Source organism: Nicotiana sylvestris, chromosome 3 (assembly GCF_000393655.2).
Source record: "Nicotiana sylvestris chromosome 3, ASM39365v2, whole genome shotgun sequence".
NCBI classification, from domain to species: Eukaryota; Viridiplantae; Streptophyta; class Magnoliopsida; order Solanales; family Solanaceae; genus Nicotiana; species Nicotiana sylvestris.
In genome coordinates this window covers 171418351-171490439 of record NC_091059.1, presented here as the reverse complement: position 1 = coordinate 171490439, position 72089 = coordinate 171418351, and the positions used below count along the sequence as shown (strand labels likewise).

General features: G+C 39.5%; 1 protein-coding gene, 3 non-coding genes and 1 pseudogene across 4 annotated transcripts; all 5 read right to left on the bottom strand.

Annotated features, from left to right (window-relative positions):
* Positions 1 to 4729: 4729 nt before the first annotated feature.
* LOC104211640 (receptor-like protein Cf-9 homolog) lies at positions 4730 to 8913 on the bottom strand (annotated as a pseudogene).
* Positions 8914 to 26859: 17946 nt separating this feature from the next.
* On the bottom strand, positions 26860 to 30705 carry LOC104240138 (receptor-like protein Cf-9). Its single transcript, XM_070171184.1, has 3 exons — positions 30117 to 30705; positions 29724 to 29882; positions 26860 to 27121 (listed from the first exon to the last, which is right to left on the bottom strand). The coding sequence occupies exons 1-3, from the start codon at positions 30574 to 30576 to the stop codon at positions 27084 to 27086; spliced, it is 657 nt and encodes a 218-aa protein (XP_070027285.1). The 5' UTR covers positions 30577 to 30705; the 3' UTR covers positions 26860 to 27083.
* A 7092-nt stretch (positions 30706 to 37797) lies between these two features.
* On the bottom strand, positions 37798 to 37958 carry LOC138888868 (U1 spliceosomal RNA). The gene has a single exon (XR_011406439.1). It is a non-coding gene; the product is annotated as a U1 spliceosomal RNA (small nuclear RNA).
* Positions 37959 to 39061: 1103 nt separating this feature from the next.
* Positions 39062 to 39222, bottom strand: LOC138888846 (U1 spliceosomal RNA). The gene has a single exon (XR_011406425.1). It is a non-coding gene; the product is annotated as a U1 spliceosomal RNA (small nuclear RNA).
* A 1749-nt stretch (positions 39223 to 40971) lies between these two features.
* LOC138888878 (U5 spliceosomal RNA) lies at positions 40972 to 41088 on the bottom strand. The gene has a single exon (XR_011406447.1). It is a non-coding gene; the product is annotated as a U5 spliceosomal RNA (small nuclear RNA).
* Positions 41089 to 72089: the final 31001 nt, after the last annotated feature.

The following is a 72089-nucleotide window of genomic DNA, read 5'->3' as shown; positions in this document are numbered from 1 at the left end:
CGGTGAGTATGGGGAGTTTGGCATATATTCCAGTAGGGGAGAAACCTCTTGCAGTTGATGTTTAGGCCTTGGCCAATCGGTTCGTGAGGTTAGACATTTCAGAGCCCAGTCGGGTATTGGCTTGTGTCATTTTTCGGTCTTCCTTATATGATCGCATCAGAGAGCGCTAGTATGATGATCCGCATTTTCTTGTCCTAAAGGACAAAGTTCAGCACGATGATGCCAGAAATATGACTATTGGTGCTGATGGAGTGTTGAGGATGCAGGGCTGGATATGTGTGCCCAATATGGGCGGGCTTCGAGAGTTGATTCTGGAGGAGTCCCATAGTTCGCGGTATTTCATTCATCCGGGTGCCGCGAAGATGTATCAAGATTTGAGACATCTTTATTGGTGGAGGAGAATCAATAAAGACATTGTGGGATTTGTAGCTCGGTGTCTCACTTGTCAGCAGGTGAAATATGAGCATCAGAGACCAGGTGGTTTGCTTTAGCAGATAAATATTCCAGAGTAGAAGTGGGAGAGGATCACTATGGATTTTGTAGTTAGACTTCCACGGACTTCGAAGAAATTCGATGCTATTTGGGTGATTGTGGATCGGCTGACCAAGTCCGCGCACTTTATTCCTGTGTGTACTACCTATTCTTCAGAGCGGTTGGCAGGGATCTATATCTGAGAGATTGTTTGTTTGCATGGTGTTCCGGTTTCCATCATTTCATATAGAGGTACTCAGTTTACTTCTTAGTTTTGGAGAGCCGTGCAGAGAGAGTTGGGTACTCAGGTTGAGTTGAGCACAGCTTTTCACCCTCAGACGGACGGACAGCACGAGCGCACTATTCAGATATTGGAGGACATGTAGAGTGCTTATGTCATTGATTTCGGAGGGTCATGGGATCAGTTTCTACCGCTTGCAGAGTTTGCTTATAACAACAGCTACTAGTCGAGTATTCAGATGGCTCCATATGAGGCTTTGTATGGGAGGCGGTATAGATCTCCAGTTGGTTGGTTCGAGTCGGGTGAGGCTAGGCTATTGGGGATAGACTTAGTGCAGGATGCTTTAGAAAAGGTGAAGGTAATTCAGGAGAGGATTCGTACAGCGTAGTCGAGGCAAAAAAGTTATACTGACAGGAAGGTTCAAAATGTATCCTACATGGTTGGTGAGAAGGTTCTGTTGAAGATTTCACCCATGAAGGGTGTTATGATATTTAGGAAGAAGGGTAAATTGAGTCCTTGGTTCATTAGGCCTTTTGAGATGCTTCAGAGGATTGGGGAGGTGGCTTATGAGCTTGCTTTGGCACCCAGATTGTTGAGTGTACATCCGGTATTTCATGTTTCTATACTCTGAAAGTATGTTGAGGATCCGTCTCATGTTCTGGATTTCAGCACGGTTTAGTTAGATGATGATATGACTTATGATGTGGAGCCAGCAGCTATTTTGGAGGGTCAGGTTCGAAAGTTGAGATTAAAGGATATAGCTTCAGTGAAAGTGCAGTGGAGAGGTTGGGCCGTGAAGGAGGCTACCTAGGAGACCAAGCAGGAGATGCGAAGCAGATATCCTCACCTATTTGAGGCTTCAGGTATGTTTCTTGACTCGTTCGAGGACAAACGTTTGTTTAAGAGGGGGGATGTGACGACCCGGCCAGTTGTCTCATGTGTTACCACTCTGTTTTCCCTATTTCTGCTTCTTATTACTTAGTTTATCAGTTTTATATGTGATCGGGTTGGTTGGCTTAGGTTTGGAAAGGATTTGGTAAGGTTTGAGATACTTAGTCTCTTTTGAGGAAGCTTAAGTTGGAAAAGTTAATCGGATGTTGACTTATGTGTTAGAGGGCTCGAATGTGAGTTCTGATGGTTCGGATAGCTTCGGGAGGTGATTTTGGATTTAGGAGCGTGATCAGAATGAGTTTTGGAGGTCCGGTGTAGATTTAGGCTTGAATTAGCGAAATTGAATTTTTGGCATTTTCCGGTTGGTAGGTAAGATTTTTATATAGCGGTCATAATGGAATTCCAAGAGTTGCAGTAGTTATATTGTATCATTTGGGATATGTGTACAAAATTTCAAGTCATTCGGACGTGGTTTGGTTGGGTTTTTATCAAAAGCGTAATTTAGAAGATTTTGGAATTCTTAGGCTTGAATCCGATGCGAATTTGGTGTTTTGATGTTGTTTTGAGCATTCCGAAGGTTGGAACAAGTTTGAATGAAGTTATGGGATAAATTGGCATGTTTGGTTGAGGTCCCGGGGGCCTCAGGTGAGTTTCGGGTGGTAAATCGAACCATTTCTTGTTGTTGAGAATTGCAGAAAAACTGTTGAAGTGTTGCAGAGAATTAGACCTTTGCGTTCGCGAGTAGGTCCTCGCCCTCGTGACGGGTTGGCTGGTGAAGGCTGAGATTTTAGCCTTCACGTTCACGAGGAAGACACCGCATTCGTGAAGGGCTGGGTGATTAGGCATCGCGTTCGCGAGAAGGGGAGCGCGTCCGCGTAGAGGAAGTTGGGCAGCTGAGTTACAGGGTGTTTGTTCATCGCGTTCGTGAGAGAAGGAGCGCGATCGCGAAGGGTCAAGCTGAAGAGTCATCGTGTTCACGAGCGGCTGGTCGCGATCACGAAGAGGAATTTTTTGTCAAAGTTGGTTTGTGCTTCGCGAACGCGAGGCGTTGACTGCGTTCGCGAAGAAGGAATTGAGGACTGTGCAGAATATTTAAATAGTCGTCTTGTCCACGATTTTGGGGTTTATTTCCACCATTTGTTTTAGAATATTTGGAGCTTTTTGAAGGAGATTGAAGAGTTATATAAGGGAAATCACTTGGAGGTAAGATTCATGGACTTAAAACTCAATTGTAATGTGAATTCCACCTAATTTAATCATGGAAATTAAGCCAAAAATTGAAGAACTAGAGCTTGGAAACGTAGGCCTTTGATTGAGGATTTGAAGGACCATTTGAGGTCGGATTTCAGAACTGTTAATATGTATGAACTTGTGGGGAGATAAGGAATCTACTGATATAAAAATTATCAAATTTCGAGATGTGGGCCCGGGGTCGAATTTTGGTTGTTTTCGGGATTTATGTTGAAATTTGATTATTTTTGCATGTGCTTCGTTCCTTTAGCATATTTTGACATCGTGATTCTGATTTTGGATAGACTCGATGCAAGTAGAGGCCGATTCGAAGGGCAAAGGCATCGCGGGCTATAGTTTGTACCGGATTGAGGTGACTAATGATTGTAAATGAAGTTCTGAGGGTATGAAACCCCGGATTACACATCGTTGTGCTATATTAAAGTGACGCACACACTAGATGACGAGCGTGGGGTCGTGCACTGTTGGAGATTGTGACTTAATCCATCCCGAATGATTGTTTTACCGCGTATTTGACTGGAAACTATTTGCTTTCATCATGTTTTGGGTTGAATGCAATATTTGGGCCTCGAGCCAACTATTTGAACCCTTAGGGGATTTTTATTGATATTTTCTGAATGTTTTTACTTTATACTTGAACTCAGTCATGCTATATTTTACTGTTTTTCATAACTTAGCCATGTTTACTTTGCTTTAACACTTAAATGATATTTTGGGCTGAGCACAAAGTTTTACTGTTGCCGGAGTGGCTTTAAGATTCTCACTGAGTAAGGCTGAGGGCCTATGTTGTAAGAAAACACTGATTATGATTATGAGGCCGAGAGCCTGAGATTTGTATGCCATGAGATGGCTTGTTGATATGAGGTTGAGGGCCTAGTGATTACGCCACGAGATGGCTTGATATTGCGCTTGGGCCGTAAGGGGCCCCTCCAGGAGTCTGCACACCCCCAGTGAGCGCGGGTACCCATTGTGATGTGAGATATATCCCGAGGGACTGGTATTGTTTCTAAGAAATTACCCGAGGGCCGGATTTGTTGATACTGTGCCCGAGGGGCGATCCTTTATGTGTTTATTTTTCCTAATTGCCTGTCATTTACTTGCTTAATTGTTAAAAAGGCATTTTATGAAATTTAAACTGAACTAAGGTGACTTGCATATTTTCACTGTTTCAATACTTTTACTGGCTTTTACTACTTCCTTATAGCCTGTTATGTGCCTTATGTGATTTTGTACTTCTCAGTCTTTATTTATGATTGTTACTCAGTGAGTTGGAGTACTCACTTTACTCCTTGCACCCCGTGTGCAGATTCAGGTGCATCTGGTCCCGCTACCGAGTGTTGATCTTTCCAGTTCAAGCGGATTTGAAGATTCTCTAGGTAGCTGTCGGCGTTAGCAGCCTAGAGCTTCTTCCCTAATATTACTTTTCTCTATTTTAGATCTGTATTAGACTATGTAGACTTTCTTGTCTTATTCCGGATTGTAAATTGCTCATGACTAGTGACACCCCGGTATCGGGCTGTGTTGGTTTTACTTCCGTATTGTTCTGTTCACTACTTACTTTGGGATTATTTATTACGTTTTAGACTTAATTCTTATTGTTTAATTGCTTAAAATTGAAATAGGAAAGTGCCGGCTGGCCTTGTCGTCATGAGAGGTGCCATCACGACTGGGTCCGGGTTTAGGGTCGTGACAAAGGGCCTGACCACAAGGGTCTATTGTACGCAACCTTATTGTGCATTTCTGTAAGAGGTTGTATCCAAGATTCAAACCCGTGACCTCCTGAAATACCAGTTAATATAAACTAAGATAAAAATCAGAGATAGAGCTTGATATGAATAAATACCTGAAATTACATATTGGACGAATGGAACTTGTCTAGACACCATTGTTTCTTCTTCTGTGACGCCTTTGGCCTCGCTGCTTCTTTCGCCTTCTTATGGTAATTTTGTGTTTTATTTCTTCAACAATCCAAGAAAGCCAATTGGGATTTCGAGCTGAAAGCATGATATATGCAATGGATAATCAGATAATTAACCCACTTTCATATCCCATAAGAGCAGCTTTCAAAAATCATTAATAAATTGAGAAGTGCTTTCTTTATCCAAAACGCGTGTTGTGTTGTTTGTCTCTGGAATCCTGCTACTTCCACAACCTTCCGAAACTGGGAAACCATGCAATCCATCATTACCTTCATATGAGTTATTCTCAAAGGTATGAAATTGAGGTCCTTGAAGAATGCGTCCTTGAAGATGATTGTGGGCGAGATTTAAGACTGCAAGAGATGTAAGAGAAGCAAGTTGTTTTGGTATCTTTCCTGAAAGCTGGTTATATTTAAGGTCCAATGTTTTCACTAGAGATAACTTTCCGAGTGATGATGGTATATCAGCTTGCAATCTATTATGAGACAAATTAAATACACGCAGTGCAATGAGATCTCCCAGAATACTAGGAATATGTCCTTCAAATTTGTTACTTGAAAGATCGATAGTGGTGTACAAAGACAAGATTCTCACAACTTCACGCTCCAGTCCCTTTGTCACAATAACTACTCAGTCTTCATAATATCCAAATCTTGGTACCTTCTTTGTTTGATTAGTTCTCATCATGGCTTTGAAGTGATGAAAAAGACTTGTTGGCAACTCTGCTGTAAATGCATTGCAAGAGAGATCTAATATCTGAAGATAAGGAAACAAGTTTTTAGTCCTTGAAGCTCTGATGGATCCATGCAATTGATTGGATCTCAAGCTTAAAACTTGTAGCTTTGGAAGAGTCCCCAACCACATAGGGAATGTGTCATTTAGGTGATTGTTTCCTAAATCAAGAACTTCCAACTCTTTGCAATTGGCTAAAGATTTTGGGATTTTTTCCTCTAGCTTATTGTCATGCAAGTTGAAGCTTGTCAGTCTACTTCCAACTCTAAAAGTTGTTTGGAGATTCCCAGAAAGAAAATTGTATTGCATATCTAAAACCTCAAGTCTGTAACTCATGTTACCCAAACAATGTGGAATTTCTCCCTTTAGATTGTTTCTTGCCAAATCAAGAAATATTAATGTTGTCAGATCGCAAACAGAAGAAGGAATCTTCCCACTGAGACTATTTTATTATATGAAAAAATAACTTAGAGAGTACGGTAGAATGGGTAGTGATCCTTGAAGAAAATTGGATCGCAAATCGAGAGTATGTAGTTGAATAAATGATGGAAAATGATCAATACTTGTCAATATGTTGTGGGATAAATTAAGATAATTCGGTGAGTGCATCCAATTAGACCATGCCCAGTCAGGGATTGTTCCTTCAATATTGTTATTTGAAAGATCGAAGGAACCAAGATTCTTTACCGATCTCAAAAAATCCAGTTCTTTTACTTCACAACCAGACAAGTATACGTCTGTAAGAGATTCGGGTAAGGTAGACTTGACGTTGTTGACATTGGTCAGTAAAATACTATTATATGAAAGATCCAGACGGGTAAGGTGTTTGAGGTTTGAAAAGAAGCTGACATCCACATTGCCACTAAAATTGTTATGCGAAAGATGAAGTTGTGTTAGATTCACAAGGTTTTGAATTGACTTGGGAAGATGGCCTTGCAACCGATTCCCTCCTAATGAAATCCATTGTAGTGAATTGGACTTGAAATCCTTAAGTTGACCGGAGAAGTAGTTATCCCCCAATTCTAGTATAGTTAGCGATGGAAGCGTGTATATCCAGGATGGTATTTCTCTATTCAGGTTGTTATTTGATAGCCACAGGAACTTCAGATACTGCAGTCCACTTATAAAAAGAGGAATTGTCCTCCAAGATCATTATATTGAAGGTCCATATACTCTATACGAGTGAGATTCCAAAGAGATTCCGGAATCGGCCCCGAAAGATTGCAAAAATTAAGATCCAGTCTTTGCAGTGAAGTTAGGTAGCCAAAAGATACTGTCACACCTCCTTTTTGCGCGCCCGGCCCCGAAGGGTTAAAATGCGCGGGTGGAGTTTTTCCAATTTAAGTGACAATATTCGAAATGGGATTATTTATTTAATTCAGAGTCGCCACTTGGGAAAGGTTTGGCTTTTGGTGTCCCAAGTCACCGGTTTATCTTGAATCCCAAATCGAGGAAATTTTTCGACTTTTCCAAATGAAGTCTGCGAACCAGAAATTCTAAGTAAGGAATTCTGTTGACCCGAGGGAAGGTGTTAGGCACCCTCGAATCCCGTGGTTCTAGCACGGTCGCTTAAATTGTTATAATGGCTAAATATCCGATTTAAATACATGTTGTGACCTATGTGCTTTTATTAAGTTTTAATCGCCTTTATTATTGTCATTTATTTTACAGAATTGCAACGTCGTGAAAATGCGTCTCGAACCACGTCACAATCAATGCACCCGTGATTGTCGACACATTTGGACTTCATTGAGATTTGGATTTGGGTCACATCAATGTGCACCCGAACTTAAGAATGTGATTTAATTAAACCGCGCCAACAGAGTCTAACGCGTTATTATCTTTGTAGAGGGCCATGAAATTTATTAAATGACCCATCCTGAATTCTAGATAATTATCAAGGTTATTTATTGAGGGCCCCGCAATTTTGCACCTTTATTTGGCGAGGCTTGTCTCTATTTTAGAAAAGGATATCCTAAAGTGGCTACATTTTAATATATTTGTCCCTAAAAAACTAAAAGAGAAGAAAAATGCTAAATTAACTATATGCTTTTGTCTAATCCGGATTCTTATCAATTTCTGATTGATTATTTACAAAGCGGAGGGATGCCATAACTTATGAAACATACTTTAATTGGACAAAGAAATTACATTCGAGATTGACCCAATATTATACTTGTGTCCAAACGTTTCTTGAATTGAATTTTACTAGACTTATTGGGGCTGAAATGAAGGAATTAACTACTGGGCGTTGTTACTAATGGGATTTGAACATGATATTATGTACTGCCTAACGAGACCCAGCAAAGACTAAAATAAAACAAGTCAACATAGTGTAAGTTTGGAGTATCCATACCTTGTATTAACAAATAGCTACAAACTAGAACATGAAGGACCAAGCTCAGAAGTGTATTAGTTAACAATACATTTTCGTACTATTGAACTGGGAACTAACAACTACACAGGCCCCTTAATATGCCATGAATATTACAACAAATGATTTTGAACTTCTTCAACCTTTTTCATTTCATGCTTTCAAGCTGTTTCAATTACATCAATATGGGCCTGAAATGTGTACCTGGAAATGCTGAATGTGCACAGGAGAAAAAGAAGAAGATGTTGAGATCAGCAGCAAAATAAACAGGACTAGCAATAGCAGCAGGACAGAGCAGCAGCAGAACAAAACGAACAGCAGAAAAGGGCTCAAGTGCAGAAATGCAGCTATGGCCAATAGAAAGAAATAGCCAAACGAGAGCACAACCCAGTGGAGTAGAATCAAGAACTCCAAGCAGACCAAACCAATAGTGAACCAATGGAAAACACTTGACTAAATAGACACAGCTGGAACTTCAAACAATCAGAATGGATTTCAGCGAGTTAAACAACTGAAAATCCAAATAACAAATAGGAAGAAACAATTTCTGATTGTAGATTGTATAATTTCTGTATCTCTTTGTATGTCTTTCAAGCTTTCTCTTTCAACACTCCTCACAGTGTGTGTATTTTCTTTCTTCGTTCTGATTCTCTCTATCTCTTTTCTTTTTTATGCTCTCTCTGCGTATCTCCTATTATCAGATGGTCCTCCTCCCTCCCTATCTCTATCTCCCTTTATAAGCCTCAAACTCCAACCTTTATCAGTCTGTTGGATTAATCAAATAACCCCTCCCATGTGCTCCCTTTTTCAGTTCCACTTAGCTATTTAAGTATTAATCCCATGACATTCCCTTGGCAGGCTTTAACTTTTCATTTTATTATCTAAAGGCAAGTATGGGCATTAAAATATATCTGACAGCATATACTGTCAGATTGTTTAAACTTAAAAGCTTCTTAATGCAGAAAAACAGGCTGTGCACAAGGCACATGAGGTGCACCAATGCACATGTTGTGCCAAGTGCACATGCCCTCCATTTCAGGACTTTAAACAAAACAATCCTTCTTACATTACTGATCAATTCAAACAAGCTATAAGTAAGCAAAAACTGGTTCTTGATTGGCTCAAAGCAAATGTTCATCAGAAGCAAATTGGTTTACTTTGTTCAAGACAGTTGAAACTAATTGACGACACATGTCGACTCGACTATATTAGCATTAACATACACAATTGAAACCAAAAATCAGACATTTAAAGTATGGGACACATGGTTTGAATCATACTGACTAAACAGAAATACCCTCGAGGAGTCAAACAATCAGTGCACATTTGGAATACAACCCAATACATATGTCTTATCAGAATATGAGGGGTTCAAACAAACATAGTGGTTCAAACAAGGTGGACAAACGGAAGTTGGTAAAAAATTCAAAAAAAAAGAACACAAATTGACACAAAACATGAACAGACATCTAATCCCTCACATGGACCAAACAAATAAGGGAAGAAGGCAGACTCACCTCAAATCTTGAAAAATCGGAAACCTTGAACCGGACTTGGACAGACTTTCTTAAGGCTGAACGGACTTTAATCGAAGTGTTTCTCAGATGAGAAACACTTCGATTAAGGTCCCTTGGACCTTAATTTCTTTGGCTCGAACGGGTATGAACTAGTGACGAGGAACTACAAAGTTCCAAAACTCAGATCCGGGATTCATGTTTCCCTGGTTAGATTCGGACCAAACCAAGTATGGTTTGGTCACGAGGGGGGTCTGGGGAGTGTCTGGTGTGAAGCTGGGGTTGGTTGGTGTAAGCCGAGTTTTAACTCGAATCTTCAAATGAAGATTCGAGGACCTAGGGGATGATTCGAACTACATGGTTAGCAGATCCATGTTCAGGATGGCAAGGGGGTTCTAGGGTGTTAAGGGGAAGGTCACCGGCGTTCAGGCCGCCGGGTTTCTGGTGAAAGTGTGCAGGGGCGGCTAGGGTTTGAAGGGGATGGGTTTGGGTGAAGACGACGAGGCCGGGGTATTGGATAGGGGGGGTAGGGTAAGGATTTGGGCTTATATAGTTAGTGGGTGGGTCGATCTCAACCGTTAGATCAATCTAGATCTACGGTTTGGATCTGATGGTCTTAAGTGAAACGGTGTCGTTTCAAATGTTGAGGGTTTGGGTTTGGTCCGGGTGTAAACGGGTCGGGTTTGTTGATGGGTTATGGGGATTGATCTTGGCCGTCGATCACTCTGAGATCAACGGCCCAGATCAGGCACGACTCAAACGACGTCGTTTGGACGTCCTGGGCATCAGGTGACCTGGGCTGGGCAGGCCTGGGTCTTGGGCTGTTTGTTTGGGCCAATTTTGTTAAAATTGGCCCAAGTCCGGAAGGGGTCTTTTCTTTATTTTTTTTTTATTTTTTTTTTTTCTTCTTTTCTTATTTATTTTAAAACAAAGCTAAGCCAAAAAATCAAATTAAAATTAAATACACACTCAAATACAATTATTTGCACACATACTAAAATATTTCAAAACCGGTAAAGTCAAACCAAATAAAATCACGGACGAAAATGCCTATTCACGATTTTCTATTTAACGACCGAATTACGGTTTGAATTACGCAGGACACATATATATTTTTTGAATTTTATTTTAATAAAGTAAACAAATAAGAATGGGCCAAAATCACAAATAAATCCACAAGGTGCCGCACAGAAATCCGAAATTGTACAGCGGGGCCAATTATGTATTTTTTTATTTCTTTTTGGAGCGATTGTCGTGTGAAGCAAAAATCACGTGCTCACAGCTGCCCCTCTTTGTTCGGAAAACACGAAGGGTTTTCGTGCAAAGATCAAGTGAGCGTGTATGAGCGATTTTTGCCTATAGACCACTCCGTATGAAGCATTTTTTGAAAGATCTGACCGAATCTTGCTTCAAAGATTTCCTACATATCCTGGGCTAAACAGGAATCAGGTCAATGTAGTTCGAGAAGTTTTGGTAGCTGGGGCTACCATGGGACTGCAATGCTTGCCGCTACTGCTGCTGCTGTTGTCACTGCTACGTCACTGACCGCCTTATTACAACCAAGCGAAAATTGGAAACTGAACTAACTACTTTTATGCATGTCAACTGCTAGTTACAAGATTCCTATCTATGATTCTTTTACGACTTGATCTTGGGTCTTAGCTGATTCTGCTTGTAGACTCTGATCTGAATCTTGATGCTTGCGAGTTGCGGCGACTTGTTTTTTAATCTCCGGGATACCGAATAAAATGTGACCGGCAGAGGTCAGGACCTTAGTCAAATGTTGGAGTCGATTTGCTTTCCCTTTACTCTGATATCTCGGGATATCTCTTTTTTGTCTTTTTCTTCTTTGATTCCGAACTGGGATTCATCTCGTGGGTCATTTCGATTCATGTGGCTCGAGGTCAAGACCTGCGGGAGAAAAGAGACAAACAAACGAAATTTTCTGCCCCAGTTTCACTAGGAAAATTTCGTTACTTATTCACCAGGAAGTTCATAAAATGGATGAAAGAGGATATGCGTGCTCAGTTCAGGGTTGGAGCCCTAATATCGACTAGCTGGGGAAAGGTTCAGTGTAGGGTTTAAAACCCTTACGCCAAACAAAGGAAGGATTCAGTTTAGGGTTTAAAACCCTAATGCTGCCTAAAAGGAAAAAAGTTCAGTTTAGGGTTTAAAACCCTAATGCTGACTAAAAAGGAAAATTCAGTTTTAGGGTTTAAAACCCTAATGCTGATTGGCTGGAAAAGCTCAGTTTAGAGTTTAGAACTCTAATGCTGGCTGAAAGGAAAAAGTTCAGTTTAGGGTTTAAAACCCTAATGCTGACTGAAAGGAAAAAGTTCAGTTTAGGGTTTAAAACCCTAATGCTGACTAAAGGAAAAACTCAGTTTAGAGTTTAGAACTCTAATGCTGGCTGAAAGGAAAAAGTTCAGTTTAGGGTTTAAAACCCTAATGCTGACTGAAAGGAAAAAGTTCAGTTTAGGGTTTAAAACCCTAATGCTGACTAAAGGAAAAACTCAGTTTAGAGTTTAGAACTCTAATGCTGGCTGAAAGGAAAAAGTTCAGTTTAGGGTTTAAAACCCTAATGCTGACTGAAAGGAAAAAGTTCAGTTTAGGGTTTAAAACCCTAATGCTGACTAAAGGAAAATTCAGTTTAGGGTTTAAAACCCTAATGCTGATTGCATGGAAAAGCTCAGTTTAGAGTTTAAAACTCTAATGCTGGCTAAAAGGAAAAAGTTCAGTTTAGGGTTTAAAACCCTAATGCTGACTGAAAGGAAAAAGTTCAGTTTAGGGTTTAAAACCCTAATGCTGACTAAAGGAAAATTCAGTTTAGGGTTTAAAACCCTAATGCTGATTGCATGGAAAAGCTCAGTTTAGAGTTTAAAACTCTAATGCTGGCTAAAAGGAAAAAGTTCAGTTTAGGGTTTAAAACCCTAATGCTGACTAAAGGAAAATTCAGTTTAGGGTTTAAAACCCTAATGCTAATTGCATGGAAAAGCTCAGTTTAGAGTTTAAAACTCTAATGCTGGCTAAAAGGAAAAAGTTCAGTTTAGGGTTTAAAACCCTAATGCTGACTAAAGGAAAATTCAGTTTAGGGTTTAAAACCCTAATGCTAATTGCATGGAAAAGCTCAGTTTAGAGTTTAAAACTCTAATGCTGGCTAAAAGGAAAAAGTTCAGTTTAGGGTTTAAAACCCTAATGCTGACTAAAGGAAAATTCAGTTTAGGGTTTAAAACCCTAATGCTGATTGCATGGAAAAGCTCAGTTTAGAGTTTAAAACTCTAATGCTGGCTAAAAGGAAAAGGTTCAGTTTAGGGTTTAAAACCCTAATGCTGACTAAAGGAAAATTCAGTTTAGGGTTTAAAACCCTAATGCTGACTAAAGGAAAATTCAGTTTAGGGTTTAAAACCCTAATGCTGATTGGCTAGGGGCAAAGTTCGAGAATACTAAACGACCTCTCTTTTTTTTTTTTGACCTTTTGAATTTTCTTGTTTTAGTAGAAGATACAAGGGAGTTTCGTGGAAACTTACCTTTCGAGTGAATTCCTTATTGCCAAAATATTTCTTGTACCCATGTACCTTCTTCTTTGGGCGACACCTGCTCCTTGCACGGTTGTCTTGGATCATACCTGTTTCAACTTTTCAGCAAAGGACAATTGTTAGTTCGGAAATGACGGTCGGTTTGGTGACCTCGATCGTTCCCGGTTGCTTTGTTGCGTCTTCATTTCTGTTGTGAAGTCCCGCCATTGATTTGATTCATATGCCGAAACCCTTTAGACCGCTCAGGCTTGTATTTCCAGATTCTGTGATGATTTGCCTCGTAAGGCTCTCTTTTTTGTGTCCCGTTTTGCTTGGAGGTTCTCAACGGGGATTTTATTGGAGGTATTTTGTGGGGATTTGTACAAAAGGGAAGCTTTGTGGGGAATATTTACAAAGTGGATTCTTTGTGGGGAATTTTGTACAATGGGCATGCTGGGGATTTATTTCAAAGTGGGATTTCTAGGATTTGTTGGGGTAAGCTTGTTGGGGATGTCTACAAAAGGACTCGCTGGGATGTGCTGGGGAGATTCCATTTTTTTCTCTTCTTCTTCTTTTTTTTTTTTTTTTTTTTTTATAATTTGGGGAGATTCTGTGGGAGATTGTACAAGACTCTGTTGGGATTCGTACAGGGGGAGACTCTGTGGGGATTTGTCCGAAGGTGGACTTGCTGGGGAAGATTTCAAGATTTCTCTCTTTTCCTTTACTCCGGAACACCATCAAACGTCATGATTCATCATGCTTGGGTAATCATATCAACGAGATGAGGTGCTTTCCTTCATGAGATGGGATTCCGTGCAAACAAACCATGCCACCTGCCCTTTCCGGTGCGTCCTGAACTCCGGGTTAAAATGCAAAAAGGGATTCGAAAAGAAACAAAGCAGGGGAAAACAAATCAGAAAAGGAATACCCTTTTCGGGACGAGAAAGACTTATCTGAGGAAGATAACGCTGGCTTTAAATGACATGACATGCCTTTTGGACTGGACGTCTGACCTTCTAAGAGCTTGCGTTTTCCTGAACCAGAACGGACCTGTGATTCCAAACTGGTGGCGCTCTGCCGAGACTTTCTTGGGGTGGCGTCACTCTTTTCGGCCAACAGCGCCCTTTGCGGGTTTTCGCTGGCTGACCTCTCTCATTTCTCTTCCTGTCGTCGCTTGATAGCACTCTTTGCGAGTTTTTACTAAACAAGCTCTCTCATTTTGGTTTCTCTTCTCCCGTCGCCTCGTGGTGCCCGAAGGTTTTCACCGCCGAGACTCTCTCATTTTATTTCTCTCAACTCAGGGTGTGCTGGTTTCCTTTTGTGATGCTTATTGGTTTCCCACCATCTTTGGTAATTGATTTGAAGGCTTGTACCTGGTAAAGAGAGGTAGCTGATACTAAACTTCTCAAGTGTCTGACATGCCCCAGTTTTCAATTTCAGGGTGAATGGGATTTTGTTGTTGGTGTGACTGAACCTCAGGGAGAGGCTGCCTACGTATCCTTTCGGAATCAAGTCAAACGTAGTTCAGGCCTCAATCAATGTTTTTTTTTTTTTTTTTATATATAACGGCTCAAAAGGTGGTAGCGAGAATTGGGTAGTGTTTGGGGAGTAGTGGGGAATAAACACCTTCGCCCTTTTCAACGTGTCAGGACCACTTGGAGTATGATCTAGACGTAGTACCTCTTGACTGCATCTGCATTCACCGCTGTGTCAGGGTCATTTCCTTCGATATCACCTAAATACAATGCTCCTCTTGGCAATATTTTCCTTACGATGTATGGGCCTTTCCAATTTGGGGCAAACTTTCCTTTTGCTTCTTCATGATGCGGCAGAATACGCCTCAGTACCAATTGTCCTACTTCGAAATTCCGAGGTCGGACTTTCTTGTTGTAAGCACGGGCCATCCTTCGTTGGTATAACTGTCCGTGACAAACTGCAGCCATCCGCTTTTCATCAATCAACGTCAATTGCTCCAGTCGAGTCTTAACCCACTCGCTGTCCTCGATTTCTGCTTCGACAATGATTCGAAGTGAAGGAATCTCTACCTCTGCCGGTATTACGGCCTCGGTTCCATAAACCAAAAGATAAGGAGTCGCTCCCACCGATGTGCGCACCGTAGTGCGATACCCCAATAACGCAAAAGGTAACTGCTCATGCCACTGTCGGGAACTTTGTATTGTTTTCCTCAAAATCTTCTTGATATTTTTATTTGCAGCTTCTACAGCACCATTGGCTTTTGGCCGATAAGGAGTGGAATTCCTGTGTGTTATCTTGAATTGCTCGCACACATCTCCCATCAAGTGACTGTTCAAGTTTGCTGCATTATCTGTAATGATAGTCGCAGGAATACCGAAGCGACAGATAAGATTTGAGTGTACAAAATCCACTACAGCTTTCTTGGTGACCGACTTGAGAGTGACAGCCTCTACCCACTTTGTGAAGTAATCGATGGCAACCAGTATAAACCTATGTCCATTCGAAGCCTTTGGTTCAATTGGTCCAATGACGTCCATGCCCCAAGCGACAAATGGCCAAGGTGCGGACATGGGATGCAGTTCCGTGGGAGGTGCATGAATCAAATTACCGTGCACTTGACACTGATGACACTTCCGGACAAAGCTAAAGCAATCCTTTTCCATGGTCATCCAGTAATAACCTGCTCTAAGGATCTTCTTCGCTAAGACATACCCGTTCATGTGAGGTCCACACACACCTGCGTGTACTTCGTGCATGATCTTTCTCGCTTCCTCGATATCGACACATCTTAAGAGATTGAGGTCCGGAGTCCTCTTATATAACAATTCACTGCTCAAAAAGAAACCGCTTGCATGTCGCCTAATGGTCCTCTTTTGATCTCCAGTTGCATGCTCGGGGTATTCTTGTGTCTTCAAGAATTTCTTGATGTCATGGTACCAAGGCTGCGTATTTGATCCCGCCTCGATTACACTGCAGTAACCGTGTCTTTCCTTGATTTGGATTTCCAAAGGATCGACGTGGGCGTCGCCCGGGTAGGGTAGCATAGAAGCTAAAGTAGCAAGTGCATCTGCCAGTTCATTGTGACACCTCGGGATATACCTGAATTCTATTGAGGTAAAGCGCTTGCTGAGGTCCTCCACATGTTGTCGGTATGGGATAAGTTTGACATCCCGAGTTTCCCATTCGCCTTGAACTTGCCGGATGATCAGGTCAGAATCTCCCATAATCAGTAAGTCTTTGACATCCTGATCGATTGCCATATGTATGCCCATAATGCAGGCTTCATATTCAGCTGTATTATTTGTGCAGAAGAAACGAAGTCTAGCTGTGGCGGGATAATGCTGACCGGCAGGTGAGATCAAAATTGCCCCAATCCCTATACCCTTGGCATTCACGGCTCCGTCAAAGAACATCTTCCAAACATGAGCTTCCTCTGAGATCACTTCTACGGTGTTTACCTCTTCATCTGGAAAGTAGGTATCCAATGGCTGGTATTCCTCATCGACCGGGTTTTCGGCCAAATGATCTGCTAACGCCTGGGCTTTCATTGCCGTGCGAGTGATATAAACTATGTCGAACTCCGTAAGCAAGATTTGCCATTTAGCCAGTCTCCCAGTAGGCATTGGTTTCTGAAATATATATTTCAAGGGATCCAACCTGCTTATGAGGAATGTAGTGTGGGCTTGGAGATAATGCCTCAGCTTTTGAGCAACCCATGTGAGAGCGCAGCATGTCTTCTCCAACAGAGTGTATTTGGCCTCGTAGCTGGTGAATTTCTTGCTCAGGTAGTAGATCGCCTGTTCCCTTTTCCCGGTCACATCGTGTTGCCCCAGGACGCAGCCAAAGGAGTTCTCCAAGACTGTCAGATACAAGAAAAGTGGCCTCCCTGGTTCGGGAGGGACCAAGACTGGGGGATTCGAAAGGTACTCTTTGACTTTATCAAAGGCTTCTTGACACTCCGTTGTCCACTTAATCGCCGCATCCTTTCTTAACAACTTGAATATGGGCTCACACGTGCTTGTCAGCTGGGCAATAAACCGACTGATGTAGTTCAGCCTGCCCAAAAGACTCATCACGTCTTTCTTCGTTCTTGGGGGAGGTAGATCTTTGATAGATTTTATCTTAGTCGGATCTAGCTCGATACCTCTCCTGCTTACGATGAAACCCAAAAGTTTACCTGACGGAACTCCGAAAGCGCATTTGGCTGGATTTAGCTTCAAGTCATACTTCCTTAGCCTCTCGAAGAATTTCCTCAAGTCTTGGATGTGGTTATCCTGCGTCCTGGACTTGACTATAACATCGTCCACGTACACCTCTATTTCCTGATGCATCATGTCATGGAAAATGGCGGTCATGGCCCTCATGTAAGTAGCCCCAGCATTCTTTAAACCAAATGGCATGACCCGATAACAGTAGGTGCCCCAAGGCGTGGTGAAGGCAGTTTTCTCGGCATCCTCTTCATCCATCAATACCTGATGATACCCAGCGTAACAATCTACGAAAGACTGTATCTCGTGCTTGGCGCAATTGTCAACGAGGATGTGGATGTTGGGCAGCGGGAAATTATCTTTAGGACTTGCTCTGTTCAGATCTCGGTAATCTACACATACTCGAGTTTTCCCGTCCTTTTTCGGTACTGGAACCACATTCGCCAACCATGTTGTATATTGGACTACCCGGATCACTCCTGTTTTCAGTTGCTTGGTGATCTCCTCTTTAATTTTGTCACTGACCTCGGTTTTGAACTTTCGTTGCTTTTGTTGAACCGGAGGACAATCAGGATGAATCGGCAATTTGTGAACCACTAGATCGACACCTAGTCCCGGCATGTCATCATATGACCAAGCAAACACGTCTTTAAATTCAAGAAGAAGTTGAATTATCGCCTCTCGCGTTTTCTTGTCCGTGTGAATGCTTATCTTGGTCTCCCGGATTTCTTCCGGGGTTCCTAAATTTACCGGTTCAGTGTCATTCAGATTCGGCTTAGGTTTATTCTCGAAATATTCCAACTCTCGGTTTATCTCCCTAAAAGCCTCTTCCGCATCATATTCTGGTTCTGGATTCATTAATTCGCAGTTAAATAGCTCATTGTGATCCGGGCGTGAAGTCCGCAAGCATGTCATATTTAAAGCCGCATTATTAGGACTGAAAAGGAAGATAAGAGGAAAAGTAATAAAATCAGAACGAAAGAAAGAATAGGAAAGCAATGATGATTTTTTTTATTATTTTCTTTTGAAAATTGGAAGACAACAACGTTTACAACTAGGAATTCGGAATAACAAATGAAAAGAAGAAAACGTTCAAGTTATGTCCCGGAGATAACTTGTGATACAGGAAAGGTGGCAGGACAGGTCTACCCGGACTTCCGTCTAGTTGGGAATGGCGTGATCTCCCAGTTTTGGAGCTTGGCGTTTGGCCCCATGTATATCATCTCAGCAGTGCTCGTGCCTTCGCCTGGTTGAACCATGTGGACCTCGTAGAGCATTTCCCTCATTGCCCCACATATTTCCTCGATTTCCTCAACTGTGAAGACCTCATCTTCTTCTTCTTCAGTGTACCCTGGCCTGACAAAAGTCGCATGTAAATCCGGCAGTGGTTGAGGCAACTTCCAGCCCTCATTTCTCCTTTTCTTTGCCCATTTTTCGTCTGCTGGAGTAGGTTTGAAACCTAGTCCAAAAGGTTTCTTGATGACTGGTAAAGTAATGGGTTCCGTCGTTCCCTGAAGATTTCGTCCAAGCCCCTTCCCCGGCCTAAATCCGTGTCGGATCATCTCTTTGGCCACCATAACCGAAGCGTTAGACAAGAAAGGCTGGGGGCAAGGTACTCCCTCTTCGTGCTGCTCTGCCAATACCACCTCGAAAGCTTGATAGACCGTATGCTCAGTCCCTTCTCTTGGTTCAAGATACGGGATAGATGGGTCCCGATAAATGGCATGTTCATCTTCTCCATGGACCACGATCTCTTGGTCTTCATACTCGAACTTCACCATCTGGTGAAGAGTAGAAGGCACGGCTCCTGCCGCATGGATCCAAGGCCTGCCAAGGAGGAAATTGTAAGATGTGTCCATGTCGATCACTTGGAAAGTGACTCGAGATTCGACTGGTCCTATGACCAGCAACAGGTCTATTTCTCCCATGGTGTCTCTCTTGATACCATCGAAAGCTCTCACGCAGACGTTGTTGGGTCGGATTCTTCCGGTCTCAATTTCCATTCTTTGCAGCGTGGAGAGCGGGCAGATGTCGACACCTGATCCCCCATCCAGCATCACCCGCTTGACATAGTAGTCCTCACATTTGACTGTCAAATGCAATGCCTTGTTGTGTGCTGCTCCTTCCGGGGGTAGATCGTTCTTGCTGAAGGAGATTTGGTTGACGGCGAAGAATCGTTCTGTCATCCGCTCTAGTTGCTCCACCGAGGTTTCGACCGGTACGTATGCTTCATTCAGGGTTTTCAGCAGGATCTTTTGATGCTCGGTTGATCTCATTAATAGTGACAGCATGGACACTTGCTCAGGGTGCTTGCGCAGCTGGTCTATCACTTCGTAGTCCGGCATCTTCATCTGCTTGAAGAACACTTCCGCTTCTTCAACACTCACAGGCTCCTTTGGAGGGAAGCGCCTTTGTGTGGCGTTGTTCAGTTCTTGGGTATTTGAGTACCCTCCAACGAAAGTATTTTCTGGAAGTTCTTCCCTGACCTCCTTACCTTTATACGTTACCAAAGTCTTTTGATAATTCCACGGCACTGTGGACGGGTTGGTCATTGGCTTTTGTGGCACGCGTCCGATAACCACTGGCTCATTCAGCCGAGGTGGTTGAATCGTCCCCCGGACCACATAGGCCCCTTTTGGCACATACATAGGTTTTGTCTTTTTGATCCCGAAGTTCTGCGTCTTCTTGGCTTGACCTCGTGGTATGTAAAGAACTCCACCCTTTGCTGGTACTACTTTCTTCTCCACCTTCTTTTCGGGCTTGCTTTCTGCAGCCTTGGCCTCCTCCCCCCTTTCTGATTTCTGGTCTGTTTCAGGCCTCCTCGCTGTGTCGACAATGGCAATTATGGCTTTCAAGGCAGGGTCGAACTCTTTGTCTTCACAAATCATGCCGATCAGCGGCCCATTATTGTGAGCGGGCAATGGATTGTTAGTTACATTTGGGATCTCTTCGTCCCTTAGCACTATCTTCCCCTGCTCTATCAAATTTTCGACCACTCTTTTCAATGACCAGCAGTCGTTTGTATCATGTCCTTCGGCCCCTGAATGATAGGCGCATCTGACTCCGGCTTTGTAAGAAGGAGATGTCGGGTTTTGCCTCGTTTGGGGAATTGGTTGCAAGAAACCCAACTGGACTAGCTTAGGGAACAATGTGGAGTATTGTTCACCGATGGGCGTAAAAGTCCGCCGTCGAGGTGGCTCCTGGGGGCGGTAGTTATTCTGCGGGGGTTGTGGGTTATAGTGGTTGCGGTAAGGAAGCTGATTTCTGGGAGGTGGAACTGGGCCTCGGTTGGCTTGTTGTGGTGAATGGTTGTAAGGCTGGGCATTCATGACCATATAAGGTTGATGAGCATATGCCACATTTGAGTGGGGGTAGTAGTGTTGTGGGGCCCTTTCCGAAAAATGGGGCCTGGGATGACGATACTCCCTTGCTTCAGAGGCTGCCATAGCCGTTTCTTCCTTCTTCTTCCCCCTTGTCGTCCCTCCAGACCCGCTTTGGACGGCCTGGGAGGTTGCCCTTATGGCTGCTTGACTCAATATCCGACCCGTTTTCAGCCCATTCTCTACCATCTCTCCTATCTTGATTGCTTCCGCGAATGGCTTACCCATGGCTGACATCATGTTTTGGAAATAGTCAGACTCTTGAGCCTGGAGAAAGGTAGTGACCATTTCCACTTCATCCATGGGAGGCTTCACTCTCGACGCCTGTTCACGCCACTTAATAGCATACTCTCTAAAGCTTTCCGAAGGCTTCTTCTTCAGATTCGACAGAGAGTTTCGGTCTGGCGCAATGTCGATGTTATACTGGAATTGCTTTACAAAATCTCTGGCGAGATCATCCCATATATGCCATCGGGACATTTCCTGATCCATATACCATTCCGAAGCTATCCCTACTAAGCTTTCCCCAAAATACGCCATTAGCAGTTCTTCCTTTCCGCCGGCTCCCCGCAATTGGTTGCAGTATTTCTTAAGATGTGCAATGGGGTCACCGTGCCCATCGTATTTCTCGAACTTGGGGGTCTTGAAACCCGTCGGCAGGTGCACGTGAGGGAACATGCACAGGTCGGTGTAAGAGACGCTCTTTTGCCCGCTCAAACCTTGCATATTCTTCAAACTTTGTTCAAGGCTTCTCATTCTCTTAGCAATCTCATTTTGTTCTGCAATCCTGGGGTTCTGATCCTGTCCCGGTGCGAGTTCGCACTGAGGCGGTAGAGGATTATTGTTGGTAGCGAACCTGGTTGGTTCCATTGAGAACGATGGTGCTTGGAATGTAAAAGAGGATGAGTCAAAGCTTGGCTTGTATGTGGCAGGCTGTGCCGTAGCTGGGCAAGGCGATGCAGTAAAGATATTCATGCTTGCATCGGTGGCCGACATTCGGGGATGAGGCTCAGAAGGTGATCCGGCGGAGAAAACGGAGTTAGCTGGGTACCCGAATGGGGTAGCAGGGTAATTTATGGGGACATTAGAAGTCCCACCTGACCTGGAGAATAATTCAGGGAATCCGGGGACGACACTTGGCGGCTCTTTCCCATTGTTCCAATCATCCAGCATTTCCAACATGCGGAGCCGTAGGATTCTATTTTCTTCTGCAGTTGCGGATTCAGGCGTGAGGACGGTTGAGATTGAGCTCTCCTCAGAGACGGGGACTGTTTGCAATGGAATTTCCGAAGACATTTCCACACTTCCTTTTGACCTGGTGAAGTAGGTGTGAGTACTGTTTCTGGTCCTAACAATAGGTAGTTGAACACCTCTCCTTGACCTCGTGAAGTATGAGTGCGAGGCCAGACTTTCACCAAACCAACCGTCTTTTCAAAAACCCTGGAAACATGCTCAATGACAAGCGCACGGTTAATTTGCAGCAAATAACAGATAGTTAATCTCACGTTGGGCATGATGCACCTATACAGTTAAGTGGATTACTATATGTCTGCTACGAGAGCATGCGTCATTCCGGTATTTTCCTCTTATTTCCCCCCTTTTTTTCTTTTTTTTTTTATTTTCATTTATTTTTTTTTCTTTTATATATTTTTTTTTTTGTAGCAAAATAAAATGCGATCGGATCCGATGAGGATTGTCTACGTATCACGATACTCACGTGAATCAGATCATTACGTAGTTCGAAAACACGAATGAGCGTGAAAGAAGCAAACTCTTTATTATTGAAGCAGTCTATTACAAACTACATTTTGCACAAGAAAAAGCAAACTTTGGAAATAAACCTAGGCTCAAAAATAGACTAAAAATCACCCTGATGAAAAAACAGGCAGAAGATGCTAAGATACAGATTTGACCTATGAATGCATTATGGTTTTAAAAATTGGTTTCCGCGGGGCGTCGTTCGGCCTCGCCGCAGTCCTAGGCGTGAGATCCCTCTCAAGTTGCTCTAGCTCGTGCATAGTCTGCTTGACATAACCCATTACTGCCGAGAGGACGGTAGCGCTGGACATGTTCTCACATTGTAGGCATCGTCTGGTGATGGCATGGGCAATGGCCTTGATCCTATCTCTGGTTTGCTTCTTCTCTACGAGCAGGCGTTTTGTCTGATCGCTGCATATCTTGAAAACTTGAGCATCTTGTACATGCTGATGCTTCAGTCGTCGTACTTCCAACTTCATCTGGGCTATTGAGTCATACCAGTATCTGCTCTCAATTTGGAAATCCTTGGCCTGATTAGCTGCCTTGATCTCAAGTGCAGCCATCTCTCTCTTTATTTTAACAACAGTCTTCTCATGGTCGCTTTCCAATCGATTCAGGTACCTGCGATGCTTGTCCGTTCTTGTATCCCACTGTGCCTTGAGCTCTGCTATGATGTTTTCAGATTTCTCCAAACCATCTCGCCATTCCCTGATTTCACCTTTTAGCCCTTTTATCAGCTGCTCGTCCGATCGACGCCTTGGTTGTCTATCTGCATCCAACCTTATCTGTTTGATCTGGGCTCTGAGCATTTCATTTTCTTGAATCAACCTGTTCCGCTCTCCCAGATCGGTAGCAACTTGCACGTTGTGTTCATATTTCAATTTTTCCACTTGTTGCTTTAACCTGCTGATTTCGGTGCAATAGCCTCTTTCTTTTGCTAACCAATCCCACTGCTTTTGTGATGATTCGGTAAAATTCCGGATGTGGGGTCTCTTAGCTGGCCTTTCATGCTCGAGTTCCCTTCTGTACCATGCAAGGTAACCTGGCGCCGTTTCTCCTTTGGCTTGATCCCGCACGCAAGTATCTGATTTCAAATATTGACCCTCATTCCAGATTTGGCGAATCTTTGCTTCTGGGAACTGTCCGTTAGGACTTATCTCAATTGCTTGAGTGCTTAGATCTTCCTCATGAGGTACTGTCTGGCATTTTCCGAACTGTCTTAAAACTCGGCCGGGTGCGTAAGGTTGAATGCTCTTAAGCCCCATCAGCAAGAAATGAGTTTTAGCCGCTGACATATATAAGACCTCATCAACGGGCAACCATCCCAACTTCCATTGTATTTGGCTGGCAGTAAGAGCTTGAAAGAACGAGGTCCAAGCCAGGACTCCTTCGGGCAAACTAATCTCTTTGGCTCTCGCGTAAGATTCTTCTATGCGGGTCTTTTCCGGGGAACCATGGCTCAAAATCTCGGAATGATGGCAAAGGTGCTCGGTCATCCATATCTGCAGGAGCAAGTTACAACCTTCGAAGAAATCTCCCCCAGCTTTACAAGCTGTGAGAGCTCGAAAGATGTCGGATACCACCATAGGCGCGAGAGTACTGTCACTTTGCGTGAGTAAAGTGCTGACGACCCCCGATATCTTCAAATCAATGTTTCCATCTTTCCTGGGAAATACCAGAAGACCCAGAAACGTTATCATGAACGCCACCCGTCTGTGCTCGTCCCACTTCTGACGAACTCCTTTGCTGCACAGTTTGTTGATTGGATTATTGAATCCCCCCTCGTGACCGTATCTATCATATATGAAGCATGGAGTACAGAATCCGGCTGCTAGATCCGGGTTGTGGACTGTTCTAGGTATTTTCAATGAATCCAGGAACCGATGTACCGTGACGACTCTTGGGGCGACCAAGTATTTTTCCTTCAACGGAAGTTCAGTATTCCCGATGTATCCGGCCATTTCTTCCAAAGTTGGGGTGAGCTCAAAATCAGAGAAATGGAAAACATTGTGCGCCGGGTCCCAATAGGTAACCAAAGCTCTTATGATATCTCCCCGAGGCTGGATTTCCAACAGACCCACAAGACCTTTCAGATTTTTCTTAACCTCATTTTGCCCTTCAACACCTAGATCATTCCACCATAGCCGTAACTTGATAGGGATTTTGGTCATTATTGAAAAATGTTCATTTTGCATCGTGCTCATCCTGCACATTTATTAAGGTGATTTTAACAAAAATGACTGACTCAAAATATTTTACAGAGGGGACCAAGCTTTGAACACGGCCTTTAAGCACTTCGGGGACGAAGATTTTAAGGCTGTGTGGGTCTAAAAAATGCTAAGCAAAACCCAAAAGTGGCTATTTATGCAAAGTCAGCCTTCCGGCGTCCCTTTCGGGAACATTCGGCTATTCATGTCAAAACAGCATCACCTGACTTATTTATGACTCTTTAAAAATTTGAAACATATATTTTTTTTGATTTTGGCTATTTTAGCAAAATGGGGGTTGAACCCGACGAGGGTTGCCTACGTATCTCACATCCGGTGAGAATCAAACCGGCGTAGTTCGGGGTATCGTAACGTAGGAAAAAAAATCGAATAAACCTAGAAATCAGGAATGCGTATTTTTTTACATTTTTTTTTTTGAAAAGAGATAAAGATTAAAGAAAACTATATATTTTTTTTTATATATATTATTATTTTATTTTTTTAAGAAAAATTTGGACTGAATTCATAAAAGGGGTACTACGAAAGAAACAACTCATTTTTTGAATTATGAATTTTCGATTTTTTTTTTTTGCTCTTAAAATAAATACCCTTTTTTTTATCTTTGAAAGTGATAAAAGAAAATTTTTTTGTATATATATTTTTTTTAATAACTCTCAATAAACAAAACAGTTTTTTTTTTAGAAAAATTCCGGCGAGGTTTTGACACTACTTGGACATTGGTTCTATTTTCCAAAAATAAGTAATTATCTCCCCTGCGCTGCTATTTTCCCTTTTTTTAGAACCGGTCGACATGCGGAACCGAAGCAGATAAATGCATAACACAGATAGGAATGCAGCATGATGGTCTTTCCATTTCAGGTTGCCTGTCCTAGACGGACCCAACCCCTGTGTTGAGTCCCCTAAGTCAAATGCCATATGATGCAAATAAGCGTTCCTACTAGGGATCCGGCATGAAGTTTCGTTATACTAGGTTTAAACCTTGGTACTTGCCCTAGACTGTGTACCCGAGCGGACAACTCGAGTCGAGGAGGGGGCTACGTACCGGGGACCCGCGAGATCGTCCGGCTTTGTAACTTGTCCGACCTCTTTCTTATTTCAAGTATTGACACTAACAGAATAGGGAGTCTCGACCAGCGAGCTTCTCCCCGGAGGTAAGAAAAGAAGGGTTTCGGCACAGTTTATATACAGTTCAGATAATATCAGAAGCGGTAAAAGACAACATTTAGCACTTTTATGCAAAACATGTAATAAAGATCAGATAATAAGCCAGATATAACAATTACTCTAAGCTCGAATTCTTGAACCCTGAACCAGTGGTTCTGGGTTCGTCCCCAGCAGAGTCGCCAGAGCTGTCACACCTCCTTTTTGCGCGCCCGGCCCCGAAGGGTTAAAATGCGCGGGTGGAGTTTTTCCAATTTAAGTGACAATATTCGAAATGGGATTATTTATTTAATTCAGAGTCGCCACTTGGGAAAGGTTTGGCTTTTGGTGTCCCAAGTCACCGGTTTATCTTGAATCCCAAATCGAGGAAATTTTTCGACTTTTCCAAATGAAGTCTGCGAACCAGAAATTCTAAGTAAGGAATTCTGTTGACCCGAGGGAAGGTGTTAGGCACCCTCGAATCCCGTGGTTCTAGCACGGTCGCTTAAATTGTTATAATGGCTAAATATCCGATTTAAATACATGTTGTGACCTATGTGCTTTTATTAAGTTTTAATCGCCTTTATTATTGTCATTTATTTTACAGAATTGCAACGTCGTGAAAATGCGTCTCGAACCACGTCACAATCAATGCACCCGTGATTGTCGACACATTTGGACTTCATTGAGATTTGGATTTGGGTCACATCAATGTGCACCCGAACTTAAGAATGTGATTTAATTAAACCGCGCCAACAGAGTCTAACGCGTTATTATCTTTGTAGAGGGCCATGAAATTTATTAAATGACCCATCCTGAATTCTAGATAATTATCAAGGTTATTTATTGAGGGCCCCGCAATTTTGCACCTTTATTTGGCGAGGCTTGTCTCTATTTTAGAAAAGGATATCCTAAAGTGGCTACATTTTAATATATTTGTCCCTAAAAAACTAAAAGAGAAGAAAAATGCTAAATTAACTATATGCTTTTGTCTAATCCGGATTCTTATCAATTTCTGATTGATTATTTACAAAGCGGAGGGATGCCATAACTTATGAAACATACTTTAATTGGACAAAGAAATTACATTCGAGATTGACCCAATATTATACTTGTGTCCAAACGTTTCTTGAATTGAATTTTACTAGACTTATTGGGGCTGAAATGAAGGAATTAACTACTGGGCGTTGTTACTAATGGGATTTGAACATGATATTATGTACTGCCTAACGAGACCCAGCAAAGACTAAAATAAAACAAGTCAACATAGTGTAAGTTTGGAGTATCCATACCTTGTATTAACAAATAGCTACAAACTAGAACATGAAGGACCAAGCTCAGAAGTGTATTAGTTAACAATACATTTTCGTACTATTGAACTGGGAACTAACAACTACACAGGCCCCTTAATATGCCATGAATATTACAACAAATGATTTTGAACTTCTTCAACCTTTTTCATTTCATGCTTTCAAGCTGTTTCAATTACATCAATATGGGCCTGAAATGTGTACCTGGAAATGCTGAATGTGCACAGGAGAAAAAGAAGAAGATGTTGAGATCAGCAGCAAAATAAACAGGACTAGCAATAGCAGCAGGACAGAGCAGCAGCAGAACAAAACGAACAGCAGAAAAGGGCTCAAGTGCAGAAATGCAGCTATGGCCAATAGAAAGAAATAGCCAAACGAGAGCACAACCCAGTGGAGTAGAATCAAGAACTCCAAGCAGACCAAACCAATAGTGAACCAATGGAAAACACTTGACTAAATAGACACAGCTGGAACTTCAAACAATCAGAATGGATTTCAGCGAGTTAAACAACTGAAAATCCAAATAACAAATAGGAAGAAACAATTTCTGATTGTAGATTGTATAATTTCTGTATCTCTTTGTATGTCTTTCAAGCTTTCTCTTTCAACACTCCTCACAGTGTGTGTATTTTCTTTCTTCGTTCTGATTCTCTCTATCTCTTTTCTTTTTTATGCTCTCTCTGCGTATCTCCTATTATCAGATGGTCCTCCTCCCTCCCTATCTCTATCTCCCTTTATAAGCCTCAAACTCCAACCTTTATCAGTCTGTTGGATTAATCAAATAACCCCTCCCATGTGCTCCCTTTTTCAGTTCCACTTAGCTATTTAAGTATTAATCCCATGACATTCCCTTGGCAGGCTTTAACTTTTCATTTTATTATCTAAAGGCAAGTATGGGCATTAAAATATATCTGACAGCATATACTGTCAGATTGTTTAAACTTAAAAGCTTCTTAATGCAGAAAAACAGGCTGTGCACAAGGCACATGAGGTGCACCAATGCACATGTTGTGCCAAGTGCACATGCCCTCCATTTCAGGACTTTAAACAAAACAATCCTTCTTACATTACTGATCAATTCAAACAAGCTATAAGTAAGCAAAAACTGGTTCTTGATTGGCTCAAAGCAAATGTTCATCAGAAGCAAATTGGTTTACTTTGTTCAAGACAGTTGAAACTAATTGACGACACATGTCGACTCGACTATATTAGCATTAACATACACAATTGAAACCAAAAATCAGACATTTAAAGTATGGGACACATGGTTTGAATCATACTGACTAAACAGAAATACCCTCGAGGAGTCAAACAATCAGTGCACATTTGGAATACAACCCAATACATATGTCTTATCAGAATATGAGGGGTTCAAACAAACATAGTGGTTCAAACAAGGTGGACAAACGGAAGTTGGTAAAAAATTCAAAAAAAAAGAACACAAATTGACACAAAACATGAACAGACATCTAATCCCTCACATGGACCAAACAAATAAGGGAAGAAGGCAGACTCACCTCAAATCTTGAAAAATCGGAAACCTTGAACCGGACTTGGACAGACTTTCTTAAGGCTGAACGGACTTTAATCGAAGTGTTTCTCAGATGAGAAACACTTCGATTAAGGTCCCTTGGACCTTAATTTCTTTGGCTCGAACGGGTATGAACTAGTGACGAGGAACTACAAAGTTCCAAAACTCAGATCCGGGATTCATGTTTCCCTGGTTAGATTCGGACCAAACCAAGTATGGTTTGGTCACGAGGGGGGTCTGGGGAGTGTCTGGTGTGAAGCTGGGGTTGGTTGGTGTAAGCCGAGTTTTAACTCGAATCTTCAAATGAAGATTCGAGGACCTAGGGGATGATTCGAACTACATGGTTAGCAGATCCATGTTCAGGATGGCAAGGGGGTTCTAGGGTGTTAAGGGGAAGGTCACCGGCGTTCAGGCCGCCGGGTTTCTGGTGAAAGTGTGCAGGGGCGGCTAGGGTTTGAAGGGGATGGGTTTGGGTGAAGACGACGAGGCCGGGGTATTGGATAGGGGGGGTAGGGTAAGGATTTGGGCTTATATAGTTAGTGGGTGGGTCGATCTCAACCGTTAGATCAATCTAGATCTACGGTTTGGATCTGATGGTCTTAAGTGAAACGGTGTCGTTTCAAATGTTGAGGGTTTGGGTTTGGTCCGGGTGTAAACGGGTCGGGTTTGTTGATGGGTTATGGGGATTGATCTTGGCCGTCGATCACTCTGAGATCAACGGCCCAGATCAGGCACGACTCAAACGACGTCGTTTGGACGTCCTGGGCATCAGGTGACCTGGGCTGGGCAGGCCTGGGTCTTGGGCTGTTTGTTTGGGCCAATTTTGTTAAAATTGGCCCAAGTCCGGAAGGGGTCTTTTCTTTATATTTTTTTTTTATTTTTTTTTTTCTTCTTTTCTTATTTATTTTAAAACAAAGCTAAGCCAAAAAATCAAATTAAAATTAAATACACACTCAAATACAATTATTTGCACACATACTAAAATATTTCAAAACCGGTAAAGTCAAACCAAATAAAATCACGGACGAAAATGCCTATTCACGATTTTCTATTTAACGACCGAATTACGGTTTGAATTACGCAGGACACATATATATTTTTTGAATTTTATTTTAATAAAGTAAACAAATAAGAATGGGCCAAAATCACAAATAAATCCACAAGGTGCCGCACAGAAATCCGAAATTGTACAGCGGGGCCAATTATGTATTTTTTTATTTCTTTTTGGAGCGATTGTCGTGTGAAGCAAAAATCACGTGCTCACAGATACGGGAAGAAAATCACCAGAAAATGGCACATAAGAGAGACGTAACCCCCTGAGAGATGCACTGCTATTCCATTTGGTCTTTGGAAAATAACCACTGAGCTGAAAATTTCCACCTAAGTTAAGAACTTGCAAGTTTAGCAAGTGAAAAATACTCTCAGGTAATGCCCCATGCAATCCTGTCATATAAAGTATCAGAGTTGTTATATGAGAAGAGATATTTGGAGGAATAGTGGAAAAGATGTTTACTTCACTAAGAACAAGCTCTCTTAATTGGGTCAAATTTTGAAGAAGCAATTTGAAATTGTGAGGTCCGACTCTCATCATCATATTATCATCTGAAATATATGTGTTGCTTGATAAATAAAGAGATTGTAACTTTGACAGATGAGAGATTTCAGAAGGAATTTTACCTGTGAAATTTGAGTAAGAAAGATCGAGATGCGTCAAGTGCGAAAACCTGCCAAATAGATGTGAGATTTCTGAAGGATAGAAGTCATTAAAATAAAGGTCAAGCTTTTGGAGATGAGCGAGCTGGAATAGGCTGCAATTAGAATCAATAATCCCTTCAAGATGGCTGCAACTGAGATCTAGTTCAATGACATGGCCAGTAAACTCATCGCATATCACGCCATCCCATAAGCAGCAATCTCTGCTCATATCCCATGTATTCATTTTCGTTTTCGGGTAAGAATTTTGACCATATATAATAACACAACCAGAAGTAAAGGAACTTACAATAAGCGTCTGCTTGAATTTTAGAAGGGGAATACTTTGATCTTTGTTGCACAATTGAGGTAATGTGGATGAAGAAAAGGCAAGTTCATGACAGACAAAGACAAAGAGCACAACTGAGAGTTGTTTGTTGCCCATGTTTGCATAAAGGAGTTCAAAAGCTGGTTGTTGAATTTAAGAAAAAACCTATGCACAAATATATAGGAGGATAAGTTGTTGTTACTGTTTTATTGATATTATGAGAATAAGTGATCTTTTTTTATTTTTTATTTTTTTCGGTTTAGATAAGTTTTTTCAATTTTATGTGGTTGTTATAAATTAGTCTTTAATTTCCAGCTAATAATGTCTCCAAAGATCACTTAAGCATGATTCACTTAATATGTGTTTTTAGATTAATTTATCATTCTTAACTATGATTAGTGCATATGATATGAATGTAAACATCAAGTTTCTAAATGAACATTATTCTTTTTCTGATTGTAGAAAATATTCTTTACTTTGATCGCCGTGGATTTGGGGCAACTTTTTACTTCCTTCTTCCACATTAAATTTTGCAACTTTAGTGAAAGAAATGGACAGTTCCAAAATAAATTGTAAGATATTTTAAGTCAATGCACAAGTCTTTCCATGAAATTGTTCAAATGAAAGCTACAACAAAGTGATAGTTTCTTATGGCTGTTGATTAAAAGACTTGGACATGGGCATTGGGCGCAAGCTGGACCAAAAATAAAGTTTGTGTTTTTGATTTATTTTTATAGTAGAATATTCAGTTTTATTTTAAAAACTTGTGAATTTGATGTTCGACTTTGCCCTGGAGGTTGTCATCCCTTTTAGGATAATGCAGTAATTTTCTAATTGTTAAAATATTTTTTTCTCCTTTGTTGGTAATCCACATCCATATAGATAAGTTTTATCACAACAGAAATAAATATAAACAAATGTATAAAAGGACTAAGCCAAAACTTCTACCAAATATAATGAGGACAAAAAGGCCTATCCTTAATTCTGTGGTGTATAATTAATGGAACTAACTTGAATCTATGTAGCATGAATAGAACTTAGTTGATACTTGACTTGGGTCAAGATACGTAGGCAACTTATTATGAGTCTGGTTTCTCTCGTCCTTAGCTGGACGAATCGGTCAAGTCTGGCCACTTGGGTCACAGTTAAACGAAGATCTTTGCAAAAGGATCATTTCCAAGAAAATTCAAAAAAATAATTATCAGAACGGGTATATATATATCGTTTTCTACCGTTTACTTTGAAGTCTTTCCTTGATACATCAAATTCCAAATCCAAAGTATTTTCTTTTATAAGTCTTCTATGAGGAAACTCAAAAATCCAAAATATCTTCCTCCTTACAAGCCTCCCATAAGGGAATTATAAAAAAAAACTTAGTTAAAGCTCAATTCACAAGAATCATATCTAAGACCTGTTTTTTTTTTCCTTTTCTTTTCTCAAATAGATAAATACGTAATTAGTGTAATGTTAAGAAAAAGTGAAATTCTTGAATTTTTTAACTTCATCATTACGGTAACAATATTTATCTAATTACTAAAAATAAGAAATATAAAACCCAATATTTAGTTCAAATCAGAGCACAAGTCTTTCCACGAAAATTTCAAACGAAAGTTACAAGGGACAAACTTTTTCTTAGTCATTAATAGTTGTTGAAGATACCATATATAGCTCAAGTCAATGCACATGTTTGGACGGGGGCTACTTGTTCATTCCTTTTTCTACATCACATTTATAGCATCTTTAGTGAGGAAGGAAAAAAAAGGGACAATTCCAAATGAGTGATACATAGTAAGTCAATGCACAAGTCTTTCTATGGAAATGTTAAATGAAAGCTACACAAATATAGTAATAAGCTTTTTTTATGCAGTTAATTAAGAAAATGGAATTTTATTAAACAATTTAATAAATGGTAATTGATAAAATCAATTTTATGAAACTTTTCTGCAATATTTAGGACCAGTTCGCATCCAAAGATTTAGGACCAGTCCGTCCACAAAAATAATGTCCTTTTTTAATATTTTTTTCTTCAAAAATGTGTTTGTCCATGAAATTTTACTAGGTTTTTGAATTTATTTCGAAAATGAGTTTTTAAAATTTTTATTTTTTTTCCCATTCACAAAACTGAAAAAAATAATTCAAGTGAAATGCATGTCTAAACATAATTTCAAAATCTAAATATCATTATTTAACCTTACTTCGAATGTTACGTTTTTTCAAAAATTATAATTTTTTTGTCTACACATGTTTAATAAGCTTATTTTCTGTCGTTAATCAAGGGCTAAATATTCATTAGAAGACTGGATTTTTTAACAATTTAATAGGTGGTAATTGATTAAATTAATTTTATCGAAATTTTCTGCAATATAAGAATAATTTGATATGATCAATCAAACAACAAATTTGAAGGACATATTCCTCGTGTTATGGGAGATCTCATTCCACCATCACTTGGAAATTTATCTCTAGTTAAATCATTAGACCTTTCATCTAACCAGCTAGCAGGAAAGATACCAAGAACAACTTGCTTCTCAGTTTACATCTCTTACAGTTTTAAATCTCTCCCACAATCATCTCGAAGGATGCATCCCTAGGGACCTCAATTTTCAACATTTGAGAACAATACATATGAAGGTAATGATGGATTACGCGAATTCTCACTTTCAAGAGGTTGTGGAAGTAACGGTATGCCAGAGACAAACAACACAATGCACGAGTTTGATGAAGAAAGCAATTCTACATTTCTAAGTGAATTTAGGAAGACGATTCTTATGTGTAACGACCCGGCCGGTCGTTTCATGTGTTACCGCTTCGTCTTCCCCATTTCTGCTTCTTATTGTCTTGTTCAGCAGTATTATGTGTTATCGGGTTGGTTGGCTCAAGTTTGGAGAGGTTTTGGTAAGGTTTGAGACACTTATTCTCTTTTGAGTAAGCTTAAGTTGGAAAAGTCAACCGGTTATTGACTTATGTGGAAAAGGGCTCAAATGTGAATTTCGATGGTTAGGATAGCTTCGGAGATGATTTTGGACTTAGGAGTGTGATCGGAATGTGTTTTGGAGGTCTGTAGAGGTTTAGGCTTGAATTGGCGAAACTGGAATTTTGGCGTATTCCAGTTGATAGGTGAGATTTTCGTATAGGGGTTGGAATGGAATTTCGGGATTCGCAATAGGTCCGTTTTGTGTCATATAATATGTGTGTGCAAAATTTCAGGTCATTCGGACGTGATTTGATAGACTTTTTGATTAAAAGCGGAATTCAGAAGATTTTTGGAACCTTAGGCTTGAATCCGATATGATTTGGTTGATTCGATGTTGTCTGAGGTGTTTTGAAGATTGGTATAAGTTTGGATAGGGGTATACGACTTGCTTGTGCTTTTGGTTGAGGTCCCGAGGGCCTCGGGATGATTTTGGATTGTTGACGAAAGATATTGAGTTGAGTTTTGGCAGCTGAAGATTTCCTATTGTTGTCATAACCGCACCTGCAGCTAAGGGACCGCAGGTGCAGTCTTGCAGAAGCGCCTAGCGGGTCGCAGATACGGAAATGGCCATGGGGAGCTGGAATCGTAGAAGCGGCTGCTTGAGCGCACCTGCGGTATCGCAGGTACGGGTGTCTGATCGCAGGTGCGGAGTTGAGGTTTTAAGTGAAAATCATAGATGTGGTGCGCTTGACCGTAGAAGCGGTAGCGCAGAAGCAGAATTGGGATGCAGGTTCGAAAATTCTGGGCCAGAAAGTATATAAACTCTCCTTCGCGATTTTCATCCTTTCTTCACCAATTTTAAATCGATTTTGGATCTTTGGGGGGGACTTTGGAGAAGGAATCATAGGGAACTTCATTGAGCTAAGATTTTTTATCATAAAACTTGTTCCTATGGTGTTATTTCATTGATTAGGCTTGAAATTTATGGAAATTTATGGGTAAATATTGAAGAAACCAGGGCTTGAGATTGGAGACCTTTGAGTAAGGGTTTAAGAGGTCATTTGTGGTCGAGTTTTGGTACTTTTGATATGGATGAACTCGTGGGAGGACAAGGAGTTTATTGTTGTAATTTTTATCGAATTCCGAGATGTGGGCTCGGGGTCGGGTTTTGGTTAATTTCGGGATTGGTATTTTAATTTGATTTCCTTCGAGTGGGCTTTGTTCCCTTAGCATATTTTGATGGTTATGTTCTGATTTTGGTTAGATTTGGAGCATCTGGAGGCCGATTCGAGAGGCAAAGGCATAGCGGGCTAGAATTTGGACCGGACATAAGTAAGTAATGATTGTAAATGATGTCCTGAGGGTATGAAACTCCAGATTTCACATCGTTGTGCTACTATGAGGTGACGCACATGCTAGATGACGAGCGTTGGGTCATGCACCATTGGGGATTGTGACTTAGTCCATCCTGTATGACTGTTTAACTGCGTATTTGATTGAAAATTGTTTGCTATCATCATGTTTGGGTTGAATGTCATGTTTGGGCTCAGTGCCAACTGTTTTGGACCCTTAAGGGATTTGTACTACTATTCCTCACTATTTTGACTTCGTATTTGTACTCAGTCATGCTATATTCTACTGTTTTCACAACTCACCCATCTTTACTCATTTTTGATATTTTTTTAAATGATATTTTGGTCTGAGCATCATGTTTTACTGTTGCTTGAGTGGCTTGTGAGATTCTGACTGAGTAAGGCCGAGGGCATGTGTTGTGAGGATACTACAGGATCGAGCTGCGCGCCGCAGCAATATTACACAGATTCATGATTATGAGGCTGAGAGCCTGAGTTGTTACGCCACGAGATGGCTTGTTAAGCACTGGGTTGCGAACGCCGAGCAGCTACCTAGTGAACTCCGAACAGCCTGCTGGAAGCAATCAACTCTCGCTAGCGGGACACGAGGCTCCTGAATCTGCACACAGGGTGCAGGGAATAATGTGAGTACGCCAACTCAGTAAGTAATAAAAGTAAAGGCAGCTGAGCGATAAGAAAACACGTAAAAACACAGAAAAATGCTACAAAGAGGTGGTATAAGACCAATACAATGCAATAAAACTATGAAAACTTGTAAAAACACCTTAGTTCAATAAAATCCTCTTTAAAACATCTTTTAATAGTTCAAACGAGTAAATGAAAACAGGGAGAAAAGATAGATACATAAATCAACCCATCGAGCAAAATATCAATAGAATCAGCCCTCGGGCAATAACATGGAACAACATCAGCCCCTTGGGCTATAACACATATCACACTGGGTACCCGCGCTCACTGGGGGTGTAGAGACTCTGGGAGGGCCCCCTTATGTCCCAAGCGCTCACTTGGTCGTTGTGATAAACGGTAACGACCAAGAATGGTTAGTTAATGCACGACGACTGCAGTAGTGTAAGCTCAGTAGGAGACATTAGGTATATGCTTTTGGAATATCCTTCATGTTGTACCTTTTTAAGGTTTCAAAGGGGATTGTCTCTTATAAATAGGGAGAAACAAACATTTTGTAGGGGATCCATCTGAAAGAGAATACAAAAGACAACCTTGTCCATTGTACACAGATCCGAAATTTAGCATCTATGTTCGATATTAAAAAGACTCTAGATCCTACAATCATCTGAGCAACATCTATTGATTAAGTCAATCGCATTCATTATGTTTAATTTCTACATCTAAAGTTGTCACATTTATGACCAATCATTTGGTTCCGATATACTAGGAAGCATCTTTCATCTTGTTCATCACTGAATCTGGATTTTATTACGCTTGGCTGAGATTTACCCAATCATCTTCATTAATTGATTTAATCAAAAAGGTTTTGGTATCTTTTGGTCAAACAGTTTGGTGCCGTCTGTGGGAATTTCTTTAGCTAAGATTTTAGTTTCATCTGGTCCAACCAAATAAGAATTTAGAAGAAAAAGAAAAAAATAGAAAAAAATAGAAAAATCCAAAAATCCCCAGCATCTGAAACTGGGGCAAAGATTTTATTTCATTTTTGAAAGAGCCGATTCCAAGAGTTATAAGTCTACAACCCCTATTTTTGAGTTTATTTTGAGTCTTCACGCTGACGTTTCTTTCCAACCCTATCCAAAAACCTTCCAAATAAAGACCTTCCAATATGCCTTTAAGAATGCCAAGAGACGCATGCAATGAGTAACATTTGTGACACGACGTAGAACATCGTCGAGCTGCTCACAAAAAGAGGGAAAGAAAAAGAAAATGAAAAATGAGAGAGTCTTATTAGTAAAAACCTTCACAGGCACTGTAAGGCGACGGTAAGTAGAGAAAAATAAATAAGAGAGACTTATTGGTGAAAACCTCTCGGGGCACCACTAGTCGAAAGTGAGTCATGAAGCTGATACAAAGGATTGGCACGAACAAGCCCGACTTCAAAGATCATAAGAATGGTAAAAGGGAAGATTGGATTAGTTTGATAGATCAGGTCGTTGAGTCCAAAATGCATGTCATGATTCATTAAGGCTAGTTATTTACAAAAAAAAAACTCTTCCTTCTGTCCTTCCGACAGAGGCATTTCTTATTAATACTTGTTTCTTGCATCATTTGTGTCCTTCACCCTGAGTCAATCCTTCTCAAAACAAGCAAAAAATACCAGCTTTTTAGTTGTACACTGCGTGGCTGCGTGAGATTTTACACTCCTTGTAGCTGCCTTTTATATGTAGCAGCAAGTTTTGACTGTTTTTCTACTGTCGATGTGGGACTCATTCTTCTTCTTCACTCCCTTCACCATTCCTTCACTTACTATCCTATAGAATCGACTTTACTGTTCTGTATCCTTCCACGTTTGATTAATCTAATTTCAAGGCGTTAGAGTGGAATGAGTAAAGGAAAGATAATATCTTATTTAATGCTATTCTGCTTCTATAAATGCATTGGGTGAATTGATCAGAGTCTTTCTCAGCTGAGTTGCATTTGCTAGAATCTTTATGGATCAACACGTACATAGGGGCTATTATAATTTTGAAGAAGCTAAGTCTTCTCAATTGAGAATGGACAAGCAGTCTCTAAATCCTTGTGTAACTGCTTCTGCAGAATGAGGGCCGTGTTTATATATACTTACTACCACAATGAAAAATGTCATCCTGTAGTACAAACACAGTTCTCCTCTATTTGCCCGGTTTGGTGTAGCTGGAGAAGTGATCGTCTTATCATTGGACTCAAAAGTCAAAAGATGGGTTGTTTTAGAGGGTGTTTGGATTGACTTTTTAAGCCGGTCAAACTAGTTTTTAAGCAATTTTTAAGCTTATTTGAGTGTTTGGCAAAATTTAAAAAGTGCTTGACTTTTAAGAAAAAAATAGATAACTATATAACAAAAAATGAATGTCACTTAAGCAGCAATTTCTTTTGTTGAAGACTTGGGTAGGGGCCACGCGAACGCAGGCCTCTACTGCCTCAAACTATGATGTAGGCTCGACCACTTGGGCCAACCTTAGGCAGGCACCCCTCCAAAGTGCAATGGAGGTCACCAACCCAGGCCACGAGCCTTGTTGATCGCTCAATGACCTCGTCCAGATAAGTATGTTTCACCGAAGCTCCTTGCCATGATTTTACTGCCCTTCAACTCGTTGTTCTTTGTGCCAGCCGATGAAGGACATCTAGTGCTTAATCTATCCCTCCTATATTTTCTCCGATCCGAGACAATTTACTGTGACTTGCAGACTGGTTATTTATTTCAATCTAAGATAAATGCTTATCCATAAACACTATTATTATATCCACATTTAGTTTCCCTTAATCGTAAAACCCATAGCTTCCCTTTCTTTCCCTCAATTAAATGAAACGCGCAAATGAATAACAAAGAGAGCAAAAAAGTAAGAGATGAAAGAAACCAAAATGAAACTGGATGGAGATTCATTCGGAATTTGAAAAAGTTATTTCAGCTAATTCAAACTGGCTCCATGTCCCACTTTAGTACTGAAAAGAAGTTAAACATAAAAAGTCTGAAACTAGAATTGTAGCGTATGCCACCTTTAGTAAAAGGCAAAGCATAGTTCGCTTTGTGCTGGCTGCGTGAATGCGTGAATTTCTCCATTTGTTGTAGCTTTCTGTTTATATAAAACAGCATGTTCTCGATTACTCTTTCACTTACGATGTGGGACTCACTCCTTTTCCTCCGTTAGGTTTTATTCAACTTTGAGGCACTAGTTCTCCTTCTTCTTCTTCGGTCTCTTCACCATTCTTTCACTTAATGATATGTGAGTACGTGACAATATACATGCATGTTTCAAGTAGAAGCGACTTTGATTTGCTTTCCTTTCCTTCATCATTTGATTCGTTTAAACTCCAACTCGCTTCAGTTTCTTGGTGGCTGTGAAGAAATATATAAGCTCACAAACTTATTGCTGAAATGTCCTTAAAATGGGGTTGTACTACATATCTTGAAAATCCAATACAATGCAGGCTTAGTTTTTAAAGTTATCAAAAAGGACCCAATTGGAAGAATAAGAAAACAAAGCACCTGGTTATTTTAGTTTGCTTCAAAATGACACTACCTATCACGGAAAGGACAGAGAGGCTACTCAAAGATGAAAGATAATAAACGTGTTTGATGCTTCTAAGTTTACTATCTTATCATTACGGGAAATAAAGCTCCACAAAAAACAATTTTAAGTTGAAGAATTGGGTAGGAGCCGCGCGAACGCAGGCCCCCACTGCCACAAATTATGACGTAGGCTCGGCCACTTGGGCCGACCTTAGGCGGGCACCCCTCCAAAGTGCAATGGAAGTCACCAACCTAGGCCATGGGTCTTGTTGATAGCCCATTGACCCCGTCCAGGTAAGTATGTTTCCTTGAAGCTCTGTCCTATGGTTTTATATCCCTCCAGCTCCTGGTTTTCCTTTGTATCAGCCGATATGGGACATCTTGTGCCTAAGCTCTCCCTCCTATTTTTTCAAGTCATTTACTACTACAGAGTGGTTGTTTGTTTCAAATCTAAGATATGCTTACTTGAGATTTAACCACTGCTTCCCTTTCTTTGCCTCAATTTTAGGAAACACGCAGATAAGTAACAAAAATACGTAAAACAGGAAAGAAAGATGGAATGAACCTAAATGGAGATTAATCTGGATTTTGAATAAATTGTGTTTGAATTAGTAGTTAACTGAAAAGAGAAAATCAAAGTGCTCGCATCTTATGACATTTATGGAGAAGATATTAACAAAGTATGCAAAACAATCTATCAGAAGATTGGATTACTAGCAGGGTGTGCATTATCCGGATTAAATCAAAAAATCAAATTGAGACACCAAAAAAATTGTTATTTGGTTTTTGGTTTCATTTTGGATTAAAAATTTTAAAAATAAAAATTGGTTTTAAATTTTTTAAAAATAAAAATTGAAAAATTGAAAAATCGAAAAATCAAATTATTTATGTGTTATATGTATATATCTCTCTATATATATATATATGATGATTCCTTGGAACATGGACGTTAAAGGAATCAACTAGTATTAAGTATTTAAGTCATAGAGTGAATACGTTAAAATCCCTCGAAACTATCACCATTTTACGAGTATCATACACAAACTATTTGGTATTCCGTGTACCCCTAGACTATAAATCTCTTTAGATTAAAAACCTCCCAGTTGATTATGTGATAAAATATTTGGATAACTTGGTGAAAGTCTTGTGGGAGATGAAAGAAGTCTTAAAAAGAAGTACACCTTGCCATTTCTAACAGGCGTGGTTATGTGAATACTCAATAGTTTATGTATGAACTCGCAAAATAGTGACAGTTTAGGAGGATGTTAACCTATTCACTCAAGATTTTATTTCACGTTTACTGCTACTTGATGGAAAGAGTTTTTGGAGCGTGATGTTTACGCACTAGGCTATATTCTTCTGTGGGTATTTTAATATGAGTTCATTTCATGGTAGTTTAGGAGGATTCGGTGAAATAACAATAATTTAGATATAAATCTCGCAAAAAAAAAGTGATAGTTTATGGGAATTTTAACATATTCACTCTAAATTATACCTACATTTTGTTTTGATTAATGATATTTAGGTGTGGAAGCTTATTTTTGTTGACTTGTTGCATAATGCTTTTATAGGAAATTACAACTATATGCGAGCATCTCATCAAATATGTATTACTCATAAAACTATGTAAGAGATTTGACATTACAACTCCTCATTTGTACTATTTATTCTTTTCGTGTTACCCAAATTTGTCAATTGATTGTATTAGATCCTTATTAAGGTGTATAACAAAACCAAATAACTGAAAAATCAAACAAAAGAAAAACTCAAACCAAACCAGGTTTACTTTAGTTCAAATTAGATTGCAATTTTTCAAAACCGAAAACCAAAAGATCAGATAATGAAAAACCGAATGTACTAAGTACTAGTTAAGTAATATATATATACACACAAGCCACAAGGTTAGAATAGCTAAAGTTATATAAACAGTTTATCAATATAGTTTTAAGACATAATTTATTCTTAAGTTTATACTCTGTATTGCTTCACCATTTAAACACGGAAAACATCATTTATGTAATACAAAAAGACTGGCACTAGAATTGTAGGGGGTTTCTTAATAAAGAGAACCCCTCCAAAAATAGGCGTATGCCACTAAATGCAGCGCGCACACGGTATTCTTTAGTAAAAGGCGAAAGAATAGTTCGCTTTGTGCTCACTGCGTGGCTGCGTGAGTTTTATGAGAGAACGTGCTTCCCATTTTATATTGTAACAATGTTTGGATTTACTCTTTCTTATCGATGTGGGAGTTGAACTTTATGAAATCCAGTCTCCTTCCTTGTTTTATCCATTTAAGATTTGATTCGTTTTCACTGTTTCGCTAATTGTGAAGTAAAGATGCGGAGAATCTGTTCTATAGATTGCGTTAAGTGTCTTGGTGAAGAATAGAAGCTCACCAACTGATTGATAAAATGCCGCACACAATTGTGTTGCGCAACCAGAGCTGGATGTGCATTTCGCTGGTAAGTGCAGGTGTAGGGCTGGGCATATATCGGGTATAACCGATAGCCCGAACCGAAAAAAACTTATTGGGGTATCGCTATCGGGTTATTAGGTTAACGGTCCGGTAACGGTTTAATATTTTTTCACTATTGGGTTATCGGTTCGGGTCTCGGTTTGCCCAATTTCTTAACGGGTAAACCGATAACCCAATAAGAATTAGTACTATTTCAATTGTGTTTGGACAACTATTGAATTACTAATACTCTTGTTGCTCTTGCTACAATTAGACTCTGAAGAAAGACATTGATCCCTTGATTTATGGTTTGGCAGGAAACCAAAAAATAATTATTTATGTTCCTGTTAACTTCAAATATTAGTTGTGGCCAGAATGCAGAAATGGGTAGTATACTATATGTGAATATTTCTCTTTTTTGCTTTACTCCGGTGAATTGTCTTTTTTTTTTCCTTAACTCTAGATTGAGTTATCTTATCAGGTAAACTGATAACCGAACCGATAATGGTTATTAACCGATAAGCGATATCTTATCGGTTCGGTTATCGGTTTATCATATTTGTAAACCGATAACCGATATGCAAAACCGATAATATTCACAACCGGACCAAACCGACCGATGCCCACCCCTATGCAGGTGTAGTACACTCCTTGTCTTCTCTTCAATTACATACCTATTATGGTTTTTTAAAATCACTAATTTTATAGATTTTTGTTTTCAAATAGAAATAGCCATGCATTATATTTTACTCGAGTTTTTGACTAAAATTGTCCCTTATTTATGGGAGTAGGTTTATTTTTGTCCTCCAAATATAACTCAGAGCATCTTTAATCTCTTAACTTTGCTAAAGCGGAGCATCTTTGGTCTTAGTAACAGACCCATGTTAAAAACTAATGGTGTTATCCCCTGTGACTCTCATGACTGTAAAACACTGAACCCACAGTGAAAGACTAACTCCATTCCTGATTCCCCCCAAATAAACCCTTTACCAAAAGCCTAAGCCCCTCTGGAAAAAGCTCAATTGATGGGAACAAGAAAATAACTTAAGTGAAGAAGCTTATTTCTTCATCTCCAGTAATGATTATTTGATCCCATGGTAGTGGAATACCCAATTGTGATTCGATTTTAGCAAAGAATACTATTTGGGTTTTAGTATGTAAGTTGTTGCTGAAAAAGATTAGTTATACTGCTAAAGTTTGGTATTTTTTGTTGGTCTGAAAGGGTTTTCTTTTGCTGCTATAAAAGAACAACCTTGTTGTTGTAAAGGGTTCATTTTGTTGCTGAAGGCTGGTGTAAAAGAGTCGCAAGAATAGTTGTCTAACAGCTCTATTTTTTCTGGTCACAAAACAGTGAGGAGTATTTTTTTAACATTACTTTTGCTACCGCAATTGGGTTTTTAAATAGGATTTCAGTTGCTGGGTTTTGGTCTCACTATTGCTTTTCTTAGATCCGCCTCTTCTTCTGTTAGGCTTTTCATGATTTCTTAGATGTTTTAACATATTTCTCTATGAAGGAGATAATTTTAGCGACTCTTTATTTTGGTTTTGGTTTTGTTGTATCAACTAATGATTTGCTTGACTATAGATTCTAACAAGTTATGCAACTGAATTCATTGCTACTTATAATAAAACCAGTCATACACTTGAATGATTTGCTTGACCATATCCTAAGAAAATGGATAAGGCATGAAGAAAATGAAGAAGGCAGAACCTAGAGGGGAATCATCACGTGAGAGTCATAGGGATAGCACCGTTAGCTTTTAATATAGATCTGTTAGTGAGAGCAAAGATGCTCCATTTTAGCAAAGTTGAGGGATTAAAGATACTCTAAGCTATATTTGGAAGATAGAAATAGACCTACTCCTATAGATAAGGGATAATTTTAGTCAAAAACTCTGTTTTACTCCTACATACTTAAAGCATTGGATCAGTCCCTATCCACAGCTCACAGGTTAGTCAATTGAATGGCTGGGGCTCCTTTAGGATCGATTTGTTGAGGTCATGAAACTTATCGGCATCGTTTGATGAATTGCTGGTCAATATTTTTTTCCATAATGACGTATCTATGTGTTAAAAAATATCTTTATTCAATTAATCAATTAATTACATATCAACCATACATTAGTTGAAATCATTTATATGCATCTTTTTAACCTATTCAAAGAATTTATTAAGTTACTAATTTTTGCATTAAAATAGGTTGTCTATACCCGGTGAAGGTGCAGCTTTTCCTCCAGACCTTGCGTGAATGCGGAATATTTGTGCACCGGGGTGAAAAGAAAAGATTGATTTTGTGCAAATCTTTATCTATCGTAATCTTCTCTTTGGAATCAACCGTGTTTCATAAAACTCCGTATATGCAACATATGTTTTTTTCGTCCTCCAAAAAAGAAACCTACTCCCTCCGTTTATTTTTAGTTGTTCGCATTTGACTTTGCACTCCCTTTAAGAAAAAATAAATGAAGTATGTATTTGACAATTTTACCAATAATAATGATAGCTTTTTAAAAAGTCTTGGGAAATGATTTGGGGAATAAGTAGTTAATGATAAGAGTAAAACATGGGAAAAAAATTATTTTTCTCTTGATTTAGTATAGTGGACAAGTAAAAGTGAAAATGTATTTTTAGTATAGTGGACAAATAAAAGTGAACGGAGGAAATATTAATTAAAGTCATCAGTATAAGAAAGATTGTGATAGTGTGTTGATCGCACAACTGTAGTAATCGAACTACAACAGAACTGGGGTGTGGCAATTACAACCTGAGCCATGGCCATTATAAAAAGGAGCATGGGAATAGCTAGCACTGCAGGGAGGGATCATCCGGCTACATGTAGTGTCCGCCTGCTACTACCAAAGGTGAATGTAGCCTTAGGCTTACGTGTTCAATTGAATTCATAAATTTCGACACTGATATAAATTTATATGTAAAAATCAATTAAACTTCAATTAATATTTGATCCGAACCTATAATTTTAACAGCATAATAAATTCAATGCTAAATATCATAAAAACTAAAATTATTAAATTTAAATCTTGAATTCATCTCTAAAAAGTTATTTTCCGGTGTCGTCATTCCCCTACAATCTAAGAAATTATTTCAGCAATGTGAAATATTTTTCCAGAATTAAACAAGCACATCTCTATTTATTTAGAGGATACAGAAATCAGTAAAATTAATTAATACCAGCATATTTGGAATGGGGAAATAAACACAAGTTACAAAAGAAATCGGAACACACAAAAGGCTAGGCGTAATTGAAAATGAGAAGGTTTGTAGTAGTGATTAATAATCATTAGCAATCATGAGATAAAATAAATTGGAAGAAGAAGGATTTTTTTGTCTTGCTAATGATGATCTTCTTGTCTAGTTGAGAGCCTATTTATAGGCATATGTGCATGGATCCATATGATGAGAGGAAAGAACGTGGCAAATGTAATTGCCACTTTTCAAAAGCTTCTTGCCATATATCTCTTCCCTTCTAGAAGGTTTGCCACATGTTTTTGGTTAAGACATTTGTCACAAGTGTCTTTAAAATATTGCCACAATTGAAAGCTTGAACAAGTGGATCTTGAATTTCAAATATAACGAGTTTAAATAAGTGGATATTGTTGAAATCTTTTTTGAAAACATTGGAAAAGATGAAGATTTTCTATATAAACTATTCTCAGTTGGGCATATTATCAATGTCTTTGATATTTTGTACTAAAAGAACGAGGACATTTGAGAAATATGTAAAAATATTGAAGCTTTCTTGATTTCAAATTGTTTAGAGTTTTGGCAAGTCAAACTTCAGGCCTGTATTTCTAAACTTCATACTCGTGCGTTTGAAGTTGATTTAAAGCGGCTAAACTTGCAAAAATTGAACGTCGACTATTTGTTCACTTCGCCCTTCACGGGATTACCAACAGGTTGTAGCCTTGTTTTAGTTTGTAGCAACCTTCTTTTACTGGTGATGTCCAGCTAACGAGAATAGAGATTTTTAGAGGATCTCTATTATATATGTTGGCGAGATAATAAGTAGGCAACTGGACATAAAAATTATGATTTTTGATGAAAAAATAATATGTGAAGTTAAACTGAAAAGGGGTATTTAGAATTTGAAATTATATTTAGACTTATATTTTACTTGAAAAAATATTGTAGTTTAGTGCGAAAAAATAATTTTTTACTTGCAAAGTTAAAACTTCTTTAAAAAAACTACTAACCGCATACCAAGCATGCATGCTAGGAACTTAGAACAACCTCGTCTCATCTAGGCTATAAATATCCTACTTTATTTATTTGTCATACACATTTGATTACATATAACATTTGAGATTATTTATCGTGTACTCTTCGTATTCTTTTGCAAGATATCTTTCTCTTTTGTCTTTTTCAAGGATTGTAATCCATTTCAACATAGTCACATCAGAGGCCGACGATCAATAAGATTTCTCTTATTTGACCTCAATTCCATTTTATTTATCGCTATTGTTCTTCATTTCAGTATATGCACTTTGGATTAATCAATTTGCTAGTGGCGGTAAAATACGGACAACTAAGTAAGATTCATTTCTTCCAATTTTATTTCTCTCTCTACAACTGCTCCGCATCACCTCTCTCGGCTGGGTGTATCTCACAATTCACTCAATCCTCCCAACATGGTATTAGAGCTATCGATCAGTAGTCCTTTGAGCTGAAACACCACGAGTTCGAGCAATTGTAGTGCGTAGTGAGGTGGATTTCATCGAAAATTGTGCATTTTCTGAATTTTTTCCGGAGTAATTGAGGTCTAGAAACCCTAAATTTTTTCGCCGTTGTCAAATCTTCAATTTCTCCTATCGGTTCATCATGCCAAATGCTTCAACAACCGAAGGACGTATTATTGTCGGCTTGATTGAGAAATTTAGTGACATTCATCCTAGAAATCCATTGTATTTACTCCCATCGGATTCACTAGTTAGCATCTTAATTCCTCAAAATCTAACTAGAATTGAAAACTATACTACATGTTGTAATTCAATGAGAGTTGCATTACTGTCTAAAAACAAGTTAGGGTTTATCGATGTATAAGGATGAATTGATACATAAGTGGGATATATGTAATGCTTTTGTTTTTTTCATGGATTACCAATTCGTATCAAGAGAGCTTGCAAATAGCCTTATGTACTCTTCTAATGCACAGTGTGGATGGACTTGAAAGAGCACTTCGATAAATGGAATCTCAGACGAGTGTATCAATTGCATCGTGAAATCTATACTATGACTCAAGGCACTTATTGGCTACCTCAAATCCCTGTATGAGTTAAAACAAGCAATTAGACAGTGGAATCTGAAGCTAACCTTGACCAATTATGGCTATGTCCAAAGCAAGCTTGACTGCTATATGTTCACTAAAAGGCACAAGGGGGACATTGTTGTAATTTTGGTGTATGTTGATGTCTTGTTAATCGCAGGTAGCAATGTCACACTGATTCAAGAGGCCAAAGGCATTTTGAATCACAACTTTAAAATGAAGGATCTAGGAGAATTGAGATTTTTCCTTGGAATTGAATTCGCCAGATCTGATAGAAGTATACTATGAACTAAAGGAAATATGTATTGGAACTAATTTGAGAATGTGGTCTAGGGGGGAGCTAAACCAGAACCAATTACAACACCTTTGGAACAAAGTCAAAAGCTAACAAGTCAAGAGTATGATCAAAAATTTGATATCTCTAAGGACAAGGAATTAGAATACATAGGAGTATATCAGAGGCTGATAGGAAGACCGCTTTACTTGGTCACTACAAGACCAGATATCTCATTTGCTATTCAACACCTAAATCAATTTATGCATGCCCCAAAGGAGTCCCATTATGAAGCAGCACTGCGAGCGGTAAGATACATCGAGGATAAACCTGAATGGATTATTAATGAGTAGTACACTATCTGGCAAGGTAACATGTATCATGAGCGTAAAAGCATATAGAGATTGCCAGCGATTTCAGTAGAAAAAGGCTACATCAAAGACTAATCAGAACAGAGCATGTGCCAGGTAAGGAGTAGAAAAAGGCTACATTAAAGACTGATCAGAACAGAGCATGTGCCAGGCAAGGAGCATGTAGCAGATATTCTAACCAATGCTTTGGGAAAACAATTAGACTGTGAAATGTTATGCAAGTTGGGGATCATCTTCATCACCCAACTTGAGCGGGAGTGTAGAAAGTGTTAATAGCAGACTTTACTTGTATCTTGTATTGTGAATTGTAGAATGGTACATAGTAAGTTGTAAGTGAGGTTTAGTTAACTAGAGTTAGTAGTTAAAGGTTAATTATGGCTAGGTATTATGGTTAGTCATCAGATGTATGTATATAACTATGTATATAGTGAATGACAATTACGTGAGATTCATTTCTTCCAATTTTATTTTTCTCTACAAGTATTTCAAAGCTAACTCAATCCTTCCAACAAATACAATAAATTATTTATTCGAAAACTAATTTTGGGATTAAACAACGATGACGACAACAACAACAACAACAACAACAATAATAATAATAATAATAATAATAATAATAATAATAATAATAATAATAATGACATAAAAAGAGAAAAGCGAAAAAGGGCCCCTTACAAATAATATTATCGCCAATTACCCCCTTCTTAAACCCTTCAAACAGAATACAGATAAGCCTCGAAGCTTTTCAGAAAGTGGAGAATGGCCTCTGCTTCCACGACTCTTCGTATTTCCATTACACTCCGATGTTCAACCAACGATCTTCATCTTCTTGCGGGTCAGCCCAGAAGCAGAACAAACGTTGTTTTGCCACTTCACTCTTCGTCCTCTCGTCCCTCTTCCTCCGTTCTCACTTTCTCCCGCCGTCGAAGCAACAGTGCCAATTCTGCTATCACTTCTTCCAAGAAAAAGAAAAAGGTATATACTATGTACTATACTTTGTAAATGGCCAATTTTATCTTCTATACAGTTTCTCGAGAATTGCAAATTAAAAATTGGGTCTTTGTTAAGAAAATGTTAGCTGCTTATTTGTTTCTACAACTTTGATTCGCATATGAATGTTACTCCTGTAACTATTGAGCAATTTTCTTGTTTTTACTGATATAGGTTGTTGTTTATGAATTTACCTTTTACTTTCATCTGTTGAATAATTGTAGACTTTAAGGTGCTTGTATGAGTAAATACTTATGTTTCGCAAACATGATCAAAGGCGGAGTGAGAATTTAAAGTTTATGGGTTCGAAATGCCACTAAATCCACTAGCTATTTGAGTTAGAAGTACAAAGAAGGTTATAGGGGGGAGATTTGGAGTTAAAATTAAAAAAAAGGTTATCTTACTATCCTTTGTACAAGTCCTGTAATAGACTGTGTAGTCTCTTTCATACTCTTAGACAGATGTTTAGATGTTCATGACTGGTGACACCCCGATATCGGGCTATATTTGTTTCCGTATTTGTTCTATTTCACTATATTTTGGGATTTATCACTTATTATGACTTAATTATGAATTATTATAACTGGTAATTGGTTTGGTGGTTTGTGTCGGCTGGCCTTATTTCACGATAGGCGTTATCACGATCGGGTCCGGTTTAGGATCGTGACAAGTTGGTATTAGAGCCTAGGTTACATAGGTCTCACGAGTCATGAGCAGGTTTAGTAGAGTCTCGGGGATCGGTATGAAGACGTTTGTATTTATCCTCGGGAGGCTGTAGAACCTTTAGGAAAAACTTCATATTCTTGGAATTTTTGTTGTGTGAATTTGTTGATCCAAGTACTAAGCTTATGTTATTCTATTCTCTCACAGATGGTGAGGACACGAGCGACCGGTCAGGATGGACGACCACCAGTGCCACTAGTTGGGGCCACTAGAGGCCGAGGTCGAGGCCGTGATAGGGGCAGGGGTGTAGCTCGCACAACAGCTAGGGCAGCACCTGCAGATCCACCAGCCGCCCTAGTTCAGGATCAAGTCCTAGTTGTGGATTCCCCAGCTGCACCAGCTCAGGCATCCGTTGTGCCCATTATGATTCCAGGTCTTCAGGAGGCCCTGACTCAGATTTTATCAGTATGCACTGGCCTAGCTCAGGCGGTCTCAGTTACTACAGCTGCAGCTACTTCTCAAGCGGGGGGAGGCACTCAGACTCCCGCCGCTCGCACACTTGAGCAGGTCGTGCATGGACTTCAGACACCGGGGGCACCTCCAGCCCATCCGGTTGTAGTTGTTCAGGACTATGTAGCTTTTGTTATGCTAGAGGACGAGCAGCGCAGGTTGGAGAGGTTTGGTAGACTTCAGCCTCCAACTTTTAGTGGTGGAGAGGGCGAGGATGCCTAGGGTTTCTTGGACAAGTGATAGAGGATTCTTCGTACAGCGGGTATTCTGGGGACCAACAGGGTCGCTTTTACTACTTTTTAGTTTTCTGAAGTTGCCTTCACTTGGTGGGAGGCTTATGAGAGGCGTAGGCCTGTTGGTGTAGCACTCCTTACTTGACAACAGTTCTCCGTTCTCTTTTTGGAGAAGTATGTGCTACAGTCTCGTAGAGAGGAGCTGTGCAGGCAGTTCGAGTAGTTGCGTTAGGGAGATATGACTGTGACGCAGTATGAGATGAGGTTCTCGGAGTTATCTCGTCATGCTATTTGGTTGGTTCCTACGGAGAGAGAGAGGATTAGGAGGTTCGTTAATGGCCTCACATATCAGCTTCGTATTCTCATGACTAGGGAGAGGGTGTATGGTGCTACGTTTGAGGAGGTTATTGACATTGCTCGCGAGATTGAGTCAGTTCGTTGCCAGGAGCGAGATGAGAGAGAGGCCAAGAGGCCGCAGGGATCTGGTAGTTATTGTGGTGCTCCTTCAAGGGGTCAGTTTCAGCATAGCATAGGCCGTCCATTAAGACATACTCAGTCAGCTCGCCCAGGTTATCGTGGGGCATCATCGGGTCATGGTTCTCACATCTCTCATCAGGGCCAGTCATCACTCAGTGCCCTTTCAGGTTAAAGTTTGTCTCGTGCTCCTTCAGTTCAGGGCTCTTCTAAGCCAGGTGCATCTGCTAGTCATTCTGGTGCTAGGGGTTTCCTTCAGTCCCCGTCTCCAGCACCAGGGAGTTGCTATGAGTGTGGAGAGTTGGGTCATATGTAGAGGCAGTGTCCACGTCATCTTGGGAGTTCATCTTAGCAGAGGAGTCAGCCATCGACTTCAATGCCAGTCACTTCGCCACCACCCACCCAGCCAGCTAGGGGTCGCCCTAGAGGGGGAGGTCGATCAGGTGGCAGTCAGGCCCGTTTCTATGTACTTCCAGCTAGACCCAATGTTATTGCTTTAGATGCTGTGATTACCGATATTGTCTCAGTTTGCCGCATAAATGCCTATGTGTTATTTGATCCTGGTTCCACTTATTCTTATGGGTCATCATACTTTTCTCATTATGTGGATATGCCCTGTGAGTCTCTTATTTCATTTGTTCATGTATCTACTCTAGTGGGAGATACTGTTATTGTAGACTGTGTGTACCGGTCATGTGTGGTGGTTATTTGGGGTCTGGAGACCCGAGTTGATCTTTTGTTGTTATGTATGGTAGACTTAGATGTTATATTGGGCATGAATTGGGTATCTCTGTGTCATGCTATTCTGGACTGTCATGCTTAGACAGTAACATTGTCTATGCCGGGTGTGCCACAGATTGAGTGGCGAGGTTCAACTGATTATGTTCCCAGTAGGGTGATTTCATTCTTGAAGGCCCAACGTAGGGTTGGAAAAGGTTGTCTTTCATACTTAGCCTTTGTGTGGGATGTCAGTGCAGAGACTCCTAGTATTGATTATGTTCCTGTTGTAAGGAATTTTCCTAATGTGTTTCCTGAAGACCTGCCGGGCATGCCACCGATAGGGATATTGATTTTGGTATTGATCTGGTGTTGGGCACTCAGCCCATTTCTATTCCACTATATTGTATGGAACCAACGGAGTTGAAGAAGTTAAAGGAGCAGCTTCAGGAACTCCTTGATAAGGGGTTTATTCGACCTAGTGTGTCGCCTTGGGGTGCGCATATCCTGTTTGTGAAGAAGAAGGATGGCACGATAAGGATGTTCATTGATTACTAGCAGTTGAACAAAGTAACAATCAAGAACAAGTATCCTTTGCCTCATATCGATGATTTGTTTGACCAGCTTCAGGGAGCGAGAGTGTTCTCCAAGATTGATCTCCGTTCAGGTTATCACTAATTGAAGATCAGGGTCTCAGATATTCTTAAGACAGCTTTTAGGACCCGATACGGTCATTATGAGTTCTTGGTGATGTCTTTTATGTTGACCAATTCCCCAGCAGTGTTCATGCATTTGATGAACAACGTGTTTCGGCCTTATCTCAACGCGTTTGTCATAGTTTTCATCGATGATATTCTGGTGTATTCGCGTAGTTAGGAGGATCACGCAGAGCATTTGAGAGTTGTGTTGCAGAGATTGAGGGAGGAGAAGCTTTATGCAAAGTTCTCCAAGTGTGAGTTTTGTCTCAGTTCAGTGGCATTCTTGGGGAACGTGGTGTCCGGCGAAGGGTATTCAAGTTGATCCGAAGAAGATAGAGGCAGTTTAGAGTTGGCCCAGACCGTCCTCAACCACAGAGATTCGCAGCTTCCTTGGTTTGGCAGGTTATTACCATTGGTTTGTTCAGGGATTTTCATCTATCGCATCACCCTTGACCAAGTTGACTTAGAAGGGTGCTCCATTCATGTGGTCGGATGAGTGTGAGTAGCTTTCAGAAGCTCAAGATTGCCTTGACCATAGCTCCAATGTTAGTTTTGCCATCAGCTTCAGGTTCATATACTGTGTATTGTGATGCTTCGAGAGTTGGTATTGGGTGTGTATTGATGCAGGAGGGTAGAGTTATTACTTATGCTTCTCGTCAATTGAAGCCTCATGAGAAGAACTACCTTGTTCATGATTTGGAGTTGGCTGCCATTGTTCACGCGTCGAAGATTTGGAAGCATTATTTGTATGGTGTGTCTTGTGAGGTGTTTATTGATCATCGTAGCCTTCAGCACTTATTCAAGCAGAATGATCTCAATTTGAGGCAGCGGAGATGGTTGGAGTTGCTAAAGGATTATGATATTACTATTTTGTACCATCCGAGAAAGGCCAATGTGGTGGACGATGCCTTGAGTAGGAAGGCGGTGAGTATGGGGAGTTTGGCATATATTCCAGTTGAGGAGAGACCTCTTGCAGTTGATGTTCAGGCCTTAGCCAATCGGTTCGTGAGGTTAGATATTTCAGAGCCTAGTCGGGTATTGGCTTGTATGATTTCACGGTCTTCCTTATTTGATCACATTATAGAGCGCCAGTATGATGATCCTCATTTGCTTGTCCTTAAGGATAGAGTTTAGCACGATAATACCAGAGATGTGACTATTGGTGATGATGGGGTGTTGAGGATGCAGGTCCAGATATGTGTGCCCAATGTAGATAGGCTTCGGGAGTTGATTCTGGAGGAGTCCCATAGCTCGCGGTATTCCATTCATCCGGTGCCGCAAAGATGTATCAGGATCTGAGAAAGCATTATTGGCGAAGGAGAATGAAGAATGACATTGTAGGATTTGTAGCTCGGTGTCTCAATTGTTAGCAGGTGGAATATGAGCATTAGAGACCGGGTGGCTTGCTTTAGCAGATGGATATTCCAGAGTGGAAGTGGGAGCGGATCACCATGGATTTTGTAGTTGGGCTCCCACGGACTTTGACGAAGCTCGATGCTATTTGAGTGATTGTGGATCGGCTGACCAAGTCCGCGCACTTCATTCGTATGTGTACTACTTATTCTTTAGAGCGGTTGGCAGAGATCTATATCCGGGAGATTGTTCGTTTGCATAGTGTCCCAGTTTCCATCATTTCAGATAGGGGCACTCAGTTTACTTCACAATTTTGGAGGTCTGTGCAGCGATAGTTGGGTACTTAGGTTGAGTTGAGCACAGCTTTTCACCCTCAAACAAATGGGCAGTCCGAGTTCCCTATTCATATATTGGAGGACATGTTGCGCGCTTGTGTCATTGATTTCGAAGGATCATGGTATCAGTTTCTACCGCTCGTAGAGTTTGCTTATAACAATAGTTACCAGTCGAGTATTCAGATGGCTCCATATGAGGATTTGTATGGGAGGCGGTGTAGATCTCCAATTGGTTAGTTTGAGCCCGGTGAGTCCAGGCTTTTGGGTACAGACTTGGTGCAGGATGCTTTAGACAAGGTGAAGGTGATTCAGGAGAGGCTTCGTACAGCGCAGTCGAGACAAAAGAGTTATGCTGACATGAAGGTTCGGGATGTGTCCTATATGGTTGGTGAGAAGGTTTTGTTGAAGGTTTCACCCATAAAGGGTGTTATGAGATTTGGGAAGAAAGGTAAATTGAGTCCTCGATTCATTGGGCCTTTTGAGGTGATTCGAAGGATTGGGGAGGTGGCTTATGAGCTTCCTTTGCCACCCAGCTTATCGAGTGTGCATCCAGTATTTCATGTTTCTATGCTCCAGAAGTATATCGGGGATCCGTCTTATGTTTTGGATTTCAGCACGGTTCAGTTAGATGATGATTTGACTTATAATTTGGAGCCAATAGCCATTTTGGAGCGTCAGGTTCGAAAGTTGAGGTTAAAGGATATAGCTTCAGCGAAAATGCAGTGGAGAGGTCAACCAGTAGAGGAGGCTACCTGGGAGACCAATCGGGAGATGCGGAGCAGATATCCTCACCTATTTGAGGCTTCAGGTATGTTTCTTGACCCATTCGAGGACGAATGTTTGTTTAAGAGGGGAGGATATAACGATCTGGCCGGTTGTTTCATGTGTTACCACTCCATCTTCCTCATTTCTACTTCTTATTGTCTTTTTCAGCGGTATTATGTGTTATCGGGTTGGTTGGCTCGGGTTCGGAGATGTTTTGGTAAGGTTTGAGACACTTAGTCTTTTTTGAGTAAGCTTAAGTTGGAAAAGTCAATCGAATGTTGACTTATGTAGAAAAGGGCTTAGATATGCATTCTGATTGTTCGGATAGCTTTGAGAGATGATTTGGAACTTAGGAGTGTGATCAGAACATGTTTTGGAGGTCCGTAGTAGGTTTAGGCTTGAATTGGCGAAATTGGAATTTTGGCATTTTCCGGTGGATAAGTGAGATTTTGGTATAGGGGTCGGAATGGAATTTCGAGAGTTGCAGTAGTTTTGTTTTGTCATTTGGGATGTGTGTGCAAAATTTCAGGTCATTCGGACGTTATTTGATAGACTTTTTGATCAAAAGCGAAATTCGAAAGATTTTTGGAACCTTAGGCTTGAATCAGATGTGATTTGGTTGATTCGATGTTTTTTGAGGTGCTTTGAAGATTGGTGAAAAGTTTGGATATGGGTATAGGACCGGCTTGTGCTTTTGGTTGCGGTCCCGGGGTCCTCAGGATGATTTCGGATAGTTGACGGAAGATTTTGAGTTGGGTTTTGACAGCTGAAGATTTCCTATTGTTGTCATAACCGCACCTGCAGCTAGGGGACCACAAGTGCGGTCTCATAGAAGCGCTCAGTGGGTTGCAGATGCAGAAATGGCCATAGGAAGCTGGAACCGCAGAAGCGGCTGCTTGAGCGCACCTGCGGTATCGCAGGTGCGGATGTCCGATCGCTGGTGCGGAGTTGAGGTTTTAAGTGAAAACCGCAGATGCGATGCGCTTGATCGCAGAAGTGGTAGTGCAGAAGCGGAATTGGGCCGCATGTGCGAATACCCTACGCCAGAAAGTATATAAACCTTCATTCGCGATTTTCAGTCTTTCTTCACCATTTTGAAATCGATTTTGGAGCTTTTGGGGGGATTTTGGCAAAGGAATCAGAGGGACCTTCATTGAGGTAAGATTTTTTATCATACAACTCGTTCCTATGGTGTTATTTCATTGATTAGGCTTGAAATTTGTGGAAATTTACGGGTAAATATTGAAGAAAATAGAGCTTGAGATTGGATACCTTTGAGTATGAGTTTGAGAGATCATTTGTGGTTGGATTTTGGTACTTTTGATATGGATGAACTCGTGGGAGGACAAGGAGTTTATTGATGTATTTTTTATCGAAATTCGATACATGGGCCCGGGGGTCGGGTCTTGGTTAATTTCAGGATTGGTATTGTAATTTGATTTTCTTCGAGTGGGCTTTATTCCGTTAGCATATTTTGATGGTTATGTTCTGATTTTTGGTTAGATTTGGAGCATCCGAACACCGATTCGAGAGGCAAAGGCATTGCGGGCTAGTGTTTGGATCGGATAGAGGTAAGTATAAATGTTGTCCTGAGGGTATAAAACCCCAGATTTGACATCGTTGTGCTACTATGAGGTGACGCACACACTAGATGACGAGCGTGGGGTCGTGCACTGTTGGGGATTGTGACTTAGTCCGTCTCGTATTACTGTTTAACTGCGTATTTGATTGAAAACTGTTTGCTATCATCATGTTTGGGCTGAATGCCATGTTTGGACCTCATGCCAACTGTTTGGGACCCTTAGGGAATTTGTACTACTATTATCATTGTTTTGATTTCGTATTTGTATTCAGTCATGCTATATTCTACTATTTTCACAACTCAGCCATCTTTACTCGTTTTTAATATTTTAAATGATATTTTGGGTTGAGCATCATGTTTTACTGTTGCCTAAGTGGCTTGTGAGATTCTGACTGAGTAAGGCCGATAGCCTATGTTGTGAGGATACTATGGGATTGGGCTACGTGTCGCAGCAGTATCACATAGATTCATGATTATGAGGCTGAGGGACTGAGTTATTACACCACGAGGTGGCTTGATATGAGGCCGAGAGCCTGTCGATTATGCCACGAGATGGCTTGTTATTGTGTTTGGGCCGTAAGGGGCCCCTTCCGGAGTTTGTACACCCCCAATGAGCGAGGGTACCCAGTGTGATATGCGATATAGTCTGAGGGGCTGATGTTGTTCCATGTTATTGCCCGAGGGGCTGATTCTGTTGATATTTTGCCCGAGGGGCTGATTTATGTATCTATCTTTTCTTCCTATTTTCATTTACTCGTTTGAACTACTAAAAGATGTTTTAAAGAGGATTTCATTGAACTAAGGTGTTTTTACAAGTTTTCATTGTTTTATTGCATTGTAATGGTCTTATACCGCCTCTTTGTAGCATTTTTCTGTGTTTTACGTGTTTTCTTATCGCTCAGCTGCCTTTACTTTTATTACTTACTGAGTTGGCGTACTCATATTACTCCCTGCACCCTGTATGCAGATTCAGGAGCCTCGGGTCCCGCTAGCGAGGGCTGATTGCTTCTAGCAGGCTGTTCGGAGTTTACTAGGTAGTCGCTCGACGTTCGCAGCCCAGTGCTTCTCCCTCTTATCTTACATTCCTTTGTACTAGTTCTGTAATAGATTGTGTAGTGTCTTTCATACTCTTAGACAGATGTTTATATGCTCATGACTGGTGACACTCCGATGTCGGGCTGTGTTTGTTTCCGCATTTGTTCTATTTCTCTCTATTTTGGGAATTATCACTTATTAATGACTTAATTATGAATTATTATAACTGTTAATATTTTTGGGGGTTTGTGTCGACTGGCCTTGTTTCATGATAGGTGCCATCACGACTGAGTCCGGTTTAGGGTCGTGACATTATGGGATATGGGAGTGGACTAATTATTGGATTCTCCATCGCATATTTCATGCTTTCTTCTCGAAATCCAAATTGGCTTTCATGGATCGTTGAAAAATTAGAATTCATAATCATTGCCAAAAGGCGAAAGAAGCTGCAAGGACAAAAGCGTTACAGAAGGGGGAATAATGGTGTCTAAAACAGTTTCGAAAGGCACAAGAAGTAAGTTAAAAGCTTTCGGGTATATATTCGTATTAAACTCATTTCTATAGTAAAATGCGTGAGAATATTGAGATAATTGTTCTGTATCTAACTCGTTTACTTTGTATTTAATGAAATAAATACAGGGAATAACTTGGGAGAAGTGAATAAATACAGAGTTTAAATACAAAGAATTGGAAAGACTATGTAGGTGTTTGCAACAACAAATGCCAATATGTTACTAGAAACAAAGGGATCAAAGTGAAACTGTCATTAATAGCTACTACAATTGAAGTGTGTTGTCTTCGCATTGAGTTATTTAATAAAAGTTGTGATTTAAAGAAAGAATTTGGTATTTATTCACTATTTGCAGATTTTGTATTGGAAATATGGAACAGAGAAGATTTTTTTATTATTTCTATATTTTTTGTTGTTGGTACTGATATATTGTCTTTTTTGTCTGCTTGAGCCAAGGGGTTATCGAAAACAATCTATCTAACCCTTGTTGTTTAGTTCAAGTCAGTGAACAAGTCTTTTCACGGTAATTTCAAACGAAAGCTACGAGGGACAAACTTTTTCAAGTTGATATTTCACTTTGATTTTAGTCATTAGTAATTGTGGAACATACCATATATTGCTCAAGTCAGTGCACAAGTCTGGACTGGGGCTACTTGTTCCTTCCTATTTCTACATCACATTTACAACATTTTTAGTGAAGAAGGAAAAGAAAGGGACAATTACAAATGAGTGATAGATAGTAAGTTGATGCACAAGTTTTTCCTTGAAAATGTTAAATGACAGCTACAAAAATATAATAAGCTTATTTTCTGCAGTTAATTAAGAGCTAAATATTCATTAGAAAATGGATTTTTGTTAAACATTTTAATATGTGGTAATTGATAAAATCAATTTTATCAATTTTTTCTGCAATATTTAGGACCAGTTTGCATGCAAAGATTTAGGACCAGTCTGTCCACAAAAATAATTTCCTTTTCTTTTCTTTCAAAAATGTGTTTGTCCATGAAATTTTACTAAGTTTTTGAATTTATTTCGAAAATGAGTTTTTAAAATTTTAAATTTTTTTCTAGTCACAAACTTGAACATTTTTTCAAGTGAAATGTATATCCAAACATAATTTCAAATTCTAAATATCACTTTTCAACTTAACTTCAAATGCTACATTTTTTTTCGAAAATTACAATTTTTTTGTCCAAACGCCTGCTTAACGTTTCACCGGCAAAAAATTAACCTTACCATTAGTTATATAAATAATCAGCTAATGCAAAGTTACTATCACTGCCTTATGAATGAAAATAATAACATCACAAAAACAAATCAAGAACTTACTCGGGAGAGAAAAGTAATACAATACAAAACTTGGCATTGACTTTGTAATATTACAACAGTGAGATTAGAGTTGAACACAACACTTCATAGGGTGAAATCTACAACCAATACATTTTCTTGATAAAAGAATACCTAAGAGTCACAGCAGCACCACCATATGATGCAGCATAACCACCAGATGCACCATAGCCACTGCTCATATTGGCCCCCCCACCATAGTAATCATAGTAGTCTGTGACCCCTCGATTAAAAGAGGAATCCTTTCGGAAATCACGCCCGCCAAAACAATTTCCACCACGACGATTTTTTCCGCCTCCATGTGAAGATCGAGCAGCATAGCGAGAGAGCCAAGCAGGTACTTCTTGGTTTGTTTCTTGCATCAGATCAGCCAGTGCTCTTGCCACTGACGAATTGTTCTCGTTAAAGAAGGCTGTTGCTAAACCTGTTTTTCCTGCTCGCCCTGTCCTTCCAATACGGTGGACATAATCATCAATGTCATTTGGAATGTCAAAGTTGACAACATGTGCAACATGGGGTATATCAAAACCACGTGCTGCCACATCTGTTGCAACCAAGATTGGCGTGTTACCACTTTTGAAGGATCAGGGCATGTTCCCTTTCCTGCCAACAATGCACAACAATAATATGAAGTGAAATCCCATCCAGAACAAGCTACTTGAAGGAGTAAGGTAGAAAAGGTTCCGACTAATGATTAACTATACCACCAAAGAGAGTATATGTCAAAGGTACCATACGCAAATGCTGTTGGTAGCTTGATGTATGCAATGGTTTGCACAAGGCCTGACATTTCACAAGCTGTTGGAGTTATTAGCAGATATATGCACAATCCAGGGAAGGAGCATTGGCAAGCTGTGAAGTGGATTCTACGGTATATTCATAATACTGTAGATGTCGGGTTAGTTTTTGAGCAGGAAGACAATCAGTTTGTAGTTGGATATTGTGACTCAGATTTTGCGGGTGATATGGACAAACGAAGATCAACTACTGGTTATGTGTTTACTTTTGCAAAGGCACCAGTTAGTTGGAAGTCTACTTTGCAGTCAACAGTTGCTTTGTCTACAACAGAGGCAGAGTACATGGCTATTACAGATGCTGTGAAAGAGGCAATTTGGCTTCAAGGATTGCTAAAGGAGCTTGGTGTTGAACAAAAAGGTATCACAATTTTTTGTGATAGTCAAAGTGCTATTCAATTAGCGAAGAACCAAGTTTATCATGCAAGGACGAAGCACATTGATGTTCGGTATCATTTCGTACGAGAAATCATAGAAGAAGGTGGAGTCACGGTGAAGAAAATTCATACTACAGAGAATCCTGCTGATATGCTGACAAAGGTGGTGACTGCGGTCAAGTTTCAACATTGTTTGGATTTGATCAACATTGTTGAACACTGAAGATTGAAGATGAAGACACAACCAAAATTTGTTATTGAGAGAGAATTGAAAATGTGGAATTTTGCCAAGGTGGAGATTTGTTGAAGTTTGGCAAAATGCCAAAGTCCCACATTGGTTGGGAGTTAAGTTTGGGGGGGATTTTTCCCCTATAAAAGAAGGCCTAATGTTTAGGATTGAAACACACCTCTCATTTGCCTTCTCATCTGTTTAAGGCATTTGTATCTTCTCTCTTTAGTATTATTTCACTTGTATTTTTGGAGTGGAATAAAATATTGGTTGTGTCCGAGGAGTAGGCAAAATTAGCCGAACCTCGTAAATTCTGGTGTTCCCTTTATTGTTGCTTTATTGTCTTATTTATTATTTGGTGGCTGTCATAATTTTTGGTATAGTAGTTGTGACTTATTCACACTATATACATTTGGCTTCCGCAACAATTGGTATCAGAGCCAAGGTACTGTCTAAGTATGCTCTGTGGTTGCAGCATAGTCTGATCTTCCACATCAGAAAAGATTTATCTTGGTAACTGAGTCAAGGTTCTGTCTGAGTATGCTCTGTGGTTGCAGCTTAGTCTGATCTTCTACATCAGAAAGGAAATAATCTTGATTTGTGTCGTCAGCTATTAAATAATATTTGTGTCAAATATGGGAGACAATAAACAAGAAGAATCTACATCAAGTGTCAACAATACGTCATCATTGGCATCTTCGCTTATGACAAGAATTGTGTCAAATGCGAAATTTGCGGTAGAAATTTTTGACGGGTCCGGGCATTTTGGGATGTGGCAAGGCGAGGTTCTAGATGTCCTTTTTCAACAAGGGCTAGATCTGGCCATTGAAGAAAAGAAACCAGATGTTATTGGAGAAGAAGATTGGAAAATTATCAACTGTGTTGCTTGCAGTACCATTCGATCCTTCCTTGCTAGAGAGCAGAAATATCTATACACAAAGGAAACTTCTGCAAGTAAATTATGGAAAGCACTGGAGGATAAATTTTTGAAGAAAAATAGTCAAAATAAATTGTACATGAAGAAGAGACTATTTCACTTCACCTATGTTCCTGGTACCACGATGAATGAACATATCACCAGTTTCAATAAGTTGGTCACAGATTTGCAAAATATGGATACAACTTATGATGATGGTGACTTGGCCTTGATGTTGTTGGTGTCACTTCCTGATGAGTACGAGCACCTTGAAACTACTCTACTCCATGGAAATGACGAAGTTTCTCTCAGAGAAGTTTGTTCGGCTTTGTACAGCTATGAACAAAGAAAGCGAGAAAAATAGAAGGGCGGAGAAGGAGAAGCACTATTTGTGAGGGGTCGTCCTCAAAATCAAACGAGGACAAAGAAGGGAAGATCCAAGTCAAGATCCAGACCCAGCAAAGATGAATGTGCCTTTTGTCGAGAAAAAGGACACTGGAAGAAAGACTGTCCGAAGTTGAAGAATAAGGCCAAACATAACAATGGAAAGGCCATTATGGATTCAAATGTAGCTGATTGTGATGATTCAGACTTCTCATTAGTTACAACAGAGTCATCAACATCATCAGACATATGGTTGATGGACTCGGCTTGTAGCTATCATATGTGTCCCAACAGGGACTGGTTCATGGAATTTCAAGAAGGAGAATATGGAGTCATCCACACAGCGGATAACAGCCCTCTTACCTCATATGGCATTGGTTCAATACGATTAAGGAACCATGATGGAATGATCAGAACATTGATAGATGTTCGATATGTACCGGATTTGAAGAAGAATCTCATCTCTGTGGGAGCCCTAGAATCAAAAGGGTTCAAAATCATTGCAGAAAATGGAGTGATGAGAGTATGCTCCGGTGCACTAGTGGTAATGAAGGCTAATCGGAAGAATAATAATATGTACCGCTATCGTGGCAGTACAGTTATTGGGACAGCGACAGTGACATCCAGTGACGACAAAGAGGCAGAAGCAACCAAGCTATGGCACATGCGCTTGGGACATGCTGGAGGAAAATCCTTGAAAACTCTATCAGATCAAGGATTGTTAAAAGGAGTAAAGGCTTGCAACTTGGAGTTTTGTGAGCATTGTGTCAAAGGGAAACAGACAAGGGTTAAATTTGGTACAGCGATCCATAATACTAAAGGCATTTTGGATTATGTACACTCTGATGTTTGGGGTCCTTCCAAAACACCTTCATTGGGTGGGAAGCACTATTTTGTAACCTTTGTTGATGATTTTTCTCGAAGAGTGTGGGTGTATACAATGAAAAACAAAGATGAAGTGCTGGGAATTTTTCTCAAATGGAAGACGATGGTGGAGAATCAAACAGGCAGGAGGATCAAGTGTATTCGCACAGACAATGGAGGTGAATACAAAAATGATCATTTCAATAAGGTCTGTGAAAATGATGGCATCGTCCGACACTTCACTGTTAGACATACACCACAACAGAATGGAGTGGCAGAACGTATGAACCGGACCTTGCTGGAGAAGGTACGGTGTATGTTGTCCAATGCTGGCTTGGGCAAAGAATTTTGGGCTGAGGCAATTACATATGCATGCCACCTCATTAATCGTCTACCATCTGCTGCTATTGATGGCAAGACACCATTTGAAAAATGGTATGGAAAGCCTGCTGTAGATTATGACTCTTTGCACGTGTTTGGCTCAACTGCATATTATCATGTGACAGAGTCAAAATTGGATCCAAGGGCAAAGAAGGCTATTTTTATGGGAATTACTTCTGGAGTCAAAGGATATCGCTTATGGTGTCCTATGACAAAGAAAGTAATATTCAGCAGGGATGTTACCTTTGATGAATCTGCTATGGTAAATAAGGTAACAGAAGATACCAAACAAAATGAAGGTGCTTCTAAGCAGGTGGAGTTTGAGGGAAAATTTATTTTTCCTACACAAGAAGCAGAGGAGGAAACAAATGAAGATTACCCTCTGGAAGGAGAGCCAGTAGAGGAGATTCCAACTCAGGAACCTCAACAACAACTTGAATCAATAGCAACCAGCAGGCCAAAAAGAACAATAACGAAACCTGTTCGTCTCATAGAGACGGTTGCTTGTGCAACCTCAATTGTAGCTGATGATGTTCCTACTACTTATAAAGACGCTGTCCAAAGTTCAGAAGAAGATAAGTGGAGGATTGCCATGAATGATGAAATACAGTCCCTTCATCAGAATCATACATGGAGATTGGCCAATCTCCCGAAGGGAAAGAAAGCAATTGGGTGCAAATGGGTATTTGCAAAGAAGGAAGGATTTCCTAACCAAGTAGATGTTCGCTACAAAGCAAGATTGGTGGCCAAAGGATATGCTCAAAAGGAGGGAATTGATTACAATGAAGTGTTTTCTCCAGTTGTAAAACATTCCTCCATTAGAATTATGTTGGCTTTGGTAGCACAATTGGATTTGGAACTAGTTCAGATGGATGTAAAAACTGCGTTTTTACATGGAAACTTGGAGGAGGAAATCTACATGACTCAGCCAGAAGGATTCAAAGTTGCTGGAAAAGAAAATATGGTGTGCAAACTTGAAAAATCGTTGTACGGATTGAAACAATCTTCTAGACAATGGTACAAGCGATTTGACGAGTTTATGTTGCGGCAAGGGTACAAGAGAAGCAAATACGATCATTGTGTGTATTTGCACAAGCTTAAAGATGGTTCTTTTGTATATCTTCTCCTATATGTTGATGATATGTTGATAGCTTCCAAGAATTCGGAAGAAATTGATAAGTTGAAGATTCAACTGAAGAAGGAGTTCGAGATGAAGGATTTGGGTGAGGCAAAGAAAATTCTTGGCATGGAGATAATTAGAGATAGACGTTCAAAGAAACTCTGTTTATCTCAAAAGGAATATTTGAAGAGAGTACTTCAACGTTTTGGCATAGATGACAAGACTAAGCCAGTTAGTACTCCACTTGCTTCCCATTTTAAGCTAAGTACTACTATGTCGCCAATGGATGAAGCTGAACGAGAGTATATGTCAAAGGTACCATACGCAAATGTTGTTGGTAGCTTGATGTATGCAATGGTTTGCACAAGGCCTGACATTTCACAAGTTGTTGGAGTTATTAGCAGATATATGCACAATCCAGGGAAGGAGCATTGGCAAGCTGTGAAGTGGATTCTACGGTATATTCATAATACTGTAGATGTCGGGTTAGTTTTTGAGCAGGAAGACAATCAGTCTGTAGTTGGATATTGTGACTCAGATTTTGCGGGTGATCTGGACAAACGAAGATCAACTACTGGTTATGTGTTTACTTTTGCAAAGGCACCAGTTAGTTGGAAGTCTACTTTGCAGTCAACAGTTGCTTTGTCTACAACAGAGGCAGAGTACATGGCTATTACAGAGGCTGTGAAGGAGGCAATTTGGCTTCAAGGATTGCTAAAGGAGCTTGGTGTTGAACAAAAAGGTATCACAATTTTTTGTGATAGTCAAAGTGCTATTCAATTAGCGAAGAACCAAGTTTATCATGCAAGGACGAAGCACATTGATGTTCGGTATCATTTCGTACGAGAAATCATAGAAGAAGGTGGAGTCACGGTGAAGAAAATTCATACTACAGAGAATCCTGCTGATATGCTGATAAAGGTGGTGACTGCGATCAAGTTTCAACATTGTTTGGATTTGATCAACATTGTTGAACACTGAAGATTGAAGATGAAGACACAACCAAAATTTGTTATTGAGAGAAAATTGAAGATGTGGAATTTTGCCAAGGTGGAGATTTGTTGAAATTGGCAAAATGTTTGTCCCACATCGGTGGGAAAACAAAAGTTGGGGGGATTTTCCCCCTATAAAAGAAGGCTTAATGTTTAGGATTTAAACACACCTCTCATTTGCCTTCTCATCTGTTTAAGGCATTTGTATCTTCTCTCTTTAGTATTATTTCACTTGTATTTTTGGAGTGGAATAAAATATTGGTTGTGTCCGAGGAGTAGGCAAAATTAGCCGAACCTCGTAAATTCTGGTGTTCCCTTTATTGTTGCTTTATTGTCTTATTTATTATTTGGTGGCTGTCATAATTTTTGGTATAGTAGTTGTGACTTATTCACACTATATACATTTGGCTTCCGCAACAGAAACATCATTTTCCTAGCTTGCTGTGGCATGCTTTTGGCTGTTTTATATTATTTAGGTACATCCAAGTAGGTAATGCAGTTGCTGTCCCAGTTGCCCGAGCTCTAGGCTATTCTTTGGCCATGGCGATGAAGGGATCTTCTGATGGAAAACCATTAATGTCATTGCCAGAAAACTTTCCTTCTCACGCGGAACAGATCGAAATTTCTCAATGAAAGAAGTGAAATTACTTGCAACTACCAAATGGTGTTTCCCCCTTTAGGTAGATTATGGGGGCTGATTAATTATAGGGTGTTAGTTAATCATTTATTTATTTGCATTCAGACAATGTTTCAAAAAGCGAATGCTTGCCAATGTTGAAGTTGGTGAAGGCATTGAGTTTATGTAACAACTATATGCAAGCATTGGCATCTTGTTCTATCTATTTGTTAGAAATTGTATTTCTAGCATTCAATTCAATGAAATATTTCAAGTTGTCATATGTATGGAAGATTTAAAACTTGGGAGGAAAATTTAGGCACATTATGTTTGTCATCACGGTTCAGCCAATTACTTTGAGCCATAGTTAATTAGCATCCATCATTTTCTATCTAAAAGAAGTGAAAATTTATGATGATATTCTGTAAAGGAACATCTACCCCAATAGCTAGAGTAATGGAGGCCTTATCACATTTTAGCAAAGTAACAGGGCTGGTGGCCAACATGGATAAGTCAAGCATATTTTTAGCTGGAGTGGATGATCAAATGAAGGAAACATTGGTGCAGCAGACTGCTTTCATGCTAGGAACATTATTGCCTCTATCATCTAAGAAATGGAATAAGATGGAGTGTCACCAATTAATTAATAAGATCGCTACTAGAATCAACACTGTCTGCTCCAAACATTAATTATCCTATGCTGGGAGATAATAGGTAGTTACTACAGTCCTGTTCTCATTACATAGCTCCTAAAGATCAGCATTCATACTTCCACAAAGTGTGTTGAAGGAGGTAGACAAAAAATATAGATAGCACTTATGGGGAAGCACCGAAGGCAAGAGGAAAATATCACATGTATCCTGAAAAAAAGTTTGTTGTCCAAAGAAGTTTGGTGGTTTAAACATCAAAGGGAGCAGATTGTGGAATATTGCATTTGTTGGGAAGTTATTATGACAGAGAGCAAACAAAGAGGATTCTGCAGCCATGGCTATGTTCAGAATTGGGTCTGTTAGTGAGAAAAGGTTTTGGGCTTAGCCCACGTTAGTTTTCATTAAATAAGGCCCAAGTGGCTTTTAGTCCATAGTGAGTCCAGTTCAGGTTTACAGTATCTAGTCCATTAGGAGGTTCTAGAATAGGGACACATGTCGTCCCATGTGTCGAGTTGTTAGGTGGTCAACTATCATTGTCCTTTACATTCTATTTAGCAGAGTTCCGTTGTATTTTGTTATCATCCAAAATGAAATGAATTCTCTTTTCTGTTAAATTCTTATTTTGTCATTTTATTCTTCTTTCTCTAAAAATAGCAGCCGAGCTGCTACAGATTCACTATGGGTGCATGAGATTTGTATGAGGAATAATAATGATATATGGAGTCGCCAACTTCCACTGAATGCAGTTGGTATTGGAACAAGATTAACTCGTTAAAAGAGTTAATGCAAAACTGGGAGTCACCTGTGTTTGCTGATTGCAGTTGGGCAAGGAAACTCAGAGCAGAAATATTACATTGGGTAGAAGTTCAGATTCCGAAAGGTGATGTGCATCAGGCACTAAGCAGAATAGATATGTAGTAGTATAGAAAAAGAAAGAGTTTATAGATAGAAAAGGAACTTGTCAGGATGTCAAAGAAAGCACCGTTGTTGTCATGGATTACTTTATAATCTTCTTGTATAGTTAGCTCTGTTAGAGGCCTACATTTCAGTACCCTTTTAGGAAGGTGGCTATGGAAGTTTAGGTGCTTTGTAGGTGTATTAGAGTTTGTTGTAATATTTACATTGTTACCAAAAAAAAAAGGAAGAAGAAGAAGTGAGTTTATAATATTTATTTTATTTGCAAACACAATGCATGTTCATTCACTTGTTTACACCAAATACTTGTGGTGTAACCTTCATGATACCTTTAGACCAAGTGTCTACAGTTTGGTAATAAAAGCTTTTTTTATTCTTTATTTTACAAGTAGTTCAATTTCTTTCCCTTCACGATGTGGAATAAGACTATGTTGTTGTTGTAAGTAGATCAATTTCTTCCAATGTCAAACAATTGGTTTAAAGTTCCTAGTAAACTTGTGTGAACCCTTATTACATGTTGAACTTGAACCACATTACTTGAATTTCCATGACTGGGTATGAACTCGAACATTTCAATATAGCTTAATTATTTGACTGCTACAATGACAGTTTATATTATCAGGCTTTGTCCTATATGTTTATCCATTTCTCTAAACATAAATGAAAGGACTAGTACTAATGGAAACTGTGAGAAAAATGCAAACCTTGCAGTGGTGGATTGAAAATAAGAAACTTTTGGCAGACAAAAATGATACAGACTCTCCTTGGAAGAAGATTTATACTATTAAAGACCTTATGGGATCAATTTACTATGACTACAAGCTAATGCAGCAATTGAACATAAAAGATAGGCAAAAAGGCCATTAACTTGCAGAAAAGTGATACTATAAGAGATGTCTCAATTAAGCGCAAGACTAAAATCTAACTGAAAAGGTCCAGATCAAATATGGAAATCTACAAAGAAGGAATAACTTCAATCATTTTTTTCACTTCACCCTTTTCTTTGTGGCAGAAGAGTTGAATCCTCTGAAATAATCCGTCGTTTCAGCAGTGTTCTGCTTCTTTAAACCTTTCCTCCCACCAAAGCCAAACTTCGAGTTCTTGAATTCCCTGCTCTTCCGCTTTTTGTCTGACCCTTTTTCCTTTCCTCCTTATCGATCTCCAAGAGACACACTAAGCCTCTTCCTATTCGATCTTTGAAATAGTTTTTTCCCATCTTCATCAAAAGCCAAATCAAGATGGCCAACACTCTCTTTATCAACCCCACTTTGCTGCCTTTTCTTCCTCCATTTCTTAACGGCCTCAATCTCCTCCTTTTTCTGCTTAGCCTTTTCCTTCATCTTCTGCTCCTGAACTTCTTTCGCCAACTTCTTGTTCTCCCTCGCCTTCCTCCTCTCTTCAACATCCTCAAACTTCTTCATCTCTTTCAAGGCTGCGCCTATTAGTAATGCTTTATTTGGTACACTTTTTCAACCTATGTATAACTAATACAAACATTAGTTATACACTCTATTTGGTATTATCCTATGTATAGCTAATGCATAGAAAACCATGACATTAGCTATACAAAAGCTATTAATGCATGTATTAGCATGATTAAAGACAAAATTATCCTTAAAGTCTCTTAAGTTAAAGAATATGGAAGGCATTTTTGTAAACAATTAAATTTCTTAAAAATTATGCAATGCATTTTAATTTTTAATACACCACACCAAACAATGCATAAGAAATATCCTCTGTATAACTAATGTTTGCATTACTAACTCATGCATTACTAACTTCTGCATTACTAATGCACCTTATTTAGCATTATTCTTATACGCCCTACCAAACGATCAGTGTAATCCCATCGCATATTGTATCCCTATCTTGTAAAGATAGAGAGGTTGTTTCTGATAGACCATCGGCTCAAAGAAAGCATAATCATAACAATTTTGAAAAAGAAGAAGCCATAGAAAAAGAAACAGAACAACTAAGATAACAAATAACCGAAGCAAAAGAAATAACAGGTAGTAATAGAAATCTAAGAATAAAAAAATACGAGAATAATACTAATACTACTTGTATGGAAAAAAAATACGCTAGACTAGCTACTAAACTAATCCACGCCCTCTTATACCAAGTCGCAAATTCCAATCTTTATAATTATCAACTGGCATGAGACTCAAATTTTAACTTATAACAACAACACAAAATTAAAAAGCCTTAAAAAAAGAAAGAAGAAACCAACAATACAGAACAACTACCCTTAATCTTAAACTAGTTGGAATTGATTATATGAATCCACTTAATCCAAAAGTCACAAGCTTTATACAGTAACATAAGCCACAAACATATTTTGTATTTCACAACTGAAAAATTATTGGGAGAAAATACATATAAATTAGAAGAAAGCTTACCACTCGAATTTTGCAGTAGAATGAAAATTGGAAGGAGAAAAAAAAGAAAAGAGTTTGCAAAAGTTTAGGGTATTAAATTAAAATCAGAGATAGCACGTAATAACTTTATTTTGGGTAATTAATATAAGAGAATTTACCTATATTTAAGGCATTATTTAACCAAATAATAATATTACTTACTCCCTTTGTTCCAGTTTATGTAACCCTATTTCCTTTTTGGTCCGTTCAAAAAAGAATGACCCCTTTCTAAATTGGAAAATAATTTAGCTTAAACTTATAATTCTACCTTTAATAAGAAGCTTTTATAACTACACAAATACTCTGGCCTCTTTTTAACTTATTTAGGACCACAAATTCCAAAAGTCTTCATTTTTTCTTAAATTTCGTGCTCAATCAAACAGGTTCACATAAATTGGAACGGAGGGAGTAATAATTAATATTTGCAGCCAGCGTTTAATGAATTATTTATGTATTTAATTGCAACACCTGCGATCTTAATATATTTTCTTTTCTTTTCCTAGTAAAACAATGCAACTCAAATAACGAGGTTTGAAGAAAGAGAAAAACTATACTAAATCGATTCAACAACATAAAAAAGGGGGAAAAATAAGAAGCTGCAGCCAACATTTAATGAGGTTTCCACCCAGTCATAGGTTTCCACCCAGTCATACTTCCAATATTCACCCCTTTATATAGAAAAAAACTAAGGAAATATCCAAACCAATAAAAATATTTTTTTCCCGAGTTTTGCAATGTCTACAGAAGAAAAAAATAATAATTACACAATCAAGTCATTTAAAGATAATTAATTATATTTTTCTGATATATCAATTTATAATAGTACTTAATTTGTATTCATATGTTACACTAAACTGATAGAGTAATTTTTTTTAAATAGTCAATATATATAATTTAAATCCATAATTAAATCTTGTGCTAGTGAACAGTATAATGCGTTAATCCATATATACAAATTCAAGTATGGTCATAAGAAAAGTGACACTCGCTCTATTCATTAGCGCTATAATTTGTTCTTGGCTTGTAAGGCTGTATTGTGGTCGGGTCCCGGGCCTAAATGGGCTAAACGGGCTGGGTCAAATGATCTCGGGCTCTGGCAGGGCGGGCTCAAGCGGTCCCGGGCCAAACGATCTCGGGCTTAACGGTCTTGGAGGGTGGAACCGGCCCACTGTGGGCCTAAGCTCACATGGTCCCGAGCTAAATGGGCTGGGCCCACGGGCCTAAACGGGTCTAAGTGTTCCGGACTATTATTTTTTTAAAATTTCTTTATCTAAGGCAATTTTTTGTAAATTATATTATATAATTGTGACTTAAATCTTCTAATTCAAATTCAAACACAAAAAATTGCAAAGAAATATTCAAGGGAATGTCTTATAATTTTTATTATTACGATATTAACAAAAAATAGCAATATTTCTCTTAGGCTTCCTCCGCTAATGGAATGAGCACAACAAGGTGCTAATACCACCATTAAAAGGAAAAAAAACTAATAAAGATATGCCAAAATATAAGTTACATATTAGTCTATGTATTATCTCTAACAAATTTCATAAATTCTTCAAGGTTTGGAGGAATTTTCATTGGTAGTGGCGGAAAAGAAGCTTGTTCATCACCGCTTCCGGGCGAAGCAGCATCCTCCGCAAGTTCCACTAGAATTTCTTCATAAGCTTCGTCTATCTTCGGTTGTGATTCAGCAAGTCCAAAATTTTTTCTTTCTGAACGGATCCAATCTCTGAATAGTACTGATTTTTCCACGCTCTCCCTCATAGAGGCTCTATGATCACCGATTTGAAGTCTTGCTTGACTGAAAGCGCTCTCCGATGTCATTGTTGAAGCTTGTATACTTAAAATATCTCGAGTCATCCTTAAAAGAACCGGATAGTGTTTTTCTTTGTCCTTCCACCATTCCAAAACATCAAAGGAGCCGTCGGGATTCTCTGATTCAAATCCCTACGACAAATAAACTTGAAGCTCATTTATTTGTGAACTATCACCAATATTATCACCTTGAGAACCCATGAACTCCGTCCAAGAACTAAGTGTTTTTAGGCCCGCAGTTCTTTTAGATGATTGCGAACTAGACAAAGTAGGAGTTGGAACATTTGGTCTAGCATGATCTAAGGTAAGTTGATAAGCATTATAAATTGTTTGAGCATTTATTTTAATTGAGACTTTTGCATTTGCAAGTATAGCAAATTCCTCATCTGAAAGTAATAAAGCCTTATAAATATTTGTATATCAAAAGTGAGGACCTCCTAATTTCATGGTAGGATTTAACATGGCTGCAACACCAAAAATAGGGGGATAGGGAAAAAATATTTTTTAAACTTATCTTTCATAGAATTAATAGCAAGTTGATAAATTACCCCACCCTCTGAAAATTGAGTAAACAAATCTGCAAGTGCTGCAATATAAACTAAACAGTTAGAAATAGTAGGATAATATTACCCAAATAATTCATTTGTAGCAACATGAAATTGTTCTAAAAAGTCTACAAACATTTTAACATTAGTCCAATCCTGGTTTGTAAGGTGCTCATCATCATCATCATCATCATCATCATCACCACCAACACGAGCATTAAACGTTGTGTTTATTGGGTTTCTATATTCATATGAAACAACTAAACTTTCATACATGTAATTCCATTTAGTCGGACAAGGTTTAGGAACCTTTCTTTCTCTAAGGCCAAATTCATCACATTTTTTAAAATATTCTCTAAGTCTACTTCTATGGTTTGAATAAGAAAGCCAATTAAGAGCCATTTTAACCTTTTCAATTTCAACATTTAATATTTTCATATCATCACCGACGATTAAATGATAAATATGACAAATACATCTAACATGGAAAATATTACTAAATGCAGGATTTAGTGTAGTTGTAAGGTAGCCTATAGCATTAGTGTTACTAGAAGCATTAT

Bases quoted from the DNA above. Each gene is read 5' to 3' on its own strand.
- LOC104240138 (XM_070171184.1), bottom strand. From the start codon at position 30,576: ATGGGCAACAAACAACTCTCAGTTGTGCTCTTTGTCTTTGTCTGTCAT. The intron at 29,883-30,116 runs GTAAAATTCCTT...TTTATATGACAG, and splicing joins TTCTTACTCAAATTTCACAG to GATTGCATGGGGCATTACCT. The intron at 27,122-29,723 runs GTGATTTTCTTC...GTGCACATTCAG, and splicing joins CTCTTATGTGCCATTTTCTG to CATTTCCAGGTACACATTTC.